A 64,923-nucleotide genomic window follows, 5' to 3' on the forward strand; every position below is an offset into this window, starting at 1 on the left:
ATTCAGAGAGAAGCAAGTTAACACCTTTAGTTTCTCTCCTCCTCTGACTTAGCTCCCCTCCCCACGCTGGAGCTCTGTGGGCTATCCTCCTACTCCAGCTTTCCTTCCTTCCTCTTAAATCCCCACTCCCACAGTGCCTGCAAGGGATGGAAAGATCTGTCGATTTTGGTTCTCTTGGTTTCTCATTCTTTTCCAGTCTTAAATTCGGTTCTCCATATTTCTGCAGAAACTTGCCATTTTAAAAAAAGACTCATGAAGATTCTCCAGCATTTCAGTGTGAATTTCTCCTAATAGACACATTTTTGTAGGCAGTTTTGACTGAAGTACACATTTTTGCAAGCAATTTCTCATCATAAAATGCTTTTTTGTATGTTATTTTCACTCTATATTTATTATTATGCACACTTCCCCCTAACATATGCATTTTTGTAAAGTGCTTGGTTGCGAACTACATTGCAACATTTGAATAGTTTCAAAGGATGAGTGTGTTTTGGAGAGTGAATTTGGTATATTTGGCTTGAAATATAAACTGGATCGAATTTCTTGCCCACCCCTAATGCCTGCTCCCTGCCACCTTCTCAAGCTCTCACAAGAGCCCTGTGTGTCCAGAGGTTTCTCTTTTCTGGCAAAGCCTGAGTGGCAACGTATCCAACACAAACGAAGATCTGCATAAAACTAGCCTATGCTAATTTAGACATAGAGATTAAAACTAATAATATAATAATTTAAGTGGAAATGCAACACACCTCACCATAGTGGCTGGGAAAGATTGTGACCAGGTAAGCTAAGTTGATGGTGTGTAATATTGGTGAATTGAACCTAAATGTCAGGTATTAGACAAAATGACCTCTGAGATGCTTCCAGGCCTACAATTCTGTAATGATGTAAAAACCCAAGAGGATAAAGGTTACTGCAGGGCCTGCTCTTGCTTCTTCTTGCTACATGTCTTGTCTTTGAACAAAAATGGACAATGTATTCCTTCAAATAACATGTTCATTTTATTATTATTGATGTCACTTTTTTACAGCTATCACAAAACATATGTAGTACAGTCGTGGGGGGGGTAGGGAGAGAGATGAGGTTAGTAAAGGAAAAAGAACATTCCTTTCCTGAAAAGTACTATGACAGCTCAACCCCTGCAATCAAAAATGACCATTGTTTCAGTGAACTGATTGTTATTTTACTTTTTTCTCAAGACAGACTCATTGAGACTACATAAGAAAACTGGATCAGTCAAAATGAAAAATGTGTACGGCAGCTCTTTTAAAAGATATATGTTCAGAGCTTCTTTCTGTATGGTTGTTTCTTTAGCCACTGGAGAAGAGGGTGCTAGCAAACCCTAGGACTCATACTATTTGCTTTCCTATCACTCTCTCAGAAAAACATGGAAGTCATACCTAATGACAGTCATCTTCCAAAGAGTTTTACACACACAGTATAAAATGGCTTCTTGGCTTATTAAAGCTTGCAGAGGGGGTTTGACCAAGTGGATCCAGGGCGTGGTCAATGTATTGTTGCGGGAGGGAGTGGTTCCAGCTGCCCTGAAAGAAGCAGTGATTCGACCACTCCTGAAGAAGCCCACCCTGGACCCATTGGCTTGTGACAACTACCACCAGGTTGCAAATACCCCCTTCTTAGGGAAGGTGACTGAGAGAGTTGTGGCGCAGCAATTGCGATGAAATAGATTATCTTGATCCATTCCAACCTAGGTTCAGACCTGGTTATGGGACTGAATTGGCCTTGGTCGCCCTGATGGATGATCTTTTTCAGGAGAAGGGTGGGGGAGTGTGACCTTGTTATTCTTACTTGATCTCTCAGCAGCTTTTGATACCATTGACCATGGTATCCTTCTGGGCTAGCTTGATGAGATGGGTATTGGAGGCACATTTTTACAGTGGTTCCGATCCTATCTCCAAGGTCATTTTCAGAGAATAGCATTGGGTGATTGTCTTGTCTTCTTGGCATTTGTGCTGTGGTGTGCCACAGGGTACCATCTTGTTCCCCATCTTGTTAAACATCTATATGAAGCCCTTGGGAGCAGTCATCTGGAGATTTGGGGCAAAGTGTCAGCAGTAGGCTTATGATACCCAGCTCTATTTCTCTGTAACGTCTGAATCAGGAGAGGCCGTGCAGGCCCTGGACTGCTGTCTGGACTCTGTGGTGGGCTGGTTGAGGACCAATAAACTGACTCTCAATCCTAGCAAGATGGAGACACTGTGGGTTGGTGGTTCCTGAGTTCAGATAATTGGTCAGTTGCCTGCTTTGGATGGGGTCATATTCTCTCTGAAAGAGCAGGTCTGTTGTGTGGGGGTGCTCCTGGATCCATATGTGTCACTAGACCTCCATGGCTAGGAGTGCCTTTTACTAGCTTCAGCTGGTAAAACAGCTGCAGCCATTTCTGGACCGGGATAGCCTGACCACTGTTGTCCATGTACTGGTAACCTCCAGGTTGGTTTAGTGTAATGCTCTCTATGTGGGGCTGCCCTTGAAGTTGGTCCAGAAGCTGCAGCTGGTGCAAAATGTGCCAGCATGACTGCATACTGGGGCAGGGTATCACCAACATGTCACTCCGCTGCTGAAAGAATTGCACTGGCTGTCCATTAGCTACCAGGTTAAGCTCAAGGTTCTAGTTTTTGTGTACAAAGCCCTATACAGCTTGGGACCAGAACATCTGAAAGATAGCCTTACCCTTTATATACCCACTCGATCACTACACTCTGCAGGTGAGGGCCTCCCGCAGATACCATGTTATCAGGAGGTCCGTTCCGCACAACATAGGAAGTGGATTGTTAGAGTAGTGGCACCTTTGGAATTTCCTCCCCTTAAATATTAGACAGGCATTATCTGTGTTTGCTATTGGAGGTCACTGATTCATAGGGTCGCCATAAGTCGTAATCGACTTGAAGGCACATAACAACAACAAAACCATCCATGTCATCTGAATACCTTCCTGTTTTAACAAGCCTTTTAAGTAGAGACCTTATCCCAGTCTGCATCTGTGTTGGAATTGCTTTTTAAGATGTTTTAAAAGCTTTTTTTAAAAGATGTTTTTAAAGATGTTTTAATATATTTTACTGTCTGTTTTCATTATGTTTTAGTGATTTTGTTTGCCACCTGTGCTCCTACTGAGAGGAAGAGCAGGATATCACACCAATAACAACAACAACAATAATATTAAAGGGAGGAAAACTTCTTCCTATCCACTTTATTCACACCATGGATAATTTTACACTCCTTCACCATGATTTTTCCCCTTCCTTGTTTACATCTAGTTTGGCCATTAGCTCCATTATGGTAGTTAAAACTAACCTAATTTTCACAGCTGGCAGAGAGTTTGCTGAAATAATGCATATGAAAGAGCTCTGAATGCTTTCAAAAGCACCATATAAGTGATACCATTTCAGAATGTCAAGTAAACTCATCACACTTACTAGGACTGAATGTAAATGATGCCTCTAGGAACACAGGAGGACACAATTTTTCCATAAGCACTGCCAGGTTTTGCCTTCTGGACACAAATCCGCATGTCGCTTTTTAATTTAAATAAAAGGCAAGTAAGAAGAGACATCATCGAGGTCACTGTATAAAAGTATGCATAATGTGGAGAAAAAAGACAGTCATCCAATTAAGCTGAATGGTGGGAGACTCAGGACAAACACAAGGAAGCATTTATTTACATGGCACATAGTTAACCTATGGTTTAACTCTATGTTCAACTATGGTTTAGTGATATATTAAATAAATAAATAAACGTTAAAACAAAGGTTGATCCAGCAGGGCTTTTCTTACATTCTTAATTGTAATGCCCAAAATATATTTTGCCCTTCATACCTTTAGAGCAGCCTTTCCCAACCAGTGTGCCTCCAGATGTTGTTGGACTACAACTCCCATCTTCCTGACCATTGGCAATGCTAACTAAGGCTGATGGGAGTTGTGGTCCAACAACAACATCTGGAGGCACACTGGTTGGGAAAGGCTGTTTTAGAGAATGCATACTGACCTACTAAGCTTCATCATCATCTGTATAGTTAGTCCTGGACAGTCTGCTAGCAGAGGCTTCCATCTAATATTTTATTTATTTAACAATATGTATATGCCCTCTGATAACTTCCATGCTGATAAGAAAACAACTAGAGACTATTATGAAATGGTTAGCATACCCATGCAGATGACACCTGTATTTTTGACTGTTAACCATGACATAGCAGAAAGCCAGGTTGATGGAAGATTTTAGATGTTCTGTTAGTAGAATTATGGAACTAGCTGTAACCATGCACATTTAAAGGGCATGTCAATAAACCCCATGTGATTCTGCACACATGATTCAGGTTCTCTGGGGAAGAGTATCCTTTTAAAGAGGCACTCCAATCTCATGTATGTTTACTTGGAAATACGTTCCACTGAGCTTCTAAGAAAGTATAAATAAGTCTGCAGTTGTGGACATTTTTGTATCTGCAGCCAACTGTTGTTCAGAGGCAACCAACTGAAGCAGCCAGCTGTGAGAGGTCATGCTGCTGCAAAGGAGTGGAGAGCAAATGCCAGGTTGTCACAGCAACCAAGACATGATCTGATGTGCCCACAAACTCTGTCCAGAAATGAAACATTGACTCAGTTCCTCGGGCGATTAGAATTTATGCCAGCAGCCCCATGACACAGGCAGGTTGGCAATGTCACCTACTTTACAGGGGACATTTGACGGGCTGTCAGAGGACAGTCCTCTGTTAGAAGAAGCCTTCTGTTGGAAGGACTATTGATTTCAAGCCTGGTTTAAAAGCAAAAAGCCATAAGAAGTGAGCGCAGGGGCCCTGAAGTTGCTCATCTATATTTAGCACCTGGAAAGCAGACTGACAGGCACCTAGCTTCAGGGCCGGTTCCAAAGGGCGGCCAGGTTGGGCACTGGCCCGAGGGCCCCGCAGCTCTAAGAGCCCCTGGGGGGCCCCTCAGGGGCCCTCCGCTTCCTTTCCACGATCCCACGGATCACAAGATGGCAGCAAAGGCTTCAGTCCCTTACGGAAACCTCGGCCGCCATCTTTATTGATGGCAACCCTGCGCGAACAGCAGAGAAAGTAGGTGAAGCGCTGGGGATGGCGGGGGATGGCGGGCGGTTTGGAAGCTCGTCTTGCGATCCACGGGATCGCAGAAGGGAAGCAGAGGGGCCCGGGGCAGGCTAATGCCCAAGGGCCCCCACATTCCTGGAGCAGGCCCTGCCATCAAGGATCAGCAGAGTGATCCTGTCCTTCATTTACATCCACTGGGCACAACAGGATTGCTCATAAACACATTTGGGCTGGCTGAGCACATATCTGTGGCAGCAGAAAAAAAATTATGCTAGCATAGTGATAGGTGAGAAATTACTGCCAGGGTAAACCTTATGTCAATGGGACTGTATCCATTGCACAATGAGGAAAATGTGTGGAATTGGAGGACGTGTGGAGGAAGAGCAATCCCTGAGTCACAAATCCATGCTTGCTTGGGGGCTATGCTCCCATTCCAAAGAAAGCATGATGTTGTGTCGTTAAAAAACATGGCATAAATTAAATATTACCTCTGGAGTCAATGGAGAGTGACGTGACTGCTCCCCCTCTGCCTTCATGGACATAAAGGAGCATTGATATTATCCAGTTATGATGACACACCATCAAGGGTATATATGTCTTAATCACAAAACACAGGTCTCTTATATCAAGACATGTACCATGGGATAAATCACTCTGTGCGTATGTCTACATAACAAGGAGCACACAAATGGAGACTTGGGATGGGAACTGTGGTGATAGAGCACTTTATACAAAGGGAACACTGCAGGTCCTTTTATCCCTTGTGGAAGTGGGGAGAATATCAGCTGCTTTCAGGGGACTTTGAGAAACTTGACGCATTCTTGGGAAACAAAGATAGCCCCCTTCAGCCAATAAGAGTTAGGCTGTGCTGCAGCTGTTGAGCACAAAGGTCACAATCCAGACACTTACATTAGGCATGCTCAGGGACTGAAGGCACATGAGGCCAGCTCCCTGCTGAAGTAAGCAGGGTCAGGTCTGGTCAGTGCCTGGATGGTAGACTGCCTGGGAACCATATGTCAGCTGTCTTGGGTTTCAATCATGAAAAGAAAGGTGGGGTATAAATGTAATAATAAATGTATCCAGTTAGGGATGAGGGAGAATATCTGTTAAATCGGACTTAGCACCGAATTCCGACTGAATTCGACAGTCTGCTGTCTTGACTGGCATTGATTTCTTGCGGTGGGCTGCAGCTGTAATCGGTACAGTTTTTTGCAGCGGGCCGTGGCTGTAATCAGCATGGATTTTTTGGATTTTTTTCCAGATTTTACATAATTATCTTCATTATTTCATCTAAGTTGATGCATTTGTGTGTAGGTGTGATAAACAGGAAAAAATAAACCACATGGAACACCGTGATCATTTGCATAGGGGTTTACATTAAGCATTACGCATTTTTTCGCAACCGAAAAAACAACAGTGGATCGAATCAGCAAGTGCCAAAGCAAGCGGAAACAAAAAAAGGGTAGATTGGGATGGAATGATGGACTATCAGAATACAAGCGGATTGGAACTAGGCAGCGAACCCCATCCCTACATCCAGCGAGACTTCCAACTCTCCCCCACCATTGTGCAATGAGAGAGCCAGTATGGTGTGATTAGAGTGCTAGACTGGGACCTGAGAAACCAGGGTTCAAGTCCCCACTTGGCCATGAAGCTCACTGGGTGGCCTTGGGTCAGTCACTGTCTCTCACCCTAACCTACCTCACAGGGTTTCTGCGAGGGTAAAATGGGGAGGGGAAACTATCTATGCCACCTTGAGCTCCTTGGGAGGGATATACACGTAATAATAAATTACATTCAATCTTATAAAATAGATATCACAAAGTGGTTTTTTTGAAATTCCTGTTTTTTGCATGCAGGGTGCTTTTTTGAGAAGCAAAGGGCCAAAATGCTATCGGGCACTCCCTGGAGTATTTCCATGAGGTGTGGACATAAAGGGAAGTAGCAGGCAAATGTGCGAATAATCAACAATTGTCCCTCCTAGTTTTGAGATTCTGTTCCTTAGCTGGAAATGGGATTGCTACTGCTTCTCATTGCTTTATTTTTATCCAGTCCTTGTAGTGCAACTGAAACCTACACAGTATACTACAGACATAATGTGCATTTCCCAGTGTGACAGATTCAGTCATGTTGGACATTTTACATCAAATGTAGGTAACTTTGGCTGCATCTCAGGGAAAGAAAACACCATCCAATCGCAAAACACTGTGCAGAATATAAGGCCCAGAACCTTTAAGTCATAATATTCAGTTTCACAATTTTCTCCCAAATATATAAGAACTGCTTTTTCAAATGGTAACACTCCATTTTAGGTTCACTATAGTTGCTATCTTTTACTCCAGGCTCCATAAACCCTAGTTATCATCAGCATTTCTATTAGAAAATAAGCCAGAACACACATTTTTTCAGATCAAATTTTTGTCTTTAAGGTGAAGCCAAAATTGGATCGAGCAAAGATCAATGGTGTATCCAGCTAATACACTAAAATATAAATGAAATGAATCATAAGAAATGAAATTACTTTTCCTGACAACCTAGAGATAAATACTGTCCTACAAACCTGCAGGCCTGTCAATTTGGATTAATTTTGTTAGCAATCCAGAAATACTATGCAGACCTTAATATATACAGGGCCATCATCTTTCAGTACTGCAAAACAATTACTTTGAAGGAAAATAGTTTGTGGCCTAGGCTGTTGATAATCCATAAACTGATATAAACAGGTACAATTCATAACTAAATCTGGTTCTGTATGTTTCTTCCATTGGCTGTACCTGATCCCATATCTCAGAACATAAACATATATTTTATAAAGAAAGTAAATTTTCTAAGAACTCTAGTCATTGATAGCCTTCTCCATCATGTATTTGTATTCACTAATAGGCAGTTTAAGAACGGACCTATAACCAACATATTTCTATCAAACTTTAAAAAGCAGGGAAATTGGGCAGCTATAGTGAATGCACCAGGGGAGCAGGAGACCTGACCTCCTCTCTGAGATATTGGACTGCCCTACAAATTTGTCAAAATGCAAACACAATTTGGGTTGGTCTTTCACAGTCCAATTTACTTCCTGTGTAGCTTGGAAGAATCTGGAAACATGTGCCTCTGAGCATATGGTGAGTGGTGGCAATACTTGCCATCTCCAACGATGGAGAATTATATTTTTGTATGTTTGTTGGTGTTCTTACTTTGCTTCTTCCCTGTGTTACTAATGTTTCTACAGAGAATCTAAACTAGAAAATTTTATTTCCCTCATTATTCATCCCAGAAATCTGTGTCAATTTTATTTTTATTAATTTCAACACCTTTTTATTGGTCAGTGTTATATGATGGTGAAGACAGCCTTTTGTGTTTCAAATTGGAGGTTATGTTCTATTTCTATTTTGGGTGCATTAACAGCGGAATTTGGACCTGCAGTTTGATGAAAAATCATACTGATTACAATATGTTGCTACTTCAGCAATGACTCTAGCTGTTGGAAAAAAGAGGATGCATGTTTTCAGCCTGCTATGTTTAAACCACTTCATTTAAGGCAAGGTGGACATGGTCAATTAAAAACATAGAGCACACCTAGAATTTTGCTAGAATATATTTCACCTCCCACTGTTTTATCTTGTGCAAATTGAGACACTCCTGAGGTCCACTGGCAACTATTCTGCAGAAGTCAGTGCCATTATTCCACAATTATGTTTGGAGTTTTTTTAGTGTAAATTTTGCAAAGTGTTGCTGTACTTCACATATTATGATATATGAATTGCACAATTGAAGAAAAAGTCTGTGTCTTTTGCATTGTTCTTGTTTTTTAGAAATGTTAGAATTTTGTTAGTTTGATTTTTTTTTTTTTGTAAATTGTATTGATTTTAATTGTATTTTGTATTTGTATTTGTATTTGTGTGTAAGCCACCTTGGGGGCCTATTTGGCCGAAAGGTGGCCTAGAAATAAAACGTAACATAACATAACAACATATTCACAGAAATAGAAACAAAAGAAAATGATTTCCTATAGGGAACTTCACTAAAATGGCAAACTAAATCAGATATATTTAAAGTGACCATCTGAACTGTATCAACTGTCTTAATAATGTTGCTTCCTCCCTGCTAAAACAAGATCAGCACAGCACATGTCTTCTTTCTATTATTTGGGCTGATTGCAGATGTTGCCACCACTCACCATATGCTCAGAGGCACATGTTACCAAATTCTTCCAAGCTACACAGCAAGTGGATTGGACTGTGAAAGAACAACCCAAATTGTGTTTGCATTTTGACAAATTTGTAGGGCAGTACAATATCTCAGAGAGGACGTCAGGTCTCCTGCTCTCCTGGTGCATTCACTATAGCTGCCCAATTTCCCTGCTTTTTAAAGTTGGATAGAAATATCTGTGGACTAAAGGTACATTCTTAGAACCGCAAGGTTTTTAGCCTATTAGTGAATTTCCCTGCTTTTTAATCCGGAAGGTAAGAAATGAGATCCTGTGCAAGCTTGCTGAGAATGGATTGATCATTTGCATGCTTATTGAGTTCAGTGGGATTTATTCTCGTGCAATCATGCTTACGATAGGTAAAACTGACCGGAGGGGGAGAAGGGAGGGCTGGAGTGGGCAGGGGAGGAGGAAGAAGAAAGAGGGGGGAGGAGGGGAAAGGCAGGTCTGATCATTTGCATGCTTATTGAGTTCAATGGTATTTACTCCTATGAAATCATGGTTAGGATAGGAAAAACTGACCATGGGGAAGGGGGAGGGGAAGGGGAAGGAGCATATTGCAGGGGGCAAAGGAAGGGGGAAGGGAGGGCAGGTTTGATCATTTGCATGCTTATAGAGTTCAATGGTGTTTACTTCTGTGCAATCATGCTTAAGATAGGTAAAACTGACCATGGGGAGGAGGAAGGGGAGGAGGAGGGAGGCAAGAGGGAGGGGATAGGAGGGAGAAGGGAGGGTGGAATTGATCTAGGGTTGCCAGGCTCAGGGCCTGAGAATGATTCTGTGTCTTGAAGAGAAGAGAAAATTCAGCCAAGTACAGGTTTTCTTGCAACACTGTAATGGGAAAAATCACAAGGTGAAATTCTCCCTTCCCCCTGCACAACTTTTAAAGATACAGAAGACCTCTTGGAGGCTGGGCCTGGCAACCCTAGTTTGATCATTTGCATACTTTTTGAGTTCAATGGGATTTATTTCTGTGCAATCATGTTTGAAACTGGAAATGGACTGCCTTCAAGTCGACCAAACTTATGGCGACCCTTTGAATAGGTTTTTCATGGTAAATGGTATTCAGAGATGGTTTTATCATTGCCTTCCTCTGAGACTGAGAGGCAGTGACTGGCTCAAGGTCACCCAGTCAGCTTCATGGCTGTGTGGGGATTCAGACCCTGATCTCCCGGGTCCTAGTCCAACACTGACCCGGGGGAGGGGCAGGGAGGGGCAGGGGAGGAGATTGGGTGGGTTGGTACTGGGCAGAGGGGAAAACCCTTTCCTTGCCAAAAGGAAAACATTGTGAACAGTATCATTGCTTTTCAGCGTTTCCTTCACCTTTTTATTCTACAGCAGGCACATGTAGCCTCCAACCCAAATTTAAACCAAAGCTGTCACTGGCCACATCCACACCAGGCCTTTATTTCACTTTGGACAGTCATGGCTTCTCCAAAAGAATCCTGGGAAGTGTAGTTAGTGAAGGGTGCTGAGAGTTGCTACGAGATGCCCTGTTCCCCTCACAGAGCTTAAATCAGAGTGGCTGACTGTTAAACCAGTCTGGCCACTGGAGCTCTCTCAGTGGACTAGGAGTCTCCTCTCAGCACCCTTCACAAACCACACTTCCCAGGATTCTCTGAGGGAAGCCATGACTGTCGCAAGTGAAATCAAAGTCTGGTGTGGCTGTGGCCCCCTGATTAGCCAAGCCCAGCAGCTGTGAGGCTTTTAGAACACTGACAGTTGGTTCTTACTGAGCATGCCCGGGCTTATCATTGGCTTCCAGCCAAAATTTCTTAAATTAATTAAAAATCAGCCAGGCATTTTTTTTTTAAGTTTTAAACTGCAGAAGATGAAGGTCAGACTATGGGGCAAGGTCAGTATTAGGATAACAGGTAGTCTGTGAACATGGCTGATTTTTAATGAATTTCAACAGATTATGAGAACTCTGACAGAAAAAAGTCCAAAAAGGCTCTGGGGTTTTTTTTTCTCTTTTTAGACTTTGAACTCTTGATTCTCTCTGACTGTTTTGTGTATCACCATGAAAATTGAGAAGATTGTTAAGCAAGCGTTTCTGAATTCAGGACTATAAGTTTTGTGAGGTTTTGTTTTGAAATGAGTTTATGGGAAGCATCAGAATGGCATGGGGGTATTTTCAATTTAACATTGCGGAATGTGAAATATCCATGCTGAGACCATCACCACATCTTGTGTGAACGAATTCCATAATTTAACTGTGCACAGTGGGAAGAACTACTCACTTTTATCTGTCCTGAATTTTTGTTGAATGATCCTGGGTGCATCAGGATACCATCTTGTCTCTCATACTGTTTAACATCTATATGAAGTCCTTCAGAGCTATCATCAAGAGATTTGTCATGAGGTTTCAGCAGTACGCTGATGATAGCCATCTCTATTTCTCTGTAATATCTGAATCGGGAGAGGTCATGTAAGTCTGGATTCGGTGGTGGGCTGGATGAGGGCCAATAAACTAAGTCTGAATCTTAGCAAGATGGAAGCACTGTGCGTTGGTGGTTCCTGAGTTCAGATAATTGGTAATTTGCCTGCTTTGGATAGGGTCGTACTCCCTCTGAAAGAGCAAGTCTGTAGTGTTGGGGTGCTCCTCGATCCATCTGTGTCACTAGAGGCCCAGGTGACCTCCATGGCTAGGAGTGCCTTTTACCAGCTTCAGCTGGTACGACAGTTGCAGCCATTTCTGGACCAGGATAGCCTGACCACTGCTGTCCATGCACTGGTAACCTCCAGGTTGGTTTACTGTAATGCACTCTATGGGGAGCTGCCCTTGAAGTTGGTCCACAAGGTGCAGCTGGTGCAAAATGTGTTGGCATGACTGCATATTGGGGCAGGGTATCACCAACATGTCACCCCGCTGCTGAAAGAATTGCACTGGCTGTCCATTAGCTACCAGGCTAAGTTCAAGGTTCTGGTTTTGGTGTACAAAGCCCGATACAGCTTGGGACCAGGACACCTGAAAGATTGTGTTACCCAGTCAATCACTGTGCTCTGCAGGTGAGGACCTCCTGCAGATACCACGTTCTCAGGAGGTCCATTCCACACAACATAGGAAGCAGACCTTTAGTGTAGTGGCACCTTTGGAATTCCCTCCCCTTAAATATTAGACAGGCACCATTTATGTTATCTTTTCAGCACCTACTGAAGACCTTCCTCTTTCAACAAGCCTTTTAAGTAGAGACCTTATCCCAGTCTGCATCTGTGCTGGAATTGCTTTTTAATATATTTTTAAACCTTCATTTTTAATCTTTTTAAAGCTTTTAAAAATGTTTTTTAAATATGTTGTGTTTTAATATATTTTGAAGTCTGTTTTTATGATGTTTTAAAGTGTTTTGAGTGTTTTTGTTTGCCACCTTGGGCTCCTGCTGGGAAAAAGGATGAGATATAAATCAAATAAATAAATAAATAGTATAGTTTTTCTCTTCTTCGTATAAACATATACAAATGTCAAATACTAGATTTTGCTTTATTCATATGAGCAACAAAAGCGTTAAGTGCTCAAATAGAGCTATTCAAGAGGCCATGCTTTAGTCTAAAAGCTCTGTAGATAAATAGCTCATTATGTGGTAAAATGTTCTTGACTATAGTTCTTTAGACTACATATGGGATATAGCACAACTGACTGCTCCTCTATGGCAGGGGGGAATCATTTATATGGAAAGTTAACATGTCTGGCTACCCCAAAACTATTAACTTTCTTTCCCATACAAATTCAGCAGGTGATTAATTCATTATGTCTTCTAAAATAATTAAAAATCCTTCCTATTTGTGCTAAATGTTAGTTACCATGGTTGCAAAAGTAATCCTATGCATATTTAATGCATACAAAGAGCCTGGTGGTTCAGGCCAAAGGCCCATCTAGTCCAATAATCTGTTCAGATGCCCATAAAGAGAACCTGATGCAACAACATTTCCCCTACCTGCAATTCCCAGAGACTGGTTTCCAGAGGCAGTAGTGGTGGCTGACCACCACTCTTGCGATTGGTAATGGGGCAGAAGACAGGAAGGCCAACAGTAGGTGGAGCCAGAGCCAGTGACAGGCGGAGCAAAGTTAATTCTTTTTAAGTCCCCATCATCCTCCCTGCGGAATTCTACGAGCTGAGACTGAAGAGGAGGATGCTCACAGCCAGTGCCATTCCCTGGACTGGTTGCAAGTATGAAGGCAGGCAGGTGGGAACTGGCTGAGGGCAGGCTGAGATTGGTGAGGCAGAGTCCCATTGGCCCTTGTGTAGCAGCCTGCACTGTTCAGAGGCATACTAGCTCCAACAGTGGAAGTGCAACATAGCCATCATGGCTAGCAGTTCCAGAACATTCCTAGTAAGTAAGTTTCAGAGAGCAGCATGCAGTAGGCGTCACAGTATACAAAGTTATATTTTAGTTTACCCCCAGAGGTCTTCCCTAGTGCTTGCAGAGTCACATCCCCTTCCTTAAATTAGACTTGAAAGATGCCTTCTTGAGCCAACAGAAGGCTCATTTTCAAGCTTAATTGTAGGGTGGGGGGGCAATTTCAGGGGCAAACTGGGGAGGGGAGAGCTGCAGCATCATGTAGTGCCCAATGACAGTTTCTCTGGTTTGCAAATGTGTCCATGGTCCCAAAAAGATTGGCAACCCCTCCTTTATTTTGATTTTGGTAGTTAGTGTTGGCCTGTACTTCCAAACAGGCTGGCTTAAGCATCTAAATTAAGCACCTTTTGTGATAATATTGAGATGGTACCATAGTTCCTGGAAATTTTAAAAAATCAGTCCAGGAAAGAATGTGAAATCAAACACACATGATAGAAATGCCCAAGAATGAATGCAAGTAGAAGAAGACTGTCAAAGAAATAATTTGATATAGTTAACACAGCTATTTCCCACCCCCCTGGGAAATATCAAGAAAATAGTAAAAACAAACAAAAACTAAGTTAACACACTACCTTTCAGAGCTGCTTGTTAAAATATGGTGTTTCAAGGGTATGAAAAGATTAAAATTTACCTGGATTATTTATTCAGAATTAAGGTAAAACAGCATCCTGGAAGAAATATTTTGCAAATTACAAACTGGTTATAATGTATAAATCTGTGGAATTTAATAAATACATATAAATTTAAAAATCAAAATAAATACATTATTAGACCTTCAAGTCATGCCTTGAAAGGTGAAAACAGCTTTTCACAGTTGGATCTCATCTGCTATGCAGCACAGGAGAACCGCTAAAAGAGAATCCAATGAACAGCAAAAGATAGTCATGCATGTGTTTCTGCTATTAAAGAAAAACTGCAGCTGGGTGCTAAACAGTGCCTAGCGCGCTGTGCTGATACTGAACAAATGCTTAGCAGTAGCAGCAGCAGGCACATGACTTTAGAACTCACTTGACTTTATAATATGAATGCTCTTTCTTTTACCATCTATCATTTTCTTACTGGTGTCCAAGCAACCCTTACATATGCATACATTTGTGGTGCCAGTCTCACAAGATCACATTCTATATACTCTGCATTTAGTTATTTTACTAACCACTAATGGGTCCCGACTGGAATTAACCCTTCCAATGAAATTCAGTCTGGTAATAGCTCAGGCGGGACTCATTCCTTCCCATTTCACAAACTGCCTGCAGTGAAGCAATTACTATCAAATGGAATAAGCTGACACAATTCTGCTTGGAACTGTCTTTTTCACAGCACACACGCATGCACACACACACAGAGTTTTAAAATAAAGTACAAAGGCGACATCTAGCGGTCAAAGGAAACAAATAATTAGATCACAAAGGCCTCATCAGAGGTGATGTAACATTTACAACTTTTAAGGTTGCAAAAGTGCACAAACAAAGCATTGAAGGACAATCTGAAATTTCCTGCAGAATGGCTACAGTTTAGCAAGGTATTCATAAGATCTCTTTCATTCTCATAAGGTCACAAGCAGTATGTCTTTAAAAGAACAGAAATGAAACCTGCTTTCATATCACAGGGCTTGACTGAGAACTGGTTGGCACATCATTGAAACTGAATCCTAAAAATGGCCTTGAGTAAGAACATAAGAAGAGCCTGCTGGATCAGGCCAGTGGCCCATCTAGTCCAACATCCTGTTCTCACAGTGGCCAACCAGGTGCCTGGGGGAAGCCCGCAAGCAGGACCCGAGTGCAAGAACACTCTCCCCTCCTGAGGCTTCCGGCAACTGATTTTCAGAAACATACTGCCTCTGACTAGGGTGGCAGAGCACAGCCATCATGGCTAGTAGCCATTGATAGCCCTGTCCTCCATGAATTTGTCTAATCTTCTTTTAAAGCCATCCAAGCTGGTGGCCATTACTGCATCTTGTGGGAGCAAATTCCATAGTTTAACTATGCGCTGAGTAAAGAAGTACTTCCTTTTGTCTGTCCTGAATCTTCCAACATTCAGCTTCTTTGAATGTCCACGAGTTCTAGTATTATGAGAGAGGGAAAAGAACTTTTCTCTATCCACTTTCTCAATGCCATGCATAATTTTATACACTTCTATCATGTCTCCTCTGACCCGCCTTTTCTCTAAACTAAAAAGCCCCAAATGCTGCAACCTTTCCTCGTAAGGGAGTCGCTCCATCCCCTTGATCATTCTGGTTGCCCTCTTCTGAACCTTTTCCAACTCTAGAATATCCTTTTTGAGATGAGGCGACCAGAACTGTACACAGTATTCCAAATGCGGCCGCACCATAGATTTATACAACGGCATTATGATATCGGCTGTTTTATTTTCAATACCTTTCCTAATTATCCCTAGCATGGAATTTGCCTTTTTCACAGCTGCTGCACACTGGGTCGACATTTTCATCGTGCTGTCCACTACAACCCCGAGGTCTCTCTCCTGGTCGGTCACCGCCAGTTCAGACCCCATGAGCGTATATGTGAAATTAAGATTTTTTGCTCCAATATGCATAATTTTACACTTGTTTATATTGAATTGCATTTGCCATTTTTCCGCCCATTCACTCAGTTTGGAGAGGTCTTTTTGGAGCTCTTCGCAATCCCTTTTTGTTTTAACAACCCTGAACAATTTAGTGTCGTCAGCAAACTTGGCCACTTCACTGCTCATTCCTAATTCTAGGTCATTAATGAACAAGTTGAAAAGTACAGGTCCCAATACCGATCCTTGAGGGACTCCACTTTCTACAGCCCTCCATTGGGAGAACTGTCCGTTTATTCCTACTCTCTGCTTTCTGCTTCTTAACCAATTCCTTATCCACAAGAGGACCTCTCCTCTTATTCCATGACTGCTAAGCTTCCTCAGACGTCTTTGGTGAGGTACCTTGTCAAACGCTTTTTGAAAGTCTAAGTACACTATGTCCACTGGATCACCTCTATCTATATGCTTGTTGACACTCTCAAAGAATTCTAATAGGTTACTGAGACAGGACTTTCCCTTGCAGAAGCCATGCTGGCTCTGCTTCAGCAAAGCTTGTTCTTCTATGTGCTTAGTTAATCTAGCTTTAATAATACTTTCTACCAGTTTTCCAGGGACAGAAGTTAAGCTAACTGGCCTGTAATTTCCGGGATCCCCTCTGGATCCCTTTTTGAAAATTGGCGTTACATTTGCCACTTTCCAGTCCTCAGGCACGGAGGAGGACCTGAGGGACAAGTTACATATTTTAGTTAGCAGATCAGCAATTTCACATCTGAGTTCTTTGAGAACTCTCGGGTGGATGCCATCCGGGCCTGGTGATTTGTCAGTTTTTATATTGTCCATTAAGCCTAGAACTTCCTCTCTCGTTACCACTATTTGTCTCAGTTCCTCAGAATCCCTTCCTGCAAATGTTAGTTCAGGTTCAGAGATCTGCCCTATATCTTCCACTGTGAAAACAGATGCAAAGAATTCATTTAGCTTCTCTGCAATCTCCTTATCGTTCTTTAGTACACCTTTAACTCCCTTATCATCCAAAGGTCCTATCGCCTCCCTAGATGGTCTCCTGCTTTGAATGTATTTATAGAATTTTTTGTTGTTGGTTTTTATGTTCTTAGCAATGTGCTCCTCAAATTCTTTTATAGCATCCCTTATGGTCTTCTTGCATTTCTTTTGCCAGAGTTTGTGTTCTTTCTTATTTTCTTCATTCGGACAAGACTTCCATTTTCTGAAGGAAGACTTTTTGCCTCTAAGAGCTTCCTTGACTTTGCTTGTTAACCATGCTGGCATCTTCTTGGCCCTGGCGGTACCTTTTCTGATCTGCAGTATGCACTCCAGTTGAGCTTCTAATATAGTGTTTTTAAACAACTTCCAAGCATTTTCGAGTGATGTGACCCTCTGGACTTTGTTTTTCAGCTTTCTTTTTACCAATCCCCTCATTTTTGTGAAGTTTCCTCTTTTGAAGTCAAATGTGACCGTGTTGGATTTTCTTGGCAATTGGCCATTTACATGTATGTTTAATTTAATAGCACTATGGTCACTGCTCCCAATCGGTTCAACAACACTTACATCTCGCACCAGGTCCCGGTCCCCACTGAGGATTAAATCCAGGGTTGCCGTCCCTCTGGTCGGTTCCATGACCAACTGGTCTAGGGAATAGTCATTTAGAATATCTAGAAATTTTGCTTCTTTGTCATGACTGGAACACATATGCGGCCAGTCTATGTCCGGGTAGTTGAAGTCACCCATTACTACCACATTTCCTAGTTTGGATGCTTCCTCAATTTCATATCTCATCTCCAGGTCTCCCTGAGCATTTTGATCAGGGGGACGATAGATCGTTCCCAGTATTAAATCCCTCCTGGGGCATGGTATCACCACCCACAACGATTCTGTGGAGGAGTCCGCCTCTTTTGGGGTTTCCAGCTTGCTGGATTCAATGCCTTCTTTCACGTATAGAGCGACTCCGCCACCAATACGTCCTTCCCTGTCCTTCCGATATACTTTATATTATTATTATTTATTTATTTTATTCAGCTTATATCCCGCCCGACTAGCAAACAGCTCTCTGGGCGGCAAACATAGAAACATATACAATAATAAAATTACAAGATCAATATAACAAATATAAAAGTACATCATCTAAAATACCAATTACAACATTTACATAAATAACTTAGATTAAAATGCCTCAGAGAAGAGAAAGGTTTTAACCTGGCGCCGAAAAGATAATAGTGTCGGCGCCAGGTGTACCTCCTCGGGGAGACTATTCCACAATTCAGGGGCCACCACTGAGAAGGCCCTAGATCTTGTTACTACCCTCCGGGCCTCCCTATGGGTCGGGACCCGGAGGAGGGCCTTCGCAGTAGACAGTAGTGTACGAGCCGGTTCATAACGGGAGAGGCGTTCCTGCAGGTATCGTGGTCCCACGCCATATAAGGCTTTATAAGGGATAACCGTATCCCACTGGTTTTTTCCAGTGCTCACTATATGTTCACTATATCAATGTTCTTCTCTAAGTCCAAGCACTCCAGTTCTCCCATCTTGGTTCGGAGGCTCCTAGCATTAGTGTACAGACACTTGTAAACAGTGTCTCTCTTCAAGTGTCTTTGGCACTTGTGGTTTGGCCTGTGGCAATTTTGCCCTTCTGAATTTATATCCTGTGCCCCTGCTCTCACAATGCCTACTTCTAGGCCTACCCCTTTTAAAATTTCATCATTTCTTTGGTCTTAATCCCAGGGAGGAGGTTTATTCTGAACCGGACCTTCCTCAGCTCCTGTCTTGGCACATAATCTCTTAGAAAATGGGCAATTTTCTTTTTTTCATCACATTGGAACAAAAATTGAGGTTATAAAAATCCTTAATTCAAGTGAACACACAAATATATACTAGGAAAGTTCAGGTTTTTAACCTTTTCCCACTCATTCTAAATGTTTTGATTTTTAAAAATGAGTTGAGACACATAATAGATTTATTCCAACTCTCTGCACTTGTGAGTAATCAGCTGGATATCTGTTTTAAATGGTCCAGATTTTTTTTTCATGTATGTGTGGATGGATTTAATTAAATAAAACACATAGTACACATCTTGCCTTATCTCTACTATACAGAGAAGTTACACCATCTGCTTATGGAAGCCCGGAATGCTTATCCAGGACAACAGAAGATTTATGTAACTTTAAAGTTGACAATGAGGACATTGAACTTGTCAAGGATTATCAATACCTCGGCACAGTCATTAACCAAAATGGAGACAATAGTCAAGAAATCAGAAGAAGGCTAGGACTGGGGAGGGCAGCTGTGAGAGAACTAGAAAAGGTCTTCAAATGCAAAGATGTATCGCTGAACACCAAAGTCAGGATCATTCAGACCATGGTATTCCCGATCTCTATGTATGGATGTGAAAGTTGGACAGTGAAAAAAGTGGACAAGAGAAAATTCAACTCATTTGAAATGTGGTGCTGGAGGAGAGCTTTGCGCATACCATGGACTGCGAAAACGACAAATTCTTGGATGTTAGAACAAATTAAACCAAAACTGTCACTAGAAGCTAAAATGATGAAACTGAGGTTATCATACTTTGGACGCATCATGAGAAGACATGATTCACTAGAAAAGACAATAACGCTGGGAAAAACAGAAGGGAGTAGAAAAAGAGGAAGGGCAAACAAGAGATGGATTGATTCCATAAAGGAAGCCACAGACCTGAACTTACAAGATCTGAACAGGGTGGCTCATGACAGATGCTCTTGGAAGTCGCTGATTCATAGGGTCACCAAAAGTCATAATCGACTTGAAGCCACATAACGACGACGATATGATTCCGCAACAGTGAAATTCAGCAGTTTGCACATCGTCAATAGCATACTAGCACACTTTTATTTTGGGACTGGATGTGGTTCAGCAATAGCATGAGAAAGGCAGCACTCTGTACATGGCCAATGGCATACTGGCACACCTTTATTTTTACTGTGGTCTCCTTACGGGTTTTAAGCAGCCCAAATTAAACTCTGTATTTCCCGGTCCATATCCAACACTCTTGTTTATGTTTGGGTTTGTTGAGCCGATGCTGTTTTAACTTGGAACCTGGTTTGGTCATTTTTAATTGAAAAGAATATAGAATATTTGTAAATGAAGAAATGAAAGCAAAAGGAGTAGCGACTTCTCTCCCACATACAATTATTTAATTAGGGATGTATCCCATTTGCACTTTATCATGCCTATCAAGGTCTGTGGAACCGAAGTGCAATGTGTACACAGCAACCACCATGTCTGCGCACATGCCCAGAAGCAAAGGAGTCAGCGAGGGGGGCAGGCAAACGTCTCCGCGACTCCAAGAGCCGGTTCCCAGAGTTGCTCTCACTGAAGCAGGCCTCTACTGGCAACGGAGGGGAGGATCCCTAAAAGCCGGACGGCGACGGTGCGGCTGTAGCTTCTTCAGACGCCTGACGCGAGGAGGCCCAGTTGACAACGGCTGATGTTGACGGGGAAGGTTAGTATGGCGCTGGGTCTTTCTGTCTGGCGTAGCAGGCTCGCCCGGGCTCTTCCGCTGCGCGTTGCCGGGTTCCGACTCTCACTGTCGGCTGCAAAACCTCGAAGCCGAGCGGAGATATTATCCGAGCGTATGTTTGTACGCCCTCATCGGGCCAAGCTTCTGCAGCGGCAGCTAAAAGACGGTGGAGAGCTACGTTTGCAAGCAGCAGCCCCTTACACGTTACGTAGAGATCTATTCTTCCTGTTCCTATTATTATTATTATTGAAACGCAAAGGCAGGGAGGGGAACAACAAGCGTGTGTTTGACGTTTTAATCTCCCCGGCGCGTCGCAAGCGTCTTTTTATCCCTTACGGAAAAACAACAGCATGTACTCTGCACGTGATCGGAGACCTTATCAGGACATGCGACTAAGGAGACTGCTTGCGGGTGATCGGGGAGGATGTTGGAGCACAACAGGAATTAGTGACACCCAGAAAGAGCAGCGCTTTTAAGGACGGGGGCGTTTGAGGACAAACTATACATTAACGGTAGAGCACGTGTCTTGAGTGCAGAAGGTCCCAAGTTTAACGGTTGTCATCTCCAGCTAAAAAGGATTGCATAGCAGCTGATATCAAAGTCCCCTGGAGTGTTGCTGCCCGCGACGGCGTGGGGGCGGGATCACTAGGGGAAGGTGGGTCAGAGCTGTGCCATTTTTTGGCACCTCAAAATCCAAAGCTATAACTCAGCACTGCTGTGTGTCCCCCCCGCATCATATTCATAAATTCCCCATTATTCAAGAACTGATCATTTCCTCGCAAACATCACTATAGTCAGCCCCCCTCCTTCATGATGCTGGGCTAGATAGGCCAATCGGAACTCCATAAACCAGGCAGCACGTTGAATTTATCCTACCTTAAGATGCCTCTAGACACTTGTTTATTGCATTTATTTTTATTTTTTGCAGCATCCACAGAATGTCACTGGCATAAAAAAGTAAATTCCCTATTTACTTTTTTCAAGAAAAACGGATCAATTTAGTAAAAGCCTGTTGCTAACATCCCGTCTGCCATAGCTGGCTTTGCAGTATTAAGCCTCACCTGGAAGCATTTCTGGTCTCTCCACACATATGCCCTACAGGGCGCAGGGAATGTGGGTTTCAGTCTAAACTACCAAACTTTCTGCTGCACAGTTAAATCATATCATTCCTGGTTTGCAGGACTTCTTCGCTATACATGAATGCATTGAGTTTAATTCTCTACAACAGGAAATTCCATTCCTTCAAACTGGTGGATAGATTGCCAATACCCAACTACTTAGAACGGTGTTTTTGTCAAGTGCAGTAGCAATCTTGCAACGTGAAGTACATTTCCAAGGCATGCATTACACACCATGCATTTAAAGCACATTCAAAGCACAATATTTTCCCCAGGAATCCTGGGCACTGTAGTTCCCTCACAGGATATGCTTCCCAGCTCCCTTAACAAACTATAGTTCCCAGGATTCTTGGGGGGGTTAGGAAGTTTCTGCTGCATTTTTCTCTGTGTGTGAACACAATTTTTTCCATCCCAACTTCACTCTCACCTTATTTGTAAGGCTTAAATATGAAAAATGCAAAAGTAGCTAAAATAATCCTTCTGTATGGTAACAAGACTAAACCTCACAAGCCTGTACCACTGCACAGTGATATTTTTTCTTGAGAGTTAGATATATTTTATAACTTGCATTATTGGGAGTGGTGGTAGAGATATTCTCTTTGCAGCATGGAAATCTTTTCTATACAGATCTTTTCTTGCTGCAGTGAATAATGTGAAGGGGATTATAATTTTTACCCCTACATAAATATGCGGAATAATATTAAGTACAAAGGAAAAATGTTCAGTAAGGAAGTATATATGACAGAAAGTGATAATAAAGAGCTGTTTCCATAAAATTATTTGTGATTGGTAAACCAGAGTGTATAATGTAACTGTGGTTTCCTATCTAATAGGAAATTATTTTCTGTGAATTCAATAAAAGGTACTACTCAGTGTCCAAGCACGTTTGCCTGTTTTGATTCTCTCAGCATGCGCACACATGTCTACATATACTTTCTGTCTTAGCTACATGGGCTCCAGTTTATTTTTACAGCTTCAAACATTAGGTAAAACACTTACGCTGGAATATGTGGTTGGTTTGAAGATGGGGAGGACCAGGGAATGGAGAAATCAGTTTGGCTACAGTCCTATGTACACTTAACTGGAAGTAAGTCTCAGTGAGCTTCATAGGACTTATTTCTGAATAGACATGCATAGGTTTGCACTGTTTGAAAATATTTTAAAAGACAATTTCCTTTTGTTCTTCAGACAACATCTTTTCTTCCAGTCTGATGTGTTGGGACATCCCATGGCTGTGATACTGACTGCTTATATTAGATGGATCATTTTAAAATGCTATAGTTAATACAGCTAAAGAAACACAGGTGGGTACTTGCAAGGATTGCACATTTGCCATACCTCTAGGTCTGCATTAGCTCTGTTTCTGCCTAGAAATAAAGGAAAGAGAAAAGTTAAAGCTATCCCTCAACTGCTTTTAGAGGGATAAAACAGAAATAAGTAGAACAATCAGCTTCCATCACAGTCCTCTAACTTCTGAATTCATTAATTTTATGTTTCTTGTAAACCACTTAAAGTTTTTTTCACAATCAAGCAGCATATAAATATTGTTAAATAAAGGGCTTAATTGAGAGCTGATTCGTGTAGGAGATCTGAGTGTTCAGCAAAACTAAAGCAATTGCATATGTCTGTTTGGCAAAGCTTTCATTTAATAACAGCCGGATCAATTTTCAGTGTATGATGAAGTGAACAGACAAAAATATCAGTCATGTGCTGATCTGACCACAAGACAAAAGCACTTGGACAACAACTGTGTTGCACAGCAAATTGAACTGCAATTTGAATTTTCTGTGCACTTGGAACTGCTTTGGAGTTGTGTGGATCAATGTTAAAACACTGACTGAGGGCTCATCTACATGGTGCTTACTGTGCATTTGGTGCTACTTACATCTCCTTTAAATTTGCATGGTTCACATGAAGTTGCCAGGAAACAGAAGCTATCATGCAGATTTCCCCATGTAAATCTGTACTACCCCAATCCACTGGTAATATGATTACCAGTATATAATCCCTTTCTCTAGTGCTTGCAGATGTTTTGCTCTGATGCTTTTAGGTGGGTATGCCAGTAGTTCCCTTCTCCACACCCACTCTCTCCTCCTCCATTCATTTCACTTCCTGTAGGCTGACAAGAAACTTCCGGTTGCTCTCCTCCATTATGATGGCCTTTTTTATGTTGCTGCAAAAAATGCCTTTATTTTCTTTTTCCCATAATTGTGCGCAAAAGCATAACACTGCTCAGACAAAGGTTTGTATTTCAGCTGTATCCTACCAGGGAAAAGACAGATTTTCACATTTTTGGGTTTTTTTTAAAGGAATCTACTGCAGCTGGTAGAACAGACTGAGCATGTTGAGTCACCTAGCAACCAGAGGGAGTGGATATGTATAATTAGAGGGCAGAGCCGCAAAGAAAAAGCGAGATTAATCCTCCTCAGAGGAATGCCTGTGTGTGTGAATGGGAAAAAGTGATTGGTATCTAACATTGAGCATGAACTGCAGACAATGCAAATTAAAAGTGAAGGTAAAATAAGTGTATTTCCTATAAAGAAATGCTCCCATGTGGATGAGCCCTGAATAGTAGTGTTTGCAGCATTGTTTAGATTTATGTGGAATTAATCATAGACAGAGAACAGTGCTAATCAGTGTAGTACTGTCAAGGAGTATACCATCTTATTCTTCCCTCATGAAGAGAGAAACTGTGTTTAATACTCTGTGGCGCAGAGTGGTAAGCGGTGGTAACGCAGCCGAAGCTCTGCTCACGGCCGGATTCCAATGGAAGGAGGAAGTCGAATCTCCGGTAAAAGGGGTCAAGGTCCACTCAGCCTTCCATCTATCTGTGGTCGGTAAAATGAGTACCCGGCATATGCTGGGGGGTAAAGAAAGGCCGGGAATGGAACTGGCAATCCCACCCCATATATACGGTCTGCCTAGTAAACGTCGCAAGACGTCACCCTAATAGTCGGAAACGACTCACACTATAAGTGTGGGGACACCTTTACCTTTACCTTTTTGTCAGCAATTGAGAGGATGAGGGATTTAAGAAGTCTGTCATCTTGGCATAGGTTCATATAATTTTAGGTAAGGAAGGGGAGAGATAGAGATGCATCTTGGTGGTTCAGCATTGGACATTATAAACAAGCGTGGGAAAAGAAGGGAAAACTCATGTCCAAGCCTAGCCACTCTTAAAGAAATCTTTTTGTGTGTGTGTTGTATAGTAACTAATTTTTGCCAATTTTACCTAACTCCACTTTTTTCTGTTTCTAATGCAGCCGAGCACTAAGGGCAAGATCCAGTTCAAGTTAAGCACTTTTAAGACACAGTGTTTTGGTATGTTTCAGCATTTTGGTATGTTTACACTGTGACTGTTCTTTCTCTTATCAGTGTGAGACCATATAGCCACTTGAGAATATTTAGGAATTTTAAATAAATGCGATTAAGGTAATGGGAGGGGGGTCCATTCAGTAAGGACACACTATGATGTATGGATTTCCCCTTTCCCCCTTTTTATTTTGTAGACAACCAAGCCTGATTAGATCACAATGTCTCCTCAGCCTGTACAGAAATCATTCATTGCATCTCAAGGACCTGCTTGCAAAACTAACACCATAGATTTTGTGTTCTTTTAAAGCTTTTATTACAAAGTTTTTGAAGAGCATTCTGAAAAAATCTGTTTCTTTTTATTTCCTTTTATTTTCACCTGTCTCCAGTTTGTTCAGAGGCTGGGTTAAGTGCTCGACACGCTAGTCATGAATTATTCACGATTTATTACTGCAGTCAGTGCAGCAAGAAAAGCATCTCCGATAAGAGTCCTCAGTAAGTATATATGTTGTTGTTGGAACTAAAACCTCTGGTTTGTAGTAGATAGGCTTTTAGGTGTAGAAAGAGAGGACCTAGCCCAGTTGAGAAGGGGGAAACTCCCCACCACTTTACGCAGAGAGCATATTAATGAGCTCACTATTATCAACCTCCTTCACTGTTCAACCGTGTGTGGTTTGACACCACAGAGATGCAGAACAATAACAAAAGGGCCAAGACAGGCACCCCTGTTTGTTAATTAATGCTCTAAGCCACCCTTCGCCAAGCTGGTGCCCTCCAGATGTTTTGGATTACAACTCCTGGGGCTGATGGGGCTAGGGCTGATGGAAGATGTAGTTCAAAACATCTTGAGGGCACCAGCTTGGTGAAGGCTGCTCTAAACTATCAAAGAATCATAGAGTTGGAAGAGAGCTGTCCAATCCCCTGCTCAGTACAGGATCTGCAATATAGGATGCAGCTACAGCTATCCTGTCCTGCTTAATAACTCCAGCAGAGAGCTGGCCTCTTCCTGAGGCATTCTGTTCTACTGTCAAAACAGCGCTTACCGTTGGGAGGTTTCTCCTGACATTGCGCCCAAACCTGCAACCTTACAGTTTTTACTCCTTGGTTTCACCCACTGGTTGTCTGTCTTCTGGAGCAACAGAGAACAAGCCTGCTCCATGTTCTATGTGATTGGCAGCCCTTTAGCTCTTTGAAAATGGCTACATTACCTTAACCTGCTCTTCCCCAAGCTATAAGCATACCCACGGGGCTTGATTTCTACACCCCTCACCATTCTGGTTGCCTTCCTTTGGACATGCTCCCAGTTTGAAATGTGGCATCCCGTCCTATCAAGATAAGGTGGTATAAATCATTAGTTCCTCAAAAACATTCCTAATTCCCCAGCGTGTGGAATCCAAGGGTGTAACCAGGTGAAGTGGATTGGGTTGTCTCTTTAATTTGGGTTACCCTGTTTCAACACCAAGCATCAAGTTTTCCGTTCACAGTTTCAATGCAATTTTAAAGAATTCCCTCTTTTCCCACCCAGGAGAGAGGCCATAGCTCATTCACCTTCCTTATATGGAGAAGGTGCCCAACTTTCCACTAGTGCTTGTAGCATTTTAGATTTTTATGGGTTTCCCTCCCCCATCGTTGTTCTGTGTTTCACTGTTGTTACCTGTTCAGACAGAAGGCAGGTTCAAATGAAGTATCTGCTCCTATGGGATCTGAGTATCATTCTTCCCTTTTTGTTTTTACTTTAGCTGAATTGATGCAGAGGTCTCCCCCATCACTAATCTCGCTGGCTGGAGGAGCACCCAACCCCAATACTTTTCCTTTCAAAACAGCTAGCATTACCATTGGAGATGGAACAACTGTTGAAATTGGGGAAGATTTGATGAAGAGAGCTCTCCAGTATTCAGCCTCTGCAGGGTATTTGACAGATGACTGAGATCTAACTTGTGTTTTTGAAAAAGCAAGAGGCATATAGCAAATAAATGCTAGTCAGAGAAGTGCAGTCTTTATCTCTTTGTGCAAGTGCACAAAGCACCACTGCAGCAACCCTCTTCCCCGCTGCTGGTGAAAAACTGTATGAGCAATTTATAGTAGTAGCAAGGGGACAGGGAAACGTTTGGCAGTGAAATTGGGAAACAGGAGCATCTATTTTTGTAAGCCCAGCTGAACTACAACACCCATCAGCCCCAGCAAGCATGGCCAGTGATAGTAGGAGTTGTAGTTCAACACCATCTGGAGGGCCAAAGGTTCCCTATACCTGCACTACAGCATCTGAAGTAGCACCGTAAGATCAGGCAGGAATGGCTAACCTTTTTTTGGCCCAAGGGCTGCATTCACCTTTGACCAACCCTGCAGGAGCTGCATGCCAGCAGAGGGTATGGCCACCCCATACTTTCTCACACACACTCTCACATGTACACAAATGCACAGATAACACAGCCTTCTTCCTCAGCCAATCCATGCAGATCAGATACAACGTGGGAGGGGGTGGGTATTATCTGTACCCCTCTGCTTATGAAATTACTGATTTGAAGACTGGGAAGGGGGTGATCTATCCCCATCAGGGTGTTGGACTCTGCACTAAGGTAGTGCTGTTCTACTTTAATTATTTTTGTCTTTTTACCTCTGATTCCAAAATTGGCTTGGTCTTGAGATGCCAGAAAAGTTTGGTTGTGGGGAGCTGGAGGAGCAGAGCCTGAATGTTAGCCATCCCTGTTGTAAGGCCTAAATCCTGTAAGGCCTAAATCCTAAATGCAGATGGATTTTGCATGTACATTAGTAGAATTTGCAGTTGGGCCTAAGGAGCCTATGGATATATATACGGTTCCCAATACAGTTTAAGATGGCTTGTAGAACTTGCATAGACACCACAAACAAAAAGGCCATGCAGGTTTTCTGTGGCTCAATACCTGGTCGGAGAGAGTGGCTTCTCAGCAGAAAAGGTAATGATCTCGCAGCCTCCTAGTCAGTTGTTCAGCTTTGGACAGTCTGTAGAGGCTGACAGGCTTAATGTCAGAATTCCAAAAGTTTGATCTGGCATGTTCGACCATGTTCCAACTACAAGACTTCTGTTTCTGTAAAGCAAAAACTACCCATTGGTTCTGGCATCTTTTAAGGTAAATGTATATAAAATATTCCATTTAACATTGAGACCAATCGAAAAACAAGGTAAGCAGGTTGCTAAAAACTTAAACATTTGGTTTCAAACTAGCCAAAATGAATCGAAAATTAGTTAACCAGTAGAACCTATAACAAAATGTTGCACTGTGCTTCTGTGCTCATGATATGTGTCCCTCTTCCTCCTCCCGCCATCTTCATCTTCCCACCCTCCCCTACCATTTCTGGCTTCCTCTTCCTTTAAGACCCCACACAAGTGATTTCCCTTTAACTCTTTTGGAATGCAGTTCATGCTGTGAGCGGTGGCTTTGCTGACCAACTCCCTCACTTCTGCTTTCATTCCAAACTCCTTCCCCTCTTCTCCACGCAAACACATGCTTAAAAGGCCTGTTTTCCTTCCATTTGAGAGAGGGTCTTCCCTCCCTCCCCTTTTGCATTTTTATGTATTGCAGCAACTCTCACTGTTTTCCCAAATTTGCAGATACCTCTCTCGTTTATGGGTGTGACCCTTTGCAGTGCCAAAGGTGTTGACATACCCCACTTGAGTTCAGTGATAGAGGAAGAATACCATAATTATAAACTTGGACTGTAAAATATTTTAATCCTGGGCACCTCTATTTTCTGTAGCTCAAATAGTGCAGCACCCAATATCATCATGCAAGGTGTTTTGTTTTTTAAAAAATCCCATTTCTTGAGGTCAAAATATTTTCAACCAAAATCTAAAGATAAATCTGAATCCTAACAGGTAACGCAGAATACAGTCTAATGAGCAGCTTATTGACACAATCATTTAAAAGATGAATCCATGTTTAGCATTCCAGAGCTGCTGTCCTGGTTGAAGGATTTACAGAAAAATCTTCACAACCCTCCAACTGTGGAGTATCTGCCTGAGGAAGGACAAATGGAATTGTGTGTCACCACTGGCAGTCAAGAAGGGTTGAGTAAAGTAAGTCAAGAGCTATATTATATGTTGAGGATTGTAATCATTCTTCCCTGCTGTCCAGGAGTGGGTTGCCAAATAGTGCCACGCTGCTGTGCTTGCTTCCCAGCAGTTGGGTCTCTGTTGGATACTGGGAGGGAGAGGAGAAGAAGCAAGGCAGCAGGGAGGTTGGTGCAGTACAAACGCAGCGGCACAGCCAGTTTGGGGCTCCTGCCAGTCAGTGTGCCCTACGACTCAGTAGATGTTTCTTTTCCTCAGTGTGGTACATTATTATCTTGCATTGCAGATACTGTATATGGCTGGTAGATAAAATGCACTCACGTTGACAGACTCTCTTAGGTTCTGTACAGATGCATCTTCAATGTGGAGTCAGTACAGTGTTTTTTTTCCCTCCTACTGGTTTAACTCCACATTCTTTCAGCTTCACATGGACTCTATTTTCTAGTGATTCTTTTGCTGCAGTTCTAACGCCGATTAAGTGGAAGTAAGCCCTATTAAATTCAACAGGACTTCCTTCTGTCTAGACATAGCTAGGATTGCGTTGTGAGCTGTCCGTCTTGCCACTTCTCCCATTCTCAGTGTAAACTGTGCACCTTGATATATACAGTTATCATTTAAAAAGATGCTGGTGTGATTAACAAATTGAAACTTTGTTTTTCACCTTTACAAAAAGACAATAATGCTTTCTTTAAAATAAAAGGTGCAAAATGTCTCCAATGGGGAAGGGAGGGTCATCACATCAGAACTGCCAACCAGACATCAGTCTGAGCATAGCTGGGATCTACTCTGTAACTGCTTCTCCAGAGCGTAAGCTGGAGAACATTAGATACATCTAACAAGAACATGATGAGAACCAATATGTTTTCACAAGCAGGACTTTCCGTGTCCTAACTGAGATCTATAAAATAGGATGGGGGAAGTTAAGTCCCCCTTCCCAGCACCATGGGTTTGATCCAGTTTGCCCCCACACACACACACACACACACATACATCATCAGAACATAAGAGCCTGCTGGATCAGGCTAATGGCTCATCTAGTCTAGCATCCTATTCTCACAGTAGCCAACAAGTTGCCCATGGGAAGCCCGCAAGCAGGACCTGAGTACAAGAGCACTCTCCCCTCCTGTGGTTTTCTGCAACTGGTATTTGGAAGCATACTGCCACCCCCTATGGAGACAGAACATAGCCATCATGGCTACTAGCCATTGATAGCCTTGTCCTCCATGAATCACTTTCATCTCATCTACTTTGGTCCTTAAATAAGTGATTTTAATGGGAATGTTATTACTTTCTTAATTGCTTCTTGTAAACCAACTTGAGCTTCTTTGAAAATTAAGCAGGGTATACACTTTTAAATAAAACAAGCATCATCATCATAATGTGGCAGTCCTAAAGGGAGGGAGAACTGAAGGCCAGCAAACTGCCACATCCAATGCTAGGAAAAAATTCTCTTCCACTCAGTAGCAGCCTGCCTGTCTAATCCAAGCTGCCCACTGTCTTTCTCCCAACTCTGTACATGCTTAAAAACACCCAGGCTGTGGGAGGAGGAAAACAGTAACTCTGGCTGCAGCTGCCCAAGTTAAGAACATCACTGTCCTAGGCACATCTGTATTTACATAAAAATACACAAGTGGCTGCATTCGTGGGGGAGACCATTATGGAAGGGAAGGCTACAAATGTAATGAACGTGTTTCAGCCATCATCTCTTGCAGTAGGGAACAGCTGTTCTCAGGGTGGGCTTCCCTTAAAAATTTTGGTGTTCTTGTGCAGATGTTCTCAGAAAGTTGTCGCCATTGCTTGTTGTTGGTTTTGAACCAGAATTTGCTAAATTTAATACCATAAAACAGGAGGGGGTTTTTAATATGCAGTTTCAAGACTGGCTGACAATGCCTTTGTTTCTTATTAATAGGTTACATATAATTACTAAATATGTACTATTTTGGCCAATGATCTGTGAAATAGGCAAAGTATACCATGAAATAAGCATTTTGCACAATATAAATAAGGAGCCACTTGCTGGCTTTTTAGTGCATTCTGTTGCCACATATTCTTGGACACAAAATAGGACTGTGATTGTATAGTCGAGTAGGATTTTATGTACTGTAACTTTGCTACCCATTTAATTAGCATTCATTTGTTATTATGGTAAGCAAGGTTTTTTTCTCTCTTTTTCTGGCCTGCTCTTTTGTCCCTAATACTTGAAGGTAGTATTGAAAGAGAGAAATATATTTTGTTTTTGTTTTTTAATTGTTTAGCATTCAGTAGGGTTCATAATACATCCAGTGATCAGTTATCCTCTTTCCATAATTTCTTAGAATCAGCTTTTCGTTTACAAGAACTGCAGTTGTTAACTGATTTTACTACTGTAAGATACTTTCTGTAGAAATAGAGAGAAATACTAAGGGTACACAGGAAGTGTTGTAACATATAATATTTTATGATATGTATTGTAAATATATAGGTATTTGAGATGCTTATTAATCCTGGAGACACCATCCTTTTGGATGCGCCCACCTACCCCGGGACACTAGCAGCTGTGAGTATTCCATAGGTCTGGAAACCTATGATGGTGAGAAGTGCTAATACTGCTTATGCTTCCACTTTTATATGTGTGGGTTTGAATCTGAATGCTGATCAACTGGGCTGGAGGGTTTGATCCTTTCCAGAACTGTAGACATGTAGAGCCCCTCCAGGGTGGTATTTTATTGCAGGTGTATTCTGCAACATGTTTCTGACACAATAATAGTGCATTAGTGGTGAATTTATTATGCTTTAATTTGTTCTGCAATGCTGCCCCAGGCCTACCACATTATTGTCATCTGGAGAGGCTATAGTGCAAGAAAAGCAGGAAAAAAATAAACTAGAATATTTGTGGTATAGAAAGTTAGGAGAATTCAGCAAAAAGTTATGGAAAACACAAGGACTAGAAGTGAAGCAGGGGTGACCAACCCAAACTTTTCGATGGTAAAAACAGTTTTGAAAGTGGGATCACATGTGACCACCTCAATAGCATCATGAGCACAAATCATCATCAAAGCACAATAAAAAGGATATCTGGAAGGGCCCAAAGAAGCTGCTTACATGATGCAGATATAAATATTAATCTGGACTTCATAATTTTTATTCCTACATTGTTTTTCAGTTCTCAGTTTGGCCAATAGAAGAGCAGGATCCGTATGGGCTTATTTCAAGGCATGTGGCTTGCAAGGATTGGATGTGCTGAGACACTCTCTGAAAACTATCCTGGGGGGTGGGGGGACCCTTTAGAAATACAGGAATTTACAATTCAACAACCCCAAGTATGCATATCTACATTTACAGAGCTCTCCTTGAGGCTGAAGTTGATGTGGCTTGAAAATATGTGGACTACAGCATTTCCATAAAGGGAAAATCTAAGGCGTAATTCTGAAAGTGATTCTATGGGCTGCTTCACATGTTCGAAGCAGTTATATTTACTCTCCACACAATTCCTCCCATGTACAAGATTCTGGAAAAGTCTCATTGCAGACTGCGTTGTGCATGAAAATGATCTGCATGGGATGTGTGGCTGCACTTTTCCCAGATATTATGATCACAGCAATGGGTCCAGGTGAATTCTTGGTACAGCCTACTCCATGCTGTGGGCCAAATCAGACACAACAGAACCTGTCTTTAGCAACCAAATGACATTTTTTATTTTAAAAAATTGTTATAGGTGCAATAGCAAGCAGACATTTTTCACTGAGATTACAGTGCATAGGGAGGGAAGGTTTAATCCTTTCCTCGCTGCTGTGTTCCTCCTGAAAATCTCTCTCCCAGCAGCTGTTATTAGCCTTAGGAAGAAATTGCCCATGGGCACCAGCGGTAACACAGGAAATTAGTTTGTTATCAGTGACCAGGCCCCTGGCTGATCAGACCAGGGACGCAGGGCCTTTTCAAGGACAGTCTAGTAAACACACCAATATATGACTATTAAAGGTCCTCCGTGGCGCAGAGTGGTAAGCGGCGGTAACGCAGCTGACGCTCTGCTCACGGCCGGAGTTCGATTCCGACGAAAGGAGAAAGTCGAATCTCCGGTAAAAGGGGTCAAGGTCCACTCAGCCTTCCATCCATCTGTGGTCGGTAAAATGAGTACCCGGCATATGCTGGGGGGTAAAGAAAGGCCGGGGACGGAACTGGCAATCCCACCCCATATATATGGCCTGCCTAGTAAACGTCACAAGACGTCACCCTAAGAGTCGGAAACGACTCGCACTATAAGTGCGGGGACACCTTTACCTTTAAAGATTTATTGTAAAATGCTCAATTAACACACAGCTAAGGATGCTCTTGTGAATCGCCCAGAAAGAGGCAAGTAATGCAGGTTACTTACCCAATATCCCTAACCATACATACTCCCTTTCACACAAAGCACTACTGGCCAATTAGGCTGTAACATGTTTTTAAGGACTGGAAAATGGTTGCATGCTTTCTGTCCCTGATGAAATATGTGATTATAGATCTTCAGCTTGCTTCTAGGTTTGGGGTGGGGGGGTTATACCACGAGGGCTCTTGGATGTCTTCATTAGCCGTGCTTTTTCCCATGATCATGTACTGGTAACAATGCAACAACATAAACATTTCCTTCATACTAGCTGAATGCCACTAGCTCCTATACTGTTATGGTCAGGGCCATTGGTCATGGAGCCTTCTGTTCTTTGCCTAAGGGGACCCAAACTTGGTTGCTTTATAGTTGAGATTAGATGTTTTTAAACATCTGCCATCACTGTCACCACTCTGACCTTCATGCACACTGCCAATTTTCTTCCACCGGCTTTAACGTCTGCTACTAGAGAGAAATACCATTCACATCCACTGTTTCATTAGTAAGTACCACTGAGCCATGGACCTTTCCCATTGAACTTAATATGACTTACTTCTGAACATACATGCATAGTTTTGTGCTACAGGCATCATGTCCGGTTTGGCCGTGAAATTTCTCCATGCATTCCTGTAAGTGGGAGGGACTGCATGGTGATACTAAAGAGCCTGCTTGTGTGGGCAAAAAATCTGGCTCTTGTGAGTCTATCATATTAAATATGTGCGTCGTGCATTTAGATGAAATACACTATGCATAATAGCTATAGATTCAGAGAAATGTTAGGATAAATCTTACTCCTGTCAATATTACATATAATGGTTCAGCCTTTTCTGATTCTACAAATCATTGCAGGCATCTGGATGATTTATTATTTGACTTAGTCTGTTGGCAATATTTTTTCATTATCCATTCCAGCGGGTGCAATATAAAACCTGAATGCAGCCGTATTTCATTTATGGCCTAATAAATGAAAGGCTAGTTAGTACAGAAGGATATATTGCAGACTCTTTATTTTAAATCTCAGCTATAATTACCCACACCTTTCTAATTTCTCTGGCCACTCCATTAACATTATTGAAATTTCAGTCCTATTGCTGAATGCCTTGTGTTTGGAGCAATTATCTTTTCTTTTCTTGAGGTAAGACATTTATGTTTCTGGCAGTTTTACCCAATCAGGAATGAGAGATAAGACTATAAGCTGTTCTGCACATTACAGGATGACAATTCTGGTTTTGCTGCCAAATGTACACTTAAGAGGGAGCTGCATCCAGTCGTGGCTCTCTGCTGAGTCTTGTGCAATATATGTGATTGTGTATTACATTTTTAGTTGTGCACTTTAAAAATGTTAAATATACATCTATTACAGCAATGAGGGACATTTTTTCAGCCCAAGGGCCCCATTCCCTTCTAAAGAACCTTCCAAGGACTTCATGCCAGTGATGGGCAGGGTCAGAGGCAAAAGTGGGCGGAACAACAAATGCAAATTTTTACCTTTAAACAGTAGGCACAGGTCTCGACACACACTCGCACATTGTTCTCTGTTCTCCATCCAGACAAGCTAGAGTCATCCTCAGAGTTCAAGGACATATTCCAGCCAGGCAAAAAAGCACTTGAGTGTGAAGGAAGGCCAGTGAAGGGTGAAGCCTAGGGAGAGTGGGTGTGGTCTTGGAAGGGTTCAAAGGGCCAGATGGAGAGGCCTGAATGGCCACATTTGGCCCATGGACCTGATGTTCTCCACCTCTGTTCTATACAATTTAACATGTGAAGCAGCCCTACAAACCAGTTTACACATTCCAGTTGTCCCTCCATTTGGGGGCCATTGCCATGCAGTGAGTTATTCCTGTTGTAATGCGTCACCACACCACTGCAAACACCAAACAACAAAGATTTGAAAGGGTGTGATGAAACGTGCAAAATCTGAAAGGTTTATATAGCAATTTCTGTCCCACCTGTGGTGCTTCTGACATGTAAAGCAACTCTTATATTCTTTCCATGTCTCTTCCCTTTCTCCGTTATTTCACAGATGTTCTCATTACTACTGTTTACTTCTTCATCTGTTGTGTGTGTGTGTGTGTGTGTGTGTGTGTGGGTCTTTTTAGTTATAAAGGTTTGTTGGATTCTTGGGCACAGAAAAGATAAGGTACTACAGGTCCAGTCCAAAATAAAGAATGATCAGACTGTATATCATTTGTATAGAGGGATATGCAAATGAATGCTGAAATGCTCAGAAAAGCCAGTGAGCATGCAGTTTAGATTTCCCATGAAGCATGACCAATTTTTGGCTGCAGTTCTCTCAGCTGCACACTCCATACCATCCTCAACTGTCCTAAGTAGGTCTCCTTAATGTGTCCAATCTCCCTCACTGTCCCTTATACCAGGAGTGCCCTCTAAGAATACCTATGTGGTGCCATCTCCCTGCCCACTGCCACCTTCAAATGCTTCTTAAAGATGCATTTTCTATGGAGCCCTTACTTCATCATCTTCAGCCCATGTGTATCCAAATCTCAGTAAATTGCATTTGCTTACATATGTCTCTCATTGCCCCTGCTTCTCCCCACCCCACACCCCCAGTCAAATTTTAGATTGTAAGCACAAAAAAGACAGGAACCTCTCTTTCTTGCTTAAGATGTAAAGTGTCATATACATAGATGATTCTGCATGAATGAATGATTATAAAAGTTAATGTTTAATGTTTGGGCCAACTCTGTTGATGTAAAGTTCTACGGGTTTTAAAGCTCCACAAAACCCTTTATCTCATCTATATCAGCAGCAAATTTGGTTACAGATTTTTTAGCTGATGAAATAGTGACTTAAAGCTTTTTATCTCTTTGACCTGGTTCTAGAGTTGTGCCAGTGAAAGGCTACTCATGCAACAGGGTTTTTCCACTCCTTCCTCCCCTTGAAACTCCCCCCCAAAGTCTCCCAAGAAGCTGCTGTGGAGGGATAGCACATCCTCCAGAATGTTTTGAGATGTGCCATAGGAAAAGGAAACTGACAGAAATCAGATGATTTGTGTAAGTGGAGCACCACTGGTGCAATGTGACCCTGCTCAATTTCTGCCAATTCTTTTCCCCACTGCACATGTAACATTCCATACTACTCTGGCAGGTGTCCTGCCCCTCTGAGCAGCGTTTAAGAGTGTGCAGGTGACTGAAGTGGGGATAACAGGGCAAGGGGAAAAAACCCATTGTATAATATTAATCAGCCTTTCACTTACGGAACTCTGGATTCAGCGCTATGCACAGTACCCAGTGAAGTGCTTCTACTCACACAAGGATTTCTACTTGTGCAACAAAATGTCCTCTCTCTCTCTCCTCTCCCTTTGCATCCCTGTGCCCTCCCCAAATCTGCTCCAGAGAGTTGGGGGGGGACCCAGAAGAGTTTGAGGAGGTGCCCAGGGAGAGAGGAAAGAGAGCAGAAGTTCCATTGCACAACCAAAGGATCCTTGTGCTAGCAGAATTATTTCGTTGGATAACACCATATATTTTATTGTCTGTTCCATGCAATCGCAACCTAGTTTCATTTCATACTTCATGGTGTTTTCCATTCCAAGCACCAAGTGTATTTACAGCACGCACACTGTGATATAGAGTGTGGATAAGCCCTGAAAATACAAATGGAAAGAGACAAAGAGAGAGAGATCACATTAAGAAAAAGTCACATCCAAAGGTGATCAGCTAGTCAAGTCCATAATCATTTCTCAGTGATAGTTAATTAATTTGCTATTTTTAAAGACAGGCTTCATTTGCATGACAACCAGTGGAATGTGGGAATCAGACAAAATAAGGTCATTGGTTAATTTATCACAGGGATGGGGAACCTCTGGCCCTCCAGATGTTGCTGGACTGCAACTCCCATCATCCCTGGCCATCGGCCATGATGGCTGGGTCTGTTGGGCATTGGACTCCAAGAGGGCCACAGGTTCCACATCCCTGATTTACAGGTGAATTGGGTATATTTATGGAATGCAAAATGTCTTGCCAAACGAAATACTTTTCTTTTTTGTTGTCTTGTATTATTGTTCTTATTAAACAGCTGAGACCATTGGGCTGTAACATTGTCAATGTCCCCAGTGACCAACATGGCATTATTCCAAAAGCCCTGAAAGACATTCTTTCCAAGTGGAATCCAGAAGATGTAAAAAAACATAACAGCAACCTCCCAAAATTTCTCTATACAATTCCTAATGGTGGCAATCCTACTGGAACCTCCTTGACAACAGATCGCAAAAAAGAGATCTATCAGGTATATACATTAGATTCACATGTCACCTCTCTGACAAAAGAAAAGAAAAATAATGGTTTCAGATCTGCTGGATATTATGAATCAGGCACTAGCAAAATGTTCATTGTGATGAAGAACATAGTGGAGAAGGGAACTCTGTATCACAAGGACTCTTAGAAGTCAATGCATCTTAGTATATTCTCTGCACATAGATGCGAAGCAGTGCTCATCAGTAATGGTTGGTGATACAAGGGCACTTACTTGCTGTCACCAGCGTTGCTGCATATAACAAAAGGGGAGGGCAATGCAGTTGCCACATTGGTTCTACAGGTACCCATGCACCACACTAGCCTCACCACCTCATCATCCCTCTCCCTTGTGGTAAGCTGCAGTGACACCAGTGCCAAGAAGTGAGGTAAATGCTACCATCCTGCTGACCACTACAATGTGGAATCCAGACCCCAAACATTCTCTCCCTCCTAAGATTGCTTCATGTGACTTCTGAGAATTGCAAAGCTGATAGTGCTACCAATAGATATGTTATTTAGCCATGATTTTAAACACATCATATTTTTTACACTGGGAGAGTTAAACAACATAATGTAGTTGGTAGTGCCTGTTTAAAGCCTAGAATGGGTTGGGACCAGGGTTGTTTGAAAGACCCCCCTGCATCCATAAGAACCTGTCTGAGCCTTAAGATCAACCTGAGAAGCATTGCTCTCTGGCTTGCCACTAAGGTTAATCTCATTGACAGATACCAGGGGCAGGGCCTTTTCAATGGTGGCCCCATACTTTTGGAATCCCTTCTCGCAAGAACTCTGCTTAGCTTCCTTTCATATTTTATTATTTATTTATTTATTATTTGATTTATATCCTGCCCTTCCTCCCAGCAGGAGCTTTTTGTAGCCTTTAATCAGTTTCTAAACAGTTTTATTCTTCCAATATTTGTATAGATCTTAATGTTGCCACTATATATGTTTTTAATCTGATATTTTTAATGTTAGTTCTATTGTTTTTTATTTTAACACTTTTACTGTAAACTGCCTTGTGAGGAATTGCCCTAAAAGGTGAGTTAGAAATACATTAAATACATGAAATAAATGTCTGTGCTGGCAGTGTGGCTGGGATGCAGAAAGTTTATTTTTTCTTCATTTGAATGCAATATTCTTCTATTCAAGCAAATGTAATTTTTAGAAAGAACTTGTTACATATGGTTAATGGTTTGCCCAATTAACAGATACACATTTAAAATCTGTGGTTAAAGCATTAATTAATTAAATACACTGAATTAAAATATAGTACACTACACTGATCCATCAAACTTCCAGCCACAGGAGTCTGAAAGTGTGTATGGGAGCCCCTATCCAGAGCAATTTTCTTACTTAATTTCTGTAGGAGTTAACCTATATACACATCCTTTTGCATATACTGTCTCCATTGAAATTCATTAGAACCCTAGCACTTCAAGAGATGAAGCTGTACATGAGAATATGCACAGATCTCAGGATCAGGGCATTGATGTCCAGTGTTTATTCATAATCCCATGTGAAATTAAATTTTAATTCACCTGACACATCTGAAACCTACTTGACAATGTGCAATAGTGGAATGACTCAAAGGGGCACCATTCGGATAACTGAACTGTTCTGATTTGATTAAATGTTTGTAAGTGCATTTTTTTCCTTTCAGCTTGCAAGACAATATGATTTCCTCATAATAGAAGATGATCCATATTACTTTCTTCAGTTTAATAAGGTGAGTTTGGTGTTGGTGTAGACTTTGCTCTCTCTTCTAAATTGCATCTTCTGATACCACATTCTTGATAATGAAGTGATACGTCCTTAACTGGTGGTACACTAATGGGAATACTTATTTGCTGTCTTTGAATTCCAGTCTAAAAGAGTTGGTCTCAAGAAAAAAAATCTGATCGTAAGACACTACTATTTCATTGAATACGAAAATCTTTTCATCTGGTGTCCCTTTAATTATTCACTTAATTGACCATTTTTGTCACGTGATTCCTTCTAGCATAAAGAATACCTAAATCTCTCTTTGCCCTGACACAGTGTTATCTCAAATCTTGCCATTTCCAATGCAGAAGAACAAGTTACTACCTAGAGCTGAAGGCAGGACAGAGAATGTAGAACTCTAAATCCAGGAGAGATCTATATTGTTGCACAAATAGATTAGAAATTTTAAAAACAAAAATGGTAGTGGTTAGAGTGTTGGACTACGACCTGGGAGACCAGGGTTTGAATCCCCCACACAGCCATGAAGCTCACTGGGTGACCTTGGGCCAGTCACTGCCTTTCAGCCTCACAGGACGGCAATGGTAAACCACCTCTGAATACCACTTACCATGAAAACCCTATTCATAGGGTCGTAATAAGTTGGAATCGACTTGAAGGCAGTTCATCATCATCCAGTTAATTTCTACTTAGAGTAGACCTATTGATATTCATGAACCTAAGTTAGTTATATCCATTAATTTTGATGGGTCTCCTTTGAGTAGAACTAACATTGGATACAACCCAAATTTTCCACAACATATTATACACCTGTACTTGTAAGCACTGAAATTCTTGTATTAGTGTTTAATAATCTGCATGTTCTTTCCTCAAGCCTTGGGCACCAACCTTTCTTTCAATGGACATCGATGGCCGAGTTATCAGGACTGACTCTTTCTCTAAGATCCTCTCATCTGGGTAAAATCACTTTTGCATTCTGGACTGTAAGCACAGAAATGGAAATGCAGTGATGTGCGTTCTGGGCTTGGATTTGGAAAATATCTCAAGCTATTGGTATAACCAAAGAAGAGAAATCCCCACCTTCCTGAAATGAATTTTATTTCACTATTTCACCATTGCTTTCTTCATCTGTCACTCTGGCTTTTCCTCCTATGTTACTGACAACTAGATTCTGCCCCTTTCCAGAAAGTGAATGTTAGACATTCACTTGACCTCCCATTGTCAAAGTCCCATAGTTAATCTTGCTTGGACCCCTAAATATTTTCTCAGTGTTCCTATTAGTATCTTGTTTTCCTCCTGCTGCCTCTCATAATTCTCTTCTATTAGTTGAAAGTCAAGATAAATGTCAAGAGAGAATAAAGGTCTTCCAACGTCATTACATTGAATTTTAATTATATATTCATGAAATATTTTAATTTACATAGGTTAAGAATAGGGTTTCTAACTGGCCCCAAACCTCTGATCGACAGAGTTATTCTTCATATTCAGGTTTCCACAATGCATACCAGTACTTTCACACAGGTAAGAGACATCATATTTTTTGTAAAGTACTTACAGTTACATTTGCTGCAGACAGTAAACATTGAGGTAACGCACTGTAGTTGTATTTGCCTTGTAACCCAGAGTTACATTAGTCACATTGAAAACACCCTTTGTTATATAAAAATGTCCATTTCTTTTGTACCTTCAGCATAATTTTCACAAAGATTAGATTTCTGAGTGTGTCTGTGTGTGTTTGTCACATGTTTTCATCATTTTTTAAAAGCAATCTAAGAGGCTTGAATTTAAAAAAACCTACATATTTGAAATCTGTGTTCTTAATCAACAGCACAGACTGTTATGGAGAACAGAGCTTTCTGCAACTACCCCTGTGTTGACTGTTCCCTAAAGTTAGCAACACAATTGAGAATGGTGGAATAGGGTCACACAATGAGCCAATGCGTGCAATCTCTGCTTCTGGGCAACAAACATCACTCAAAGTTATACTGGCAACATTCAGCCTAATCATTTCAGTGGGATTATATTTACAGAAAACCTTAAGAACTGGACATACAGCCTTATAGAAATCAAAAACTTTATAGACATAATAGCATCAGCTGAATCTTTCAGGTTTATAGGCTCACCATGCTGGTTTTCAGTGTTGTCCATAATATATTATAATGATATTCTGATTTGTTTTTATGTGATTTTATTGGTGTGGGCTTTGGTTGGGGAGGAAGGGCAGGCTATAAATGCGAAGAATTTGTTGTTGTTGTTGTTGTTGTTGTTGTTGTTGTTGTTAATAATAATAATAATAATAATACAAACAACAACAATAAAATGAAGAGGTTAAAAGGAATCTAGGATCCAATCCTATGTTACTTACCTGAGAGTAAGCCTTGCCAAACTTACTTCATATTTATTCCATTATAGATTGTTTATTAGCATCTGTTTGATATATTTATTGTAGGTTTTCTTTTCATAGCTTATGATAGCCCAACTTCTTCAACAATGGGGGCAAAAAGGTCTCTTGGACCATGTGGACAGGTAATACATATATATGAAATATACTCTATTGCTGACATTTTGTTCTTCCATGTCATTTTTGTCCATCCACTGTATCATGTTTGCAAAGAGCTTGTTTTTTAATCTAGCTATCTCTTAAGTCAATTTACACCATTACATGTAACATCATTTTCATAGTGCCCCCAATCCCACACAGACTTAAGTCCATCGAAATCAATGTGCTTAAGTCGACATCATTCTGTGCAAGATTCTTGCCAAATCCAACCACTAAATACTGCATCAAATCTACTTGAATTGTTTAGATCAGGGGTGAGCAACCTATGGCCCCTTAGCCAGGAGTGGTCGAACGCTTGGAGGTGCCCTCCTGACAGTGGCGTCATTGGCACTTGCTGGGCTGGGACAGGGTGGCAGCAAGCGCTAAATGGTGGAACAATCCAGTACTCCCACTGGTGCACCCACACAATCCCAATGTCTCTGCAGCCCTCCCCTGAACCATCCCTGTAAGTGGCTCCAGTCCTGTTGCCCTTAGCAAGTTTCATGCCAGATTGCAAGGAAGGCAAAAAGGACATGAAAGAGAGAGGAAAGGGATGGCAGGGGGAGGGGAGAGAGAAAAATAAAGGGTAGCAGAGAGAAAAAAACAGAATGGCAGAAATAGAGAAAAAGAGGTGCCCCACTTTTGGCTCTGGCCCAACCCACTGACAGTATGTGGGGCTCAGCAGATTAACCCCAAGAGAATGCAGTCCTTAACAGGAAAAAAAACTGGCTTATGTTCTAGTGTGGCCCAATAATGTGGTAGATTAAAATGGCTTGGGTCCTTCATATCTGAAAAACAACTTCTTCCTCTGTGTTTCATTGTGACCGCTGAAGTCAATGGAAACAACTTTCTTAAGCTTACATGGCTAAAAGAAGCACATAGAGGTTGTTGCTCTATAGTTGTGGGAACTTCTTCCTTTGGAACTTCACAAGAGTGTGCATGTTCTGCAAGCAATGTTCTGTATTTAAACAAAGATGAAATAATATATCTCCATTTGTTGTACCATGTGTGTTGCTTGTATAAAGCTGTATATTTTTATCTGTTTTAAATAGCATCTGCTTATTTATACGAGGTGTGGAAGCACTCAAAATAACAAAGCAGTTCAACTTTATTTAAAAGTAATGTTCATCACACTCTAAATGACATGAATAAATACTGAAAATATTGCACATAATTTAATAATTTCGAAAGGATGTTATTGTTTGGATTAACTGTCTTAGGAACTTGCAGCACAATCCTATACGCATCAACTCAAAAGTAAGTCCCATTGAGTTCAGTGGGGCTTACACCCAGGAAACTAGGTATAGCATTATGCAGCATTTCATTCCTTTCCCAGCAGCCCCCAAGGCTATCCACTTAATAAGAAGTATGTTCCATTAAAGTCATTGGGGCTTACTTCCAAGGAGACAAATTTAGATTCAGGTTTCTGTTTCTGACATCATCAAACATAACTGGTATAGCATTGTCCATCCTCGCCTTTAGATTTGGGGCAAGAAATAAGTGACTCCATGAATGGCTAAGTATAAACTCATGGAGTGATAGAACTGCCATCCAGGCTGAGGATCTTGAGATAAACTACTTGGTGCAGGCTATTTCACACAGCAATTCATATGCAATATCTAGCACAGTGGTTCCCAACCTTTATGAGCACGGGGGCCCCTTTATAAGCTGAATTTTTTTTGTGACCCCCTCCCCCCAGGGAGGCAGGCTGGCTGCCAGGAAGGAAGGGGGAAAGCAGCCTTTCTTTGCAGGCTTGCTTCTTTTTGCTTCACAAAAAGCCCTCTCCTCTCATTCTAAGTAAGGGCGTTGCCAGTAGCGGCAGTGCAAGAAGACGGGAATCAGTGATAGTCATCCCTTCTTCTTCCTGGTAGCTCCACCCTCAGCCTCCTTTGGCATCTGCCATGTATTTTATAGGCAGATGCCTGCCCTTAGTGCGCCTGAAAGACGCTCTGGCGCTTCAGCAAAAGGCCTCCCCTCTCGTTTGGAGCAAGGGGGAGGTGTCATCTGCAGCGGCAGTGGAAAGCAGACAGTGTAGAAGGAGTGAAGACTTTTTTAAAAAATTAATAAATAATTCATTTCTTTACTGTTCACGGCCCCCTCTGGATTACTTCGCAGCCCCCCTGGGGGTCCCGGCCCCCAGGTTGGGAACAACTGATCTAGCATATGTAATAATGTATTTGTTCCAGTTTTCCTATTCTCATTTTTGTATTTTGCACAGATGAGGAGAGGGAATATGGAAGAGAGTGTATATATACCCCAATGGTTCTGCTGAGAGACCAGTTCTGTTTGGCTCTTCCATTCTCTCCCTGAACTATTCCCATTGCAAGAACTTTGTAACTTTATCAATTGGTGCTTCCCTGCCCTTTTTTTTCTTTTGAGTCCTTTCTTTTACGTTGTAAGCTTGCTTGTTTTGAGCAAGGACTGTCTTGTTTGGTACTGTTTTTATTGATTTTACTTAAGCTGCTGTGGCAGCCTTTTCAACTGAAGAGGGGGATTAAAATATGCACATATACACACACACACCAGGCATTTAATTTTTGTGTTGTTTTGCACCTGACTAATCAATAGTGCCACTTAAATGCCCCAACCCCGCATATACACATATATATTAGTGTCATACTGTGTTGAGAAACATCTTTGGCAACAAACTGGTATGTGAGCACAATATGACTCAGGACGCTGACTTACTGGGATCCTTGATTACCAGTCTCTGATTTGTTTTTGCTCCTGGACCTAATGTCATCACCGTGCATGGGCTAGCGATGGAAAAATCTGTCAATTCTGGTTCTCAGTTTCTCATTTTTCCAATAAGCCAGTGTGGTACAGTGGTTTAGAGGGTTGGACTGGAACCTGAGAGACCAGGGTTCAAATCCCCACTCAGCCATGAAGCTCACTGGGTGACCTTGGGCAAGTCACTGCCTCTGAGCCTAACCTAACTCACAGGATTGTTGTGAGGATAAAATGGGGAGGGGAAAAACATGTACCACTTTGAGCTCCTTGGAGGAAGATGGTAAATAAATGTAATAAATAATAATAATTAAATTCAGTTCTCCACATTTCTGCAGCTGTTTGCGATTAAAAAAAACAGGAAAATTCTCCAGCATTTTAGTGCAAATTTATCCTAATAAACACATTTTTGTACGCAGTTTTGACTAATATATACATTTTTGCAAGCAATTTCTGATCATATGCATTTTTGTATGTTATTCTCACTCATATATTCATTTTATGCACACTTTCCCCTAACATACGCATTTTTGTAGATATTGTGTAAGTCGGTGAACTGCACTGCAAAATTCAAATAAGTGTGGATTTTGAAGGATGGCTGTGGTTTGGTTCTCATGTTGTGTTGGAAAGTCCGAATTTGATAGCTTTGACTTGAAATGCAAACTAAATCAAATTTCTCATCCATCCCTAGGATTGGCCAACTATATGTGACCACCCATATATACATGCTCAATATACACTGAATATTCCTAATGGTGATGCATAATTATATGCTCTTTATGTCTATTGAAATGTATAGATTTTAGTGTACGAAAGAGGGTACACCCACAGCCACATACTGTTAACATATATGCCCCATGGTGACCGTCTACATGCAACTCACCACTGGGATTTTCTCTTAAGTCACAACTATTTTCCCCCCTCAAAAGAAAAGCATGGAAAAGATATGTCGCTTTGTGTAGTGAGCATACAAATGAATGGTGAGGAACAAAAACCAGATTCCATGTGGCAGCTGCCATTTTATGGCTTATAGCAGATTTCTTACTCTGATAGACATGCCTTGTTTCTGCCATCCGAGTTTTAATATTGCTGAGTCTTTTTGTTGAAATGATTTTCCCCAATGATTTTTGTGTTCTAGTGTGGTGGACTTTTACAAGAAACAGAGGGATGTGATGCTTGCCGCAGCAGATAAGAGGCTAAAAGGTTGGAGACAGATGAACATTTGACTCTTTGGTCAATTGTTTTACTTCTAAAGGTCAAGGGTGGGGAACCTCAGGCCTGGGGACCGAATGTGGCCCTCCAGGCCTCTCTATATGTCCTTTGGCCCTTTCCCCAGGCCACACTTCTCACCAGCCCTGCTTTGCTCCCTCCTTGAGTGCTTTTAACCTGACTGGAATGTGTCCTTGAACTGTGATAATACCTCTTGCCTGGGTGAAGCGGGATGTGTGGAAACTAACTTGTCATACAAAGGTAACGTTTATATTTGTTGTTCTACCTACTTTGGTCTCAGGTCCCACCCTCAATGGCATGTGGCCCCAGGAAGCTGCCGTATGTGATTGAGGTGGATTACCAGAAGGAAGGCAACATAGGGAAGAGGTCTATAATTTTCCTCATTTGTTCAGAGAACTGTATGAGATGGCATGCACAGCAGATGCTTTAAGAGCAGCTCATAATTTTTATGATAAATTATCATAGAAGATAAAGAAACCCAATTTTATTAAAGAAGAAAAGTTATGTTACTGTGCCAGTAGTAATTCAAAACTGCATCTCTGTATAAGTACAGCTGTACACTCTAGCCTTTAAATCTGCCAAATTCATTACAGGACGGAAGGCTGGATCTCTCTGTTTAATTTCAAACAATGGCTCATATTTGATGCCGTTCTAATCTTTACATTACTATGTACAGTTTGTACTCCCCTCCCCCAGTGTCCGATATAGTGATAGCTACTAACTTGGATGGCTTTAAAAGAGGATCAGACAATTCATGGAGGATGCTATCATCGTCTCCTAGCCACAATCGCAATGTTGTAGCCTCTGAATACCTGGAAATCCCAAGCAGAGAGAGTTGTGCTCATGTCTTGCTTGCAGACTTCCCAGACATCTGGTTGGCTGCTGAAAGAACAGGATACTGGACTACATGGGCATTTGGATCTGGATCCAGCAGGGCTCTTCTTACGTTCTTAAGCGTTAGGTGATAACAGGTTTGTTTTCCCCTTGCCTGTTTTTCTCTCTGTCTTAAGGACTAGCAGACTGGCATATACCTGCTGCTGGAATGTTTCTATGGATTCAAATTAAAGGAGTTTCTGATACACAGGAGCTGATAATGAAAAAAGCTTTGGAGAAGCAAGTATGAAAAATATATCCTGGGCCTAGAAGAACGTTGGGAGAAAGGGGCTAATGATATTTTAACAGTTTCTTAATATTGGAAAAAGTATAACAAGCTTACAATTGAGTGAGCAGAATTTTTCTTTAGGTGCTGCTGGTTCCTGGAACAGCATTTAATATTAACAGTTCCGATCCCAGCTCTTACGTCAGAGCTTCTTTCTCACTGTCTTCTCCAAACCAGATTGATCAGGTGAGTATAGTTTTGCTGTGCCTCCCTGTCCACTGGTTTGTCAGATTTGTTATCATTGAATCTGTTGTTCATAGGTGTCACCAGGACCGGACTAGCAGGTGCAGGTCTAGGGTCCTGCACTGTGCAGAAGGCCCCATGAAGCCCAGGGGGCCCTCAAGAAGTCTGTAGGGATTTGGCCCTTGGGAGGGAGGAAGGGCTGGGGCTGCCACGTACTTACCAAGAGTGGCCAAGAGTTTTTGCTCATTTTTGAAATCTTTACAAGAAAGAGCTCACAACGGTGCAAGCAACTCTATCCCACTCACTCCGCCTACACTTCCTCGCAAAGCTTCAGAACAACACAATGCAATGTGACATCACATCATTCTGGTGCCACTCCAAGAAGTGTGACTGGCTACTTCCTTCTTGCCACACTTCCTAGAACAGCTTCTTCCAAAGCCCTTCTAGGAAGTGTAGATGGAGGAAGCAGGCGCAGAGAGGCTCATGTCACTGAGCATTGCAAGGTCCAAGAAAAAAAGCAAAATGACCCTTGGTCACCTCAGAACATTTAGGGTAAGTGTCAGCCCTCTACCCAGACAGGCAGCAGGACCCTTCCCCTTTTCTAACCTTTCTTAAAAACTTTTTATATTCATTGTTGGGCACCCTGGAGGCAGTGTGCTGACAACCTCTGTAAGAAATTTTCAAGTAAAGTTAGAAAAACAGAACGGTCTCTTCCCCCTGCCTGGTAAGAACGGGGGGTGGTGGAAATGAGTTCCTTTTTCTTTCTGATGAGTGGAAGAAAAGAGGACCTATTCCTTCTCCCTTCATTAGCAGAATGGTAAGCATGGAGGTAATGTGCATGTAGAACAGATCATTTTTTTATGACTCACAGAAAGAGAAGGGGACTCATTCTCCCGCATGCATCATACCAGGATGATAAACAGGGAGGGAAGGGAGAAGTGGTGTAGTGGCGGGGGGGGGGCAGACAAGATCTTGCCCAGGGCCCCTGGGACAATAGTTTAACCATCATTAAACCTTGTTCTCCATTTCAGTTTTTACCTCCCCTCAATAGGAATTGCACTGAAGGAATCGCTTCACATTTCTGCTTCACTTTGTTACTCGCAGGCCTTCTGCCATATTTATAACAATTTCTTTGTCCTTGTACTGGATGCCTTTGTTACTTGCTAGGGGCAGGGGTGAGGATCTCAAAAGTAGGGATGTGGAAGAACTTCATTAGGTCCATCTCAGATTGGTGCAAAAATGGGATGGGACAGGCTTCTGAATGAGCACATGTGAAATTGACACAGACTAGAAACAGACTGGTCCCTTCATCCCTATTAGAAAGTTGCTTAATTTAGATTATTTTAGAGCCACTTACCAGGTTATGCACAGCAGATATATTTTCTATCACAACTATTTGTGACAGCAAGTTTCTTCTGTATTGTGTAGGTTTGTCCATGCACACCACTTACATTTCTAGGTATATATGAAAAATCTTTTTACATACATTATTTCTTCATTAAATCTGTTTTTAAAATGCTGTGTAGGAATGTTGCCAAATCAATTAATTTAGAAAAAAAATAATACAGGCTCGTGTCCAGTCAGACTCATGCCAATGTACATTTGAGTGTGCATGTGCAGGCAGAACAAGGGGGCATTTTAGGGAATGAGAGGTATACACTTCCCATACCCAGCTCTGAAGCAAGAGAAATATGCATGGAATTTGGAGGGACAGTTGGGTGGAGATACAGAAAGTGTATATCATCTTCCCATGCCCGGGAATACCCACCTAATGCTGCCTGCCCGTGTACTCATGAGCTCACATTGGCAGGGGAGAAAAAATAAACAGGGCTCTCTTGAGCCTTGTGTAATACTTTCACATGCAGGCCAGGAGCCCACACTTGAATGCCCACAATCCTAATAATCTTTTATTATGTTTTTATGTATTTATTATTACAGGGTTTTCAAAGGTTGGCTGACCTCATCAAAGAAGCTGTATGATTTTATTAAATGAGACATCTTTAAGCTAGAGAATCTTCAAAAGAGACTCAACTTTTGATCTCATGGTGGCTTCCAACAGGGTGCCCTCCAGATGTAGTGGGACTACATCAGCCTCAGGCATCATCTGTTAGGATGATGGGAGCTATAGTCCAACATTGGCTACCCATGGTCTACAGAGTATGCTACGACTAGGAACATACGTTTTCCTTCATATTGATGCTGCTGTTTTAAGGCTGTATATTAACATCTCAGAACGCCAGTGAAGTAATTTATGCAGGGATACTTAGATTAAGCTGCTGTGGAAGTGTTACCCTCATTGTGTGACACCACCTTATAGAAAAAGTTTAGTATCTTCCTGGCTTCATGGTGCTGCTCTTTCTCTGTTTTTGTTTGCCTAAAGTTGAGCATTACAAATTTCAAAGTTGTGTTAACTTTTGCTAGATTGAAATTAGTTTATAAAATCCACCCCTTTTCTATCCTTTTGTGCATCATCTTGTTTTCCTCATATTTAATTAGAAATATTCTGAATTAACTACATTCTGTATTGATTTACTGTTTCGACTTTTAAAGCAAACACAAATTTTAGCTGAAAGAAAAATATTGACGCCACAGATTGGAGGCTTAATTTCAGGAAAACACCATTTTTTGTTGGGCAATCAGAGTTTGGGGCTGGCTTCTCAACAACGGGCAACTGTTTTTTGCTGACCCGTGTAATGGCTAAATATTCCAGCCTAGAACACCACATGCCACTTTTGTGGATTTAAAGGATGCAATTGATGCCATAAAATGGGGGTATGTTCTGGACAAAGCTTTCCCATACAAATCCTGATGGCTTTCTTTTAAAAAAAATAAAAATAAAAGCTATGGAATAAGGCTGCAGTTGGTTTATATGCTCACTTGGGAATAAGTCTCTTTGAACTCAATAGGGATTGTTTCTGCATAGACAAGTACAGGATGTATACCTACATGCATATATAATATATGTGATACCCACTGTACTGAAAGTATTTGTCAGTGTCAATTGCCAATTTATTTATAACATACACGGCTCTACACAGATGACATGGTTTATTTTCACATGCCCCAAGTGGTTCTGTGATGTTGTCTGATGATTTCAGGGAACTATTTGTTTGTTTGTTTTTTAAAAAATAGTTAAATGTTAACTGTGAAAAGAAAAAAATGACAGCTCTTGGCAGAAAACTTAAGGTCCATATTGAGTGGGTTGAATCAAATCCCCAGCTGGAAAGTACACTTTCAGCCTATTATCCTGGAGATGGAACAGACCAGTGAGATGTCAAAGTTCTTCCCTAACAATGAAGTTCTTAACTGATTTTCATACAGTATTTTTATGTTGCTCTAATGCTGTCTGGGACCTTATGGTGGGTTGGTAAGAAATATAATAATAATAATAAACTGATCAAAGCTTAAACTGAAACCTCTGGGCTGCTCGGACTTAGTGGAAAGGCTTCATCTGTTCTGGGTGCCCCTAACAATATCCCTTTGATTTTCCTCCTATGTCTTGGGACTCTGACTATTCTTGCATTTTGATTTCATTTCACTGGAAGCAGAGAGATACTTAATTTTGTTTCCAGGAGCAGAGTCTTCTTCGTCTACTGAAAGGATTCTTTTGGCTGAATACATTTAGGTGGCTTGTACTCTTTTGTGGCTTTTCACAAGTGTTGTTGTTTTTCCGGGGGGGGGGAGGGGATCAGTGGCTAAATGAATAAAAGATGTCTCAGTGCAGACAGAACCATCTATGTTATTTATAGTCAGATCAATCCACTAGTATTCCATTGTTAAATGTTAATAATTATTTTACTGACATTATAAATTTCCCTTTCAGGAAGGCTTTGATCCTTCTCAGGTTCCAATAGAAACTTCCTGCAGGTTTACATAGTCATTGTAGGGACATTCCATTTAATTTATGATTTTACATTCATGAGAAAAATGGAGTAAAGGATTTATTTACCCTGCTGAAGCTGCAGAAGCAGATACCTGCAACAGTTACATACTGACACTGTATTTGGTGAAATCAACAAATGTTTGGGTTTCTTTTAAAAACACCAACAGATACTGGACTGAAAATGTGGCTTTGTGTGCCTTTGAAACAAAGTGTACACATTAATTTTTCTTTCTGAGCTGGTGGATAGTTTTAATGATAAGTGACAGTATAGAGTCTGACGTTTTGAATAATCAGATTATGGGGTTTTAAATTATTTGTGGCCTGGAGATTTGTTGTTGTTGATATAAAAATGTATCCTTCATATAACAGCATTGTATTTAAGACTGAGGAACTGGATCTATTTTGAACTGATGTCTTTTCATAATCTTCCTCTCACGGAAGGATTAGACTTGCTGTACTGATAAGTAGTGCTTTTAAAAACCACTACGCTTAAAGACACAACTATGTCATTTGGACCTTACATTTATCATGATTACAATCTATATGTCCTAGGAGTTCAACCAGCTTCCAAGATTCTCTGTACTCTTACGCTTTTTGAATCAGTGTTTTTAAGTCTCTCATTCTCTTTTCACCTCTTTGAACATTTTCACATGGGCTCTTGTATCATGCAGGTTTGTAATGCCAATATAAAACACTACATTGCCCAGAATACTGATTCACATTACAAATGCCTCTTCTCGGCTTTCTTTTTTGCATGCACAACATTCAAATGTTAACATAAATAATGCAACAGAAGCTCAAAGACAATTGTGTGAAAATGCTGTGAACCATGGCTTTGAGGGCACATCGCTTTTCTTGTACTTAATAAGAAGAACCACATAGAAACAATAGTTTAAAGTGTTGATGGAAAACTTATGTTTAGCATTCATCAATAACTTTGAACATTTGATACAACCAAGCACTGCTGTGACATGATCCATTCATTATGATAGCATTGGTCCAGGACTCCAGCGCATTACAATTGAGTAATTTCTACCAGTGCTGTCTTGCATTTTTCCATTCTCCATCAATTAATGAGAAAATAAATTGTGTTAGAAAATTAGCAAAGGGGAGAGAAAATTTTGGTGAAATTCTCTTGGGTGTTGCAGTTACCTTACTTTTGAGATGTCCAAGGGTATCCTTTCATTCCTTTTACAAGCCATCTCACAGCGGACTCCAAATGCCCATGTTTCAATCAAAGCCTGGAGAAGATGTCATGAGGCAACTCCTCCTATGGGGCTTTTTCAGATCAGGAAGTGCAGGCAACTAGGCAGGCTGCAGGGTGCCGGTTTCATGAAAAGTAATACACAACACTAAAGTCAGGATCATTCAGATCATGGTATTCCTGATCTCTATGTATGGATGTGAAGGTGGTGGTGAAGGAGAGCTTTGCACATAACATGGATTGCAAAAAAGACAAATATTTGGGTGTTAGAACAAATTAAACTAGAACTATCACTAGAAGCTAAAATGATGAAACTGAGGTTATCCTAATTTGGACACATAATGAGAAGACATGATTCACTAGAAAAGACAATAATGCTGGGAAAAACAGAAGGGAGCAGAAAAAGAGGAAGGGGAAACAAGAGATGGATTGATTCCATAAAGGAAGCCACAGACTTGAACTTACAAGATCTGAACAGGGTGGTTCACGACAGATGCTATTGGACGTTGCTGATTCAAAGGGTGGCCATAAGTCATAATTGATTTGAAGGTACATAACAACATCAAATAACCCTTGGCCACCTGACAACAATAAAGTAGCTCAAAACCCCACACCCACCAAAATTCTGAAGTAGTTATAAAAGGTGCCCTGAGAAAACCAAAAAAAGGGGGGAGCTTTTTTTTGCAGAGACAACTTTTGCAAAATTGGAGGACATTGTGGCACAACATTCATTTGTACACATTGCTTGTAAGGTTTGATTTTGGTTCCCTCTGAAAAAAGTGCTATATGCTGTTCCAATTGCTGTTGCATTGTTTTGAGCATTGTACCTGCTCTGAGGAATGGTAAAGAGAAGTTGTTTTGTATAACTCTTATTTGGAAAACAAAATTCCACATTTGGAAGTGGAATGATTTGCCATTTTTATCACATAAGAATCATGTAGCTATGATCAGCAATTAAAGCTTTTTGGCTTATTTGAGAAAGGTCTCCAGAAGTAGGAGGTAGTTGTCATTTTCAGTTTTCTACACAATTGGCTTGGGGTAAAGTTTGAATTTAGATTGCATATTAACAGATAATATGTTTTAGTTATTTTGAGTGGTTGTTTCAGGAAGAACGTTTACACTGTTATTAAGGAATTTATGCAAACGGAATTCTTCAGGCCCAACTGCTTAGACACCCAAAAGAGTATAACAATAAAGCTCTGATCCAGTTTTGTGCCATGGTTGCTATAGGAACAATTGGGAAAAGTGGGTCAGACCTCAAAACATCGTCATTAACATGCTATGAATGTACGTGGTTCTTTACAGAGCTACAGCAGCAACAAAACAAAACTCCCTATGCTAAGAAGTGTATAATCTAAAATTCAACAGAAGTAGGAGGACAACAGAATGTGTGAAAGTAGGGAGACACCAGAATAATGGAGACGATGAATGGCAAGGACAACATGAGATGACAAGGCTAGCACAGGTCTTGGGCCTTTTAAGAGTTAGCTGTTCATGGAGGGGGGGAGACCTTTTTCAGCCCAATGGCTGCATGCTATTGGTGGGTGGATCCAAAGGCAAAAGTGGATGGATCAACAACTGCAAAATTTCTCTTTGTATAGTAAGCTACTTTCTACACAAACTTGCACATTCTTCCCTGTCCTCCATCTGGAAAGCATATCAGAGTTCAAGGATGCACTCCAGTCAAGCAAAAACACTTGGGGTGCAAAGTAGGGCCAGTGCGGGTGTGGCCTAGAAAGTAGTCTAAGGCCAGATTGAGAGGCCACATGCCTGCTCTTTTTTATTTGACCATGAAGTTGCTAGGAGGCTGGAGCTGCTTCACACATAAAGCCCACTGGATACCCCACTTACTTTTCAGCTCCACCTGTCTTAACCACATCCACTAGTTGTTGGCTGTGTAAATTGTCCAGAGTTTCTTTTCAGTATCATTTGACTTACTCTTTTGATCCTCCATGACGGAGTTCTGGAGGAGGTAAAGCAAGTGACACACTGGTGAGGTGGAAAGTAGCCTGTTGAGCAAGTAAGCTGGTATGAACTACAGGTCCAAACCAGGCGAAAGCAAACCTTTCTTTTGAGAGAAAAGAGAATAGGGATACAAATTACTGGGAGTGTGGCAGCATTAATCATTAACAGGCCCGCCCTTAGCATGTGCGGGGCCCAGGGCAAAAGCATATTTGGGGGGCCCCCACATTCTTTCTCTTTATATATATATATATTTATACCAGAGCATATGCTTGAATCCTGATGTATTATGGCTGGTCCTCACTTTTGTGGCTTGTCTGCTACTTCTGCATAGTCAAGTTTCACACTGCACTGTAATATCGGAAATGTGGAGTTGTTATGTACTCTGACGCTCCCATGTAGTCCCAGGTGTGTCCAGTGCAGCATGGTAGAAACCTGACCATGCTGAAACATCAACCATGCTACTAGATTCATGGAAGAATCAGATCTTTGTTAATTTATTTATTTATTTATTTTAAAAAATTCTATCCCGCTCTCTTTCCAAAGAAATTCAGAGCGGAATAACAGAGTAGTTATAGACAATTAATATCCAATAACAAAGTAAAACAGTATCTCACAATTTAAAAGCAAGAGAATAAAAAGGTTTTAAGCTGCCAACGAAAGATTAAGAGGGAAGAAGACAGACGTATTTCTTGCGGTAAATTGTTCCATAAAGTAGGGGCAATTACAGAAAATGTCTTATTTCTAACATTGGACAAATGAATTCGGGAAAAAGGAGGAATAGCAAGGGCCGGATCTAAGGCAGATCTCAAAAGCCGAGGGGGTTCATACAAAGAGATCCGATTGGATAAATAGGAAGGGCCCAGACCATGTAGCACTTTAAAAGTTAAAGTTAGTATTTTAAAATGTATTCGATATAAAACAGGCAGCCAGTGAAGTTGTTGGAGGAGCGGTGTGGTGTGTGTTTGCCAGTTTGCTCCTGTTATCATTAGAGCCGCTGCTCTTTGCACCAATTTAAGTTGTTGTAGTATTCTTTGGGGGAGCCCAGTATAAAGAGAATTACAATAATCAAGTCGAGAAGTGACCAATGCATGGGTCACTTTAGCTAACTCAGCAGTCTCCAGGAATGGACGGAGTTGACAAACCAGTTTTAATTGGGCGAAGGCACTTCTAGAGACTGCCGAGACCTGTGCTTCCAAAGTCAAGGCGGAGTCCAGCAGAACACCCAAGCTCCGGACTTGAGATTTTAGTGGCAAGGTAATTCCGTCCAAAATTGGGTGATTTTCATTTGTTAAATCAGGTTTACGACTAACTAAAAGTACTTCAGTTTTATTCGGATTTAATTTCAATTTATTGAGACGCATCCAAGACATCACTGCGGACAAACAAGAATTTAAAGGTTGAATAGCCTCTTTAAGATTGGGAGGAAAAGAAAAATAAAGTTGGGTATCGTCCGCATATTGATGAAAGCGAACTCCAAACTTATGTATAATCTCTCCAAGAGGTTTCATATATATATTAAATAAAAGTGGTGATAGTACTGAACCCTGAGGGACTCCATATTGCAGAGGCCAAGGGTCAGAATGGAAGTTTCCCAGGTGAACTCTCTGAGATCTGCCTTCCAGGAAGGAGCATAGCCACTGCAAAGCAGTGCCTCGTATTCCCATCCCTGAGAGGCGATCAAGGAGGATAGTAAGATCAATAGTGTCGAAGGCCACCGATAAGTCAAGAAGGATCAATAGAGAAACATTCCCTTTATCTAGCTCTATTCGGAGGTCATCGACTAAGGCAACCAGGGCCGTTTCAGTCCCAAATCCCGGTCTAAAACCGGATTGAAGAGGGTCAAAGTAGTTGTTATCATTTACAAAGCATTGAAGTTGATTAAAAATGACTCGTTCAATGATTTTACTTAAGAACGGTAAGTTGGAGACTGGACAGAAATTATCAAAATTAGAAGGGTTTAAAGAAGATTTTTTTAAAAGAGGTACAACCGTAGCTTCTTTTAGACAGTTGGGGAGAGAGCCTTGTTGGAGGGAGGCATTAGTTATCACACAAATCCAGTTGGCCAGGTCCTTCCTAGATTGTTTTATAAGCCAGGATGGGCAAGGGTCAAGAGGACAGGTGGTAGGTCTCATCCCACTCAGTAGTTTGTTAATATCGTCTGGGTATATATGTCGAAAGGAGTCCAATATAGTTGGTAAGTAGGTAGTGTCAGAAGGAACAACCTGCAAATCTGTAACAGGATTAGAGTCTAATGTGGAGCGAATCTGTGTAACCTTGTTATGAAAAAAGGCAGCGAAATCTTGGCATCGTGTCTGGGAGTGGTCAATAGTGTTCTCGCAACGTTTCGGGTTTAAAAGAGAGTTAACAATCCGATAAAGTTCTTTAGGTTGATTGTCAGCAGAAGCAATAGCAGCAGAATAAAAAGTTCTTTGAGCTAAGCGTCTGGCTGCTACATAGGTCTTTAAGTAGTTCTTTGCACAGATCTGGTCAGTTAGGGCCCGAGATTTACGCCAACGGCGTTCCAATCCCCTAAAAGTGCGTTTCATTGTTAACAATTCTTTAGTAAACCAGGGAGATGATCTATCTCGAGAGCGGGTAAAAGGACGAAGGGGGGCAATAGTATCAATTATTTTAATCATTGAGTCGTTCCATGAGTTAACTAGAGTTTCAATTGAGTCCTCACTATTCGGGTCAGGAAACTCTTTAAGCTTCGCTATAAAAATAGTTGGTTCTAAGAGCCTTTTTGGGCGGATCAATTTGGTGGTTTTCTCATTCACAGGTAGAGAACATGAGATTAATAAATTAAATTTAATCAGGTAATGATTAATGCACTCTGAGATGTTGTATATTTACTTTCTAAGGATACAGACTAGGTATCAATCTGCTGAGGCATTTGTGTTAGGTTTACACTGAGATTGAGCAGGCAGGCTATAAGGAATCAAACCATTGCCATTAAGTCCAAATGTAGCCTGCATGGTAGGACTGTTCGCCCAACAACCCTCCGTTTCCTACCATCACAAACCAACTTTTGCAGACCACAGTCATGCAGAGAAACAAAATGCCTTTGGAACAAACAAGTGTTGGTAACCCAAGTAGGTGGGACAAGCCATGGCAGCCTTTGTCAGCCTGGTACCACCAAGATGTTTTGGACTACCATTCCTATCAGGCCCAGCATGCTTGTGCTGGCTGGAGCTGATGGGAGTTACAGTTCAAAACATGTTGAGGGCACCAGGTTGATGAAGGCTGAGCTACAGGTCATAGGGGAAGACACCCAATCCTCCAAAACCCTTCCTAACCTCAAATTTGATATTAATAAGATCCCCAGGCCTGAGTGCATTCAAAGTGAGCATATCCATGGGGCTTTCTAGATGAAAAATGTTTTAGAGCGCAGGTTAGCCCTACATCCCATCTTTAGTTACAGGATCCTTGATGGTCCCCAGAGGGGGATCACACAGAATGGGGGGGGAACCCTTTTTAATCAGAATAGTGTTGTAATAATGCGCTGTGGTTCAGTGGTAGAGGATCTGCTTTCAATGCAGAAGGTCCCAGGTTCAATCTCTGGCAACAGGTAGGGCTGAGAGAGACCCCAGGTCTGAAATCCTGGAGAGCTGCTGCAGCTGAGTTTCCCGCATTTGGGGAAATCGCAGGGGTCAGCGCACCCGGAGTGCAATGAATGAGCCTCACCGTAGGAAAACCACCTTCATGATCATGGTATCTCCCCTGCCAAGTAAGAGCTGCTGCCAGTTAGACCAATGGTCTGACTCGATATAAGGCAGCTTCATATGTTCCTATATGTGGCTGGAATTACCCACAGTTTGGCTGCCTAAATCTCATTGACATCATTGGAATTTAAGCTGCTTTACCGTGCACAGGATTCCAGCCTTTGGCTGCAATCTAGCACAGTGTTATGGCTGCAGCCCTATACATATTTCCCAGGGATTGAAGTCCCACTGAACTCATTGGAGCTTACATCTGAGTAGACATGTATAGGATTGCACTGTTAGTGTGCTTAAATCCACTGAAACCAGTAACCTTGTTCATTATGCTGTAAGTGAGATGAAATCTAACAAAACGGGGGGGAGGAGTTAAGACTAGATATAATCCTGGAAGGAAAAGTTTTTTGGAAGTTGTGAAAATAGGACAGACCATGCCTGTTTGTTTCCTTAGTCAAATTATGCCTTGAACTGGCCTCTATTAGCTGTTAGTAATAAGTTGGAAAGTCTGCCACTTGTAATGGGTCTATCGCTTTTGCTTTTAACTGGTGCCTTGGACCTGTTGACAAGAAATATGAGAGGATTTACATGATTGGGTCATGAGCACACAAGCCTTCTATCTCCTGCAGGCAGATAAATTTGTGGCATTGTTTCAAGGAGGTGGCCTTGGGACAAGCAAGCTGCCTTTGTTGTGGGTTCTGCTTAAACTTTAGCAGTAATTAAGGAGATTCTCCTTTTACCATTGCACAGACAGAGCAGACCTTCTGCATGCATACTCTGTCATAAGCATTTGGCAAACCCCAGATACCCTTTCCTCACTCTCACACTCTCTTTTGGCGAAGCATGGAACAAACTATGCATATCAGAGAGTGCTGCAAATGATAATAACGTAATAAATCAGCAATAAAGAAAATATATTAATCTACTTTCTGAAGAATAGTGCATGACCCCCATAACATTTAAGTACCTTTAAATCTCATTGACTTCAACGGCAGGAGCGGGATGGGGTGTAAGTTAAGTATGTGTTTAACTATATATTAAAGAGAGGCTAACTCTGCCTATATTCAATTTATTATTGTTATTATTATTATTAATTATTATTACCTACTTACTTACTTAATTAATTAATTAATTAAATTTATATCCCACCCTTCCTCCCAAAGGGAGCCAATTGGCTTGCATGCAAAAGTCACAAGATTGCAAGATATACTCCAAAATGGACTGAGCAAAAAGGTCTGTTCTATGGCTTTGCTCTCCTACCTCTGAGCCCTAGATATTTCCTTAGGGCTTATGAGCTATAGAAACGAAGTCGAAGGAGCTCATGCCAGAAAACTTTCAGATCTTTCAAGTAAATGGGGAAGGGGAGAATTTTCCTCCAGGGACGATGACAAAAAAGGGACAATGACAATACATTCAACAGGACCTAACAACGACAACAACAACAACGCAAAGGCAGCAGTTTGCATGTAGGCACAAGGGGAAGAGAAACCAGTCCCCACAAGTTACTGACCAAGTTAGGGCAGCAGGGGACAGGAGGCAGCGAAGAGAGACGTGGAAGGCAGAGGAAACTGACAAGACAAGGGGAGAAACTTATACGGCAGCCTCCGCACGGCCCACGGGATGGGCTGCAAGGGTGATGCAATTGAAGATTGCTGGAGGCGCCGCTCTCCTCCCTCTGGCGGGCTGGACAGCTCGGCATCCACGAGCGGAAACCTCTCTCGGCCCTGGGAAGCCCAGCGCTCCTCACCTTCCTGGAGGCACAGTGGCTACAACTACAGCTGAAGCCAAGCGCGGGGCCCCCCCAAAGCGCGGGGCCGGGGTCAACTGCCCCGCTTCCCGGTGCCTTGGGGCGGCTCTGATCATTAATATCCCATTCCTAACCCATTCATAACTTTAAAGAAATAAGAGGTCCCTATTGCTATAAGAAATAACAGATAGCAGAGATTACTTATAATAGGCCCAAGGACACAGCTGCAGTGATGTGAAGAATCTCTGACCACACAGCAGGAAGAAATCACTTTGCCTGAAGGTTTGCACCAAGACACAGACTCCCTTCCCAACTTGTGGCCTGCAGTCCTGTGCTGCGTTCCTTGTGAGTGTAATTACACATGTTGGAGCTCAGATTGCCATATTGGGTCTTAAATACACTTTCCCTCTTACAAATCAATGTGCAAAGGAGGGGTTTGTGTATGAGGTGTTCTCATGTTGTGTACATATTTCTTGCTGACACTCTTGAGAAAACTAGTTCTGCTTTCTAATACTGTCTTTGAACAATGGAATTGTTCTGCTGGGCATGAGGGAAATCGGCCAAGAAATGAGATAATACTTAATTCAGGGTCTGTGTGTTCCTCTGAAAGTGCCAAAAGATGGTCTTTGCTTCTTGTCCTCATTTCACAGTACTTAGGAAGGTACAACAAGTTAGAAATGGGGTGTGGGAAATGTAGTCCAGAATATTCCAGGGTCTTGCCATCCTTTTGACTCCAAATAAACCAGTTTGGGAGTTAGCCAGAGCACTCTTAACAGTCATCTGACCCATAATCTGTAATGGTGGTCTCTAACTTCAAGAGGCCAATGGTGGTCTCTAACTTCAAGAGGACAGTGGCACAGAGTATTGCAGCTGGTCCTAGTACCCTGGCACCTTACATTCCCTGGAACAGGTAGTACCCAAAAGCTTAATAATTTAGAGTGCAATCCTACAGAAGTTTATTCCAGAACAAGTCCCATTGAGTTCACACTTAATATAAGATTCCAGCCTTAATGTATGAACTGCAAATGGAATGTATGTTATAACATTAATAATAAGCATTAACAATCATGTAGCCTCTGTTATCCAAATATCTTCAAACTTTAATGAACACATTCATTCACTTGATGCAGTATTATCCATCACTGTTTTATGTATTGATATTTATGCTATATCATCTGTTTAGATCTTGCACAAGTTTGTTAATCATGTCAAAAATCTGATAGATAAATATTGGCTGGGTATTTCTTTTGGATCCAGGATACAATTAAAAGTGATTTATATCAGCTGTCCACAGAAAACAACTGTCCCAAGGAAGTTATATTTCACTGACATGTTTACTATACCTTTAATTTTTTTACAAGGTTTTGTTGCAACATAAAACATTGTCTTTGCACTATGTGAATGGAAATCAGTAACGCTTGATTGCTGGAAAAAATAGTACTTTAATGGATTGCTTTTAACTTTTAACACTTTGTATAACAACAATTCTCTCAATGTTGCGGGTCATGTAATCTGGACTGATGGTGGACCATACAGTATCACTGTCCTGGAAAAGGTCAGCTGAAATTTTTGAAACATTTAATATACAGTATTTAGTACTTCTGATAAGCAAGGTCTTCACTGCACATCTTCCAACAGTCTCCATCTCCAATTTGTAGTGATTCAGGTTTTTTTGTCCCTTTTCTAAAAATTGGAGCAAAAAATATAAAAATTGGAGAGCCCAAAATTTAAAAACATGTTCACTTTATAATAAAGGATATGAACTAAGCAAGAATATCCAAGCATCCCAGTGCTGTATAATGCAATTACAGAATTTGCATGAGTAGATAACAGAAATTGGAACACAGAATGTGGGCAATCATATTGGGTACAGAGTAGAAATGTACTATAAATCTAAATCCAGCCCACCAGCCTTTTGCAGCAAGATTCTTGCCTTGATCCCACTCTAGTAATGCATGGTTAGGAATGTCTGGTCTGGGCAAAATATTGATGGGAATGCTCCTCTGAATGCATATTCCACAAGAAATCACCAATAGAAGGGTCATATTTAGCAGAGGCTCAAGAATGTGCACAAAATGTGTCTCCTATTTGTCTCAGTGCTCATTTTCTTGGAACTTAGGCTGCACACACACTAACCCATTTGCAGCACAAAAATATAGTTTTTCTCAATTCAGAATTGTAAATACTTGTCCTCAACATGCAGCTTTCAATCTAGATTGATTCTAGATCCTGTCAGCCACAAGGGTGGGTGTGGTTACTTGTTATGCATTTGAAACTCCACCTCTTGGTTAGGTTATCCACAAAAAATGACAAAGGAAGTGGTGTTTGATATCTTGGTATATGCCCACCCACAATGTGATTGGGCACACACACACACACCGTTGCCAGGACATTCTGCATCTGTTTTCAAATGGACACACTGCGGGGTAACACAATGAATCTGCAATGAGCTTTTATTTTTGGAATGAAACCAGGGTCTCAATAAGTGCTTTTCAGGGGCAAAAAATATGCAACAGATCTTGATTGTGTGTGGACTACACAGAAAAAACAAATAGTCCCCATTGATTCTAAGAATAAAATCTTGTGTATGTAGCCTTGGACACATTTAACTTTCTCTGGGTTGTGCTCATAAAAATATAGGGAAAAGGAAGGGAGAAATGGTAAGAAGATATGCCTGGAAGAGCCAAACAATCTAATAAACACCAATCAATAGAAAGTATAAGAGAAGAAATAAATTAATGCCACCACCTTAATAGCCAATTAGCTATGGTTAGTTAGATGTGGCTTTGGAATTCCAAAGATAAACAAAAAGTCTCTGCGTTTTTAGCTATTTGAAGCCAAACTCCTAAACTAAGGTCAATCCAGGACTCAGTGGTACAGCAGTTCTAGTGTTTGTTTAATACTAAAGCAAACTGAAAAAGTTATTGGTACTGAAGTTAGATGGCTACACCCAGAACACTCATGTCTCTGCTGATTTGGTGATAGGCAGAGCTGCTAAATACAAAGGGTTTTTTGTAACACTTTGCTAGCATTGCAAACTTTTAAACTTCACTATAATTGTCGTATTCAGATAGTACTGAAGAAACTAGACGCAACCAGAGATATGTGAATATTGGTTTAGAATCTGGACTTAATGGGTGACAGGGCATTTCTCACCCACCCTCTTTGGTGATGTGTGCTAATTCAGAATGTGCTAAGCTTGAACTTTCTCCTTATCGTTCCTCAAAAGCCCATTTCTTTGAAAGTTTGACATTTAAAAGTTGGACATTTGTGTGTATTGCCTTTTTAATTTGTAAGCCTGATGGCAGCGTCTGTTTCCCTTTTCTTTCTTAAACTGATGTGAGCCATTGTAGGAGACAAAAATTGCCTGAAAAGTGGAATAAATATAAAGTAACAGTGGGATTCTAAGAGGGGGGTGGAATCTGAAGATGGCTCTACCCTACTGGTGCTAGCAAGGCAGAAGTGAGGGCAAGGAAAGCTCTTGCATTGGAAACTATAGGAAAGGGAAAGGAAGAAAGACAGACATTTTCAGATGGGTGCCTACATTTACCCCAAGTTTAGGGTTTGTCACAGGACTGGGAGGGCTTTGGATACAGTTGCTACCTAGAATTCCCCCGCCGTAGGAATGGAAGACAGAATATGATTTACTTCACACTCGAAGGCAAACCTCCCTAATTTGCATTTTCCGAAAAAACACACGAACTGAAACGCAGCCATCATTCAAAATTCACATTTCTCTGAATTTTGCATTCAGTTCTCCAGCCAAGTAATGTGTACAAAAATGCATGTACTAGGATAAAGTGTGCATAAAAATACATATATTAGTGAAAATAACATTAGAATGTGATTTATTATGGGAAATTCCCTTGCAAAAATGTGCGTATTAGACAAAGTTGCATATAAAAATTATATTTAACATGCTGATGAATTTTCATGAGGACTTTTTTTAAAAAAAATGCAAACCGATGTGGAGGACTGAAGGTAAGATTGGAAAAATGAGAAAGTAGAGAAACTGAAATTGACATCTCCACCCATCCTTACCCAGAGATATCCCCCTTCAGAGGAGCCAATGGCACTGGAGAGGGAAACTCTGCCATTAGATCTCTGGCACTGGAGGGATGCTTCTGACCTATCCTATGGACCCTGGAATGCCCTACATAAGCAGATAAATGATTGCAAAGTAGGATTAAGGATTAAGGATTCGTCATTACTGGGCATCCAGCCATGTGGCTTGGCTGATAGAATAATTGTTTTTAAATTAATTATAGAACATGAGGTGGGAGAGCATAGGCACCAGTTGATCTTGACAAAGAGGCAAAGACATAAGCTACGTGTGTGTTTTTACAGAGGGAAAAGTATAATGGATCCTTTCTCAGAAAAGCTACTAGTGCATTAAGAACTATCATGAGAATCACATAATAGAGTTGGAAGGGGCCTATGAGGCCATTGAGTCCAACCCCCTGCTCAATGCAGGAATCCAAATGAAAGCATATCCGAGAAGTGGCTGTCCAGCTGCCTCTTGAATGCCTTGTCTCAGAGAGCCCATCACCTCCCTAGATCATTGGTTCCATTGTCGTACTCCTCTATTTATTTATTTATTTGATTTATTTATTTGATTTATATCTTGCCCTTTCTCCCAGCAGGAACCCAGGGCGGCAAACAAAAGCACTAAAAACACTTTAAAACATCATAAATACAGACTGTAAAATATGTTAAAACACAACAACCATTAAAAACATATTAAAACAAAACAACTTTAAAACTTTTTTTAAAAGCATTAAAAACATTTTAAAAGGTTTAAAATATATTAAAAGCAATTCCAAGACAGATGCAAAGTGGGATAAGGTCTCTACTTAAAAGGCTCGTTGAAAGAGAAAGGTCTTCAGTAGGCACCAAAAAGATAACAGAGATGGTTCTTGTCTAATATTTAAGGGGAGGGAATTCCAAAGGGTTGGTGCCACTCTGTTAGGAAGTTTTTCCTGATGTTTAGTCGAAATCTGGCTTCCTGTAACTTGAGCCCATTATTCCATATCCTGCACACTGGGATGATAGAGAAGAGATCCTGACCTTCTTCTGTGTAGCAATCTTTTACCTGTGTGAGTTTCTGCAAGACCTGCTCCCTGCATTTCTGGCTGATTTCCACCTG

At 41.4% G+C, this 64,923-nt stretch overlaps 1 protein-coding gene and 1 pseudogene across 8 annotated transcripts; one reads left to right on the forward strand and one right to left on the reverse strand.

The window, feature by feature from the left end:
* Positions 1 to 20,381: 20,381 nt before the first annotated feature.
* On the forward strand, positions 20,382 to 50,117 carry AADAT (aminoadipate aminotransferase). Of its 8 annotated transcripts, XM_061584057.1 has the most exons (17): positions 20,384 to 20,620; positions 21,567 to 21,595; positions 22,945 to 23,060; positions 25,020 to 25,077; positions 25,458 to 25,563; positions 26,808 to 26,976; positions 28,990 to 29,122; positions 31,578 to 31,652; positions 37,491 to 37,700; positions 39,369 to 39,434; positions 40,302 to 40,384; positions 40,852 to 40,948; positions 41,892 to 41,953; positions 45,832 to 45,896; positions 46,934 to 47,036; positions 47,167 to 47,268; positions 49,204 to 50,117. In XM_061584057.1, exons 5-17 carry the CDS (start codon positions 25,497 to 25,499, stop codon positions 49,256 to 49,258), a joined length of 1,287 nt encoding a protein of 428 aa, XP_061440041.1. In that variant the 5' UTR covers positions 20,384 to 20,620; positions 21,567 to 21,595; positions 22,945 to 23,060; positions 25,020 to 25,077; positions 25,458 to 25,496; the 3' UTR covers positions 49,259 to 50,117. The 8 variants fall into 8 exon arrangements, 5 of the variants coding, with proteins under 5 accessions (XP_061440043.1, XP_061440044.1, XP_061440041.1 ...); XM_061584058.1 differs by lacking the exon at positions 21,567 to 21,595 and having other exon boundaries at positions 46,934 to 47,040; XM_061584056.1 differs by lacking the exon at positions 21,567 to 21,595.
* A 7,785-nt stretch (positions 50,118 to 57,902) lies between these two features.
* On the reverse strand, positions 57,903 to 58,052 carry LOC133364701 (U1 spliceosomal RNA; annotated as a pseudogene).
* Positions 58,053 to 64,923: the final 6,871 nt, after the last annotated feature.

This window comes from Rhineura floridana, chromosome 9 (genome assembly GCF_030035675.1).
Source record: "Rhineura floridana isolate rRhiFlo1 chromosome 9, rRhiFlo1.hap2, whole genome shotgun sequence".
Classification (NCBI taxonomy): Eukaryota; Metazoa; Chordata; class Lepidosauria; order Squamata; family Rhineuridae; genus Rhineura; species Rhineura floridana.

What these genes read in the sequence shown, in the direction of transcription:
- AADAT (XM_061584057.1), top strand. Translation starts at nt 25,497, where the DNA reads ATGAATTATTCACGATTTATTACTGCAGTCAGTGCAGCAAGAAAAGCA. An exon ending in ATACCAGTACTTTCACACAG is followed by an intron (nt 40,949 to 41,891) that starts GTAAGAGACATC and finishes TTCTTTTCATAG; the next exon opens with CTTATGATAGCCCAACTTCT. An exon ending in ATGAAAAAAGCTTTGGAGAA is followed by an intron (nt 47,037 to 47,166) that starts GCAAGTATGAAA and finishes ATTTTTCTTTAG; the next exon opens with GTGCTGCTGGTTCCTGGAAC.